General features: G+C 41.4%; 1 protein-coding gene across 2 annotated transcripts; it reads right to left on the bottom strand.

The window, feature by feature from the left end:
- Window positions 1-20,339: 20,339 nt before the first annotated feature.
- SHCBP1 (SHC binding and spindle associated 1) lies at window positions 20,340-49,305 on the bottom strand. Of its 2 annotated transcripts, none has more exons than XM_045988144.1 (13): window positions 49,181-49,305; window positions 46,079-46,246; window positions 45,781-45,896; window positions 43,896-44,104; window positions 38,769-38,861; window positions 35,348-35,581; window positions 35,089-35,257; window positions 34,671-34,791; window positions 31,293-31,424; window positions 30,305-30,423; window positions 23,730-23,816; window positions 23,209-23,350; window positions 20,340-21,553 (listed from the first exon to the last, which is right to left on the bottom strand). In XM_045988144.1, the coding sequence occupies exons 1-13, from the start codon at window positions 49,287-49,289 to the stop codon at window positions 21,228-21,230; spliced, it is 2,025 nt and encodes a 674-aa protein (XP_045844100.1). In that variant the 5' UTR covers window positions 49,290-49,305; the 3' UTR covers window positions 20,340-21,227. The 2 variants fall into 2 exon arrangements, with proteins under 2 accessions (XP_045844100.1, XP_045844101.1); XM_045988145.1 differs by having other exon boundaries at window positions 20,340-21,550.
- Between the last annotated feature and the right edge of the window lie 22,784 nt (window positions 49,306-72,089).

Here is a 72,089-nt window from a genome sequence, read left to right as displayed (position 1 = left end):
TCTAGACTCCCTCACCACCCAGGAGAAGCTTCCAGGGCACTAAGGAGCAAACACAAACCTCCCTTCAAGCTGGAGAGTCTGATATGATAGTTATACACAACACACAGGAGGCAGTTCCATTCCCTGGACAAGATGGAATAAAAACCCATGACATCTGTCACAAAGAGGCTATTCCTACTTTTTAACTTGAGGCATCCAACAATGAAGCAGAATGCTTTGCAGATAATGAGCTCCCCACCTCCCAAGGTATTCAAACATTAATGGTCAGCATAGATGTCTTTTTGACAGTATACATAAGTGGGAGGTTGGACCTCATGGCCACCTAACCATTACTTTCAACAACAAAGCCTTACCCTATACAGTGTTTGATGGAAATAGAGTCTGTGTGCCCATGCTAACTTTCTTTTAATCCTCATGAAAGCTCTGAGAAGTTTCAAATCCTTTTTACAAAGAAGGAAATGGAAGCTTAGGAGGTTTATTTAATAGGAAAGAGAGAAGACTTCTTAGAGGGTGAACTTCCAACTGGGATCAGAAGTCTGGATGTTGGGGCAGAGCATGGGGGGGCCCATTGGGAGAATAGTTAAGTTGACCCAAACTCACCTTTTCCATAGCACTTCTATTAGACCCAACCAAGTCCCCAACACTCCAACTGCAGCTCCAATCTTCCTTATGGAAGTAGGCTTTGGGAAGCTTTATCCCAGATAATAAGCTCCTTATATGATATCCAAAGACTTCAGAGCAAGATGCAAGGTATGATAAGAAAACCTGTAGAGAGTGGGTGGTGGCCAGCCCAGAAGGTGAAAATAAGCCACGACTGCTTAAAGAAGGCGAGTCCTGTCCTAAGACACCCAACAGCCCCCATTACTCCATCTCCACATGCCTTGCCTGGTCTGGGAAGACTTTTAAGTTTGCACAGCTTTGCTGAGCTCTGTTGGGAGCAGTTAAAGGAGGGATGCAACAGGTGAGATGAGGGAAGACTGCACTAGAATTGGGGACAGAATAGATGGGATTTCAGACAGAGGGGGTTGGGAGTTAGAAGGCTAGGATGGCTGGAAGGTAGGTTCTCAGGGGAGGGGAAATTTGGTTCTATCCTACTAGTAACACTGCATCCTGGCAAAACTATTCTCCTTTTTGTGTTTAGGTATCTGGTTTTCCCTTCATGTGGTTGTTTGATCCATAGGCATCTCCATCAGCAGTAGGGACTCAGAGCTAGGAGAGAGGTCAGAGCTAAAGGCACATCTTGGAGTGTTCTGCATAGAGATGCTATTAGAAGTTGCATAGACAGATGTAACCAGTGAGAAAGAAGGTACAAAGAGGAAGAGAGCCAATGACTACAAGCAGCAGATATGGATTCTGAGTCTTTGATCCTCCTACCACATATATTTCCAGGAGACTCCTTTATGTTTGTTTACTAACACAAAGCTGTCTGAAAAGACAGAAACAGAGCAGTCCTGGAGATCCAGGAGCAGAAACCTGGGTTCAGCATGGTCCTTGGAATGAGCAAACTCCACTATTTTGATTCTTTAGCCATCCTGCTCAGGAGCCAAATTCTTGGAAATTTGGGTATCTGTAGCAATCCACAGATGCATCTCTGGGAAGGTCTTCCCAAGATCACAGGGAAGAAGCCAGTGATATTCTAATTTTATAGAGGAAGATTAAGTGGTTGGGCCGAGACAACTTGGCAAGACCAGGAATAACATGGTCCTCAAGCTCCCCTAACTCGGAAACAGATGGAGAAGCATTGCTGCCTTCTGGCCTAAACCCTCAGGATATTCCCACAGACTGATGTAGGGTTGTTTTATAGTGTTAAGCCCTCTACCGTGGGATGTTATGATTTCTTCCTACATAAAATATGATGTGCCTTTATACATAGTAAAACACTCATTATTTTGCATCTTCATTTTACCTTGGTACAATTTAATTTTTTATTTCCAATGTCAATCTAGGACCACTTTGGTTCTTACAAGTCAGACACCTTTTAAAATTTGGGGGGAGGAGGGTAGGCAGCGGGAGAGAGGGAATATTAAGCAGGCTCCACAGACAGCACAGAGCCCCATGTGGGGCTCAGTCTCACAACCCTAAGATCATGACCTGAGTCAAAATCAAGAGTCGGACGCCTAACAGACTGAGCCACTCAGGTGCCCCACTATAGCTTTATCTTTAAAAGAATAATATTAATAGTAATGTTTGAACAGTGGCAAAAAATATATATATATATACATACTCAAGTTGTATGTGATAGCTTAAGCTTACATCACCTCTTCGCCAGGAAAGAACAAGAAACCAACAATGACCATCCCCCCAAAACTACATCCAGTGAGAAGAGGAGGAATAGTTTCTCTTAGCAAAATCAGGGTGCTTTCCCAGGTGACCTTAACCAAATCCAGAGACAACCACACTGATTCTGAGGCAGGGTATTTCGTGGCTTCGCATGTAAAACTACTCATTCGAGAAAGCAGAGGATGATATGGCGCTGAGACTGCCTTCTCCTTCCCACCTTTCTTCTCAAATCCATGCAGAGGTGATGGGGAGATCAGACGTAGAGAGACACTTAGGGGATGAATGTGGGCTCCTACTCAAAAGTTCAGTGCAATGTTCAAGCAACTTATTAGTGATTGCCAAGTAAACAAGCAAACAATGAACCTGAACTCAAAAATTTTCTTGGAGAACTTGAAAATACATTCCTTGGAAATTAGAGATTTCAAAAAGTCTTCAGCACCCTGGCTGGCACCCCCCCACCCACCCGGTCGTGGCCCAGGATGGTAAGGGGTAATTGTACCTTGCACCTCGGCTGCCAAATGGGGCCTGAAAGAGTGGCTTCCTAGTCAACGGAAGTGGGAGGCTTATTGAGTTAATGTTTTCAAAAGCTTTCCTAGTGCTCTGATGGGAGCAGCTGTACCACGGCCAAACAGCCTTTCATCTCCCAAAATAGTCTCTCTTCCTACCCCCTCCATCCAGCTGGTTCTTCTAACTCCACCAAGACCATCGCCTCCAAGAGAAGAGGACAGGAGGCAGCTAGCTCACAGAACGTGATGTATGAACCTCCCAAGATCTCTGATCCTTTGTTCCTTTGCCTAATGCACCTTGGCTAATTTTGCCCAAACAGCATCATCAGCGGCACATGCGGCCCTGCTCCGAAACTGTGCCATCTGAGAAGGCAGAGAAACCCTTCTTCTGGAAAATGAATGCAAATAGATTCTAATCAACAGGAAGAGCTCAATTAGAGCCAAGTTCAGCACACTTCAGAGGTATTGCTATTTTCTCCCTGGCTAACCCCACACAGCCCTTATGAAGGGGTCTCTGACCTTGGGAGGGTCTGGGCAACAAGAGCTCCTCCAGGCAACTCTGTACCCAGGCTGGCAAACTTCCACCCATCTTGGATGTCCTCTGCAAGCCAGAAAAGGGGAAAGGCTCCCTGCTTAACTAAAGATGTTTGAGTTTAGAGCCACATTTCTCTTCTTGCATACCCACAGCAACTCTATCAGGGCTACGGTAGAGCAGGGCTCAGTGAAGACATGAGTATGGCCACTGATCTGTAGGGCCCTGGGCCCTAAGAGCCCAGGTAAACATAACCACCTGCAGAATGTCAGCTGTTCTGCCAAGCTGCTGGGAACAGACTCCTGTTTAAGTGACCTCAATTAATGAAGGGTTAGAGCCTGACAGCTGGGGAGGTGAGGCAGGACAGGAAATACAGCCTGAATGCCAGGCAACACATTTGGGGTTCAGATCTTGACACCCACTACTTGTTTAATCAACTGTGTGATCTTAGGGAGATTTTTAAATATTTTTAAGATTTTATTTATTTGAGAGAGAGAGAATGAGAGACAAATCATGAGAAGGGAGAGGTTCAGAGGGAGAAGCAGACTCCCCGCCGAGCAAGGATCCTGATGTGAGACTCTCCATCCTGGGACTCCAGGATCATGACTTGAGGCAAAGGCAGTCACTTAACCAACTGAGCCACCCAGGCGCCCCTTGAGGAGATTTTTTAACAATCCTGCAGGTAGGTACTACTGTTATCCCAGTTTGTAAAGGAAACATCCTCACATTATCTAGAAGCATTAGCAAGAAAAGAGAGGAAAATGGATCAGTACAGTACCAGGTACCTAGTAAGTTCTCATTAAGTGTTGACTGGCAGTACCATGCTTTCTGCGATTCTTAGTAACACCGGTAGGCTAGGAAATGTCTGAAAAAGAGCTAGTGACCAGAAATTTTAGGAAATTTTAGGAAAAGCTGCACACATCCTCCTCTGGGAGTCTGACAAGACACTTTTTTGAGGGACTTCTCCCAGTCTTTAAAATGTTAAAGGCATGTGTAACTCTGAGAAATATTGAGTTAAATAAATTAACTTACATATTTGTTGTTACAAAGAATGCAATCTATTGCACACAGAAATATTATGAAGATCAAATTGAAAAATGCTGAACTCATACATTCTCAGCTCATTCATCTCTCCCTTCAGAAATATCCTACCATACACACTCCCCCAGGTACTGGAGACCTTGGACAGCAAAGGTGCGCAGGACCAGGGCGGGCGGCAGGCTGAGGGGTGTGTCCAACTCACTGTTCAGATATTGAGTTCCTCTCTAGCTCATTTCCCTCCTTCCAGATGGGATCGTTCCAGGCTGGAGGCCACTGTTCATTTATCCTGTATTTTACTTTTGGACTTAGTAAGTTTTTAGTTTTGTTTTTAAATATCTAACCACATATCTACCTCTCTCTCTCTTTCTTTAATAAAAGACAAAGAACATGGAAATTGGACTGAGACAATCAGGTTGTTCATTCCATCAGTTTCATCTCTGCAACCTTTTAAAAACAATAAATTGGGTCAGTTCATTCACTCTCCCAATATCTGTCGACCCAGTGGAGAGCCTGTTTGTTTGTTTTTTTATTACAAAATCTAAATTAGGAAAGCGATTCCCTCCAGGAAGGAATTTTTCAATATATGGGAGCTGGGCAGTGTTACCCCCATGCAAGGAAGGTCCTAACTAGCAAAGTGAGCTCCAGGACCCCCTGGAATGTCACTTGCACTGTTTCTTGTGCAAAAAGAAGCCTTAGCACCTGTCAGCTAGACTCAGCCATTTCCAATTCATCATTCCATTCCTGTCTTTCTTTTTTTTTTTTTTAAGATTTTATTCATTTATTTGACAGACAGAGATCACAAGCAGGCAGAGAGGCAGGCATAGAGAGAGGAAGGGAAGCAGGCTCCCTGCCGAGCAGAGAGCCCGATGTGGGGCTCAATCCCAGGACCCTGGGATCATGACCTGAGCTGAAGGCATTGGCTTTAACCACTGAGCCACCCAGGTGCCCCCATTCCTGTCTTTTCTGAATCTCCATGCTGAGCCCAAAGTCTTGCTTCATCTTACCAGGGATTATGGGGGTTTCCAGGGGTTTCAAAAAAGATCTTTAGAGGGGCACCTGAGGGTCCTTCGGCTCGGGTCATGATCCCAAGTTCCTGGGATCGAGCCCCACATCGGGCTCTCTGCTCAGCGGGGAGCCTGCTTCCTCCTCTCTCTCTCTGCCTGCCTCTCTGCCTACTTGTGATCTCTGTCTGTCAAATAAATAAATAAAATCTTAAAAAAAAATTCCTTAGAAACTTGGGTTCACATCCTAAAGACGAAAAGTGGCAAAGCAGCATTTCCAACCCCTAATGCCTTTTAAACTTTCACCCCTAGCAGAAAACTCAAATTTATGCCCATAAGTGGTTTTCTTTTTTTATTAATTTTTTTAATTTCTTTTCAGTGTACCAGAATTTATTCCTTATGCACCACATCCAGTGCTCCATGCAATACATGCCCTCCATAATACCCACCACCAGGCCCACCCAGCCTAACACCCCTGCCCCTTCAAAACCCTCAGATTGTTTCTCAGAGTCCACAGTCTCTCATGGGTGGCTTTCTTAAGGATAAGCTGGTGACATGAGTTGAGACAGACTGTGGTGTGTAAAGAAGAAGTCTCAGTTGGCTTGTCCACTATGTCCCCATTTGGTTGTATAAAGCCATTGCATTTTTTCCTTCCCAGACCCCAAGCCACCTTTAAAAAAAAAAATTTATTTATTTATTTGACAGAGAGAAAACACAAGTAGGCAGAGAGGCAGGCAGAGAGAGACAGCAGGCTCCCTGCTGAGCAGACAGCCCAATGCAGGGCTCCATCCCAGGACCCTGAGATCACGACCTGAGCCGAAGGCAGAGGCTTAACCCACTGAGCCACCAAAGCGCCCCCAAGCCACCTTCTTATAGTCAGATCTGACTCAAGTTCAAGCCAATAAAAGGGGCTAAGGGTTCAAGCTCTAGAGTCAGCCACTCTGGGCTTAACTTCCAGTTGTGTGAACCAAGGGAGGTAGCCTAAGATCACGGAGGCTCACTGGCGCAGGTTCTCAGACAAAGAAGCTAACAACCATCCCACCAGCCAACATGACAGTTCTTAGGTCAGTTCCTAAAACATAGTTATTTAGCCAACATTTATTGAGGACTGAGTATCATCATCATTAGTAACTAACTAAAGGGCACTTAGCTGCCCAAAATAAGATGAGGTGAAAGAAAAGGCTTAGAATCAATCGAGAAACTAACATCAAATTGCATGTTGCTTTTGGGTTGGAGAGTCCCCACACAGATATTACCTCCCTTTATTTTGGTGAATTATTCCCATATTCCCGTTCCACAGGGAGGAAAAACTGCAGGGGGGATGTGAAAAGATTTGACCAAGAACATGGTCAGGCAGCAGAAAATCCAGGATTGGAGATCCAGATCCTCTAACCCAAATCCTCTGTTCCTCCCACTAAACTAAATTGTTTCCCATTAAAAACCGTGATCTCCATTCTTCATAATCTTCCCTGAGGGCCAACTTTTTCACCAAGATGTTCTGAAGGTAAGTTGGCTAATGAAGAATCACTTTGAGAAAGGCCAAAGGAATCTTGTACAAGTGACCTTCATCTTGACCCCACATCCTGGCCCCCAAAACGATGCCGTTTGTCAGAGAGAGTGAAGTAAGATTTGCCCCCAAATCTTCCTGGTTCCTTTCCCATCCACCCTGCCCAGTGGGATGGGAGCTCTGGAGCAGGTTCAGGGGCCCATTTCTTAAGAAAACTGGTGATTTTTGCAAATGGGTTAATGAAAAAAGTCAAACCTCAAAAACAGAACAAAATCAGATGTAGTAACTTAAGATATAATAGGCCTGCGTGACTTTTGAGATTAAAAGTGAAACATATCTTAGAAAGAGATTTACTTGATATTTGAGATATTTGAGGCTCTCCAGTGCAGTCGCTATAGACTACACCCTTGTTACAGCTACACTTTCCAGCTTGGGCCTTTTTAGCTCACCCGGAGACCATAGTGAAGCTCCAGAACTGTAGCGAACAGAGCTCTGTCAGGGAGGACCTCTGCTTTAATGGCAGAGGGAAGGGTTTCCAAAAGTCCACTAATTCTTCTCCCTGCCACCAAGAAAAACCTGTGACCAAGTAGGCTTAGAAAAGGTTGTTCACTGCCCCTGTCCCTCACGTCCACCCTTGAGAATTGACTGTGCACGCCAGCATGTTAACCAAGAGCCAGAGAGGTACACTGCAACCTTTCAAGCCCAGGTTCTCTAAACTTATTTCCCCCAAGCCCTTTTCACAGGTAACACCTACAGAAATGGTATTCCTTGAAACACCCTTTGAAAAATACTTTCATAGTGGTCAAGAGAAATTTCCTCACCTTTTCTGGGCCTGTTCTATAACCTGGCCAATACCTACACTGGCAGGATTGCTGTGAGGATCAAAATGCTTAACAAAGGGCAGGGCACATGCGTAGAGCTCAATAAATAGCAGCCTTAAAACAATTGTTTTTGAGAAATATATTCAATAAAGTACACAAATCTTAAATCAATGCCTCAATGAATTCATATATATATATATATATGCACATTACCAAAGGTCAACTACCCAGAACCTCTCCAACCTTGAGGTCTTCCTCAAGCCCACTTCTAAAGAGCCCCACAAAGGTAGTCAATCACTGTTCTATCATATAGATTAACTTTCTATAAATAGAATCATATAGATCCTATTTTTTAACTTCCTATACATGGAATCACATAGACCCTGATATTTTTTTATGCCCGGCTTCTTTTACATATTACACCCGAGAAATTCACCCACGTCATTGTTATGTAATCGTCTGGTCTATGAATATATGGCAAGTGTACGCCCATTCACCTCTTGTAGATACTTGTGTTGTTTGCTGTTTGGGGCTAGTATGAACAACGTTGCTATGAAATAATTTCTTGTGGGTCTACAGCTGGGATAAAAATGGCTGGGTCACGGGAGGGGAAATAGAGGGATGTTGAGATATAGGCACTTTCCTTTTACCAACACCTAAAATGCCCCTTCAAGACACATTCCAGTCACTGCCAAGCCTTAGCGACAGCAAGGTGACCAGCTTTCTTGGTCTTCTGAGAACAGAAGAATTTCTCGGGAAATTTCAGTGCAAAAACCAGGAAAGTCCCCAGCAAACCTGGCTGAGTTGGTCATCCTACCACCAAGTCTTCAGTGCCCTCTCCTCCTCTGTATGCCTTTAATTGATCATTCCCACACTTCATGTGACTTTTTTCTAGGTGTTTCTCCACTGACAAAAGCTCCTTGAAAGCAGGAGCTAGGTCTTACACATTCTTCATGTTCTGACAATAACCAGGAGAATGTCTTATACAGAGCACTCTCCCCGTAAGTCACGGGGTGGATAGTGACATTATTATGGAAAAGCACATCAGCAAAGCTGTATTATTCCCATTCCTCAAATGAGAACACATTCACATGGGTCATTCACGTGCTCACTGTCAGGTGATAGGAGTCAGGAAAAAGGAATTTTCACACAATTCTAGTTATTGGGTTTCGGACTCTCTGCAAATATGGCCACCAGGCAACAAAGCAACAGCTGTGAAGGAGTTAGATCAAGGATTAGCAGATCTTCCAGGCTTGAATATTAACCAGACGCATCACTTCTACAGAACACAAAACACGGTGTTAAGAAATAATGCAGCACACACCCCACCACCTTTGTCCTCTCCACAGTATTAAGGTGCTATTCCCATTGCCTACCTTCCCTCAGAGCAGTGATTAATCTTCCCAGGTGTTTTTAAAAGTTATCTACCCCTGAACAGACTCTAAACCAGTTGATTCAGAATTCTGGGGAAGATGTGGGCACTTAAGGTGGGTTTTTGGTTTTTTTTTTAAGTACACAAGATCATTCCAAACCAAGTGCTGAGAAACATCATCTAATGCTCTAGCCTGGTGTCATTTTATTAAGCTGGTATGGAAACAGAACATAAAAGGGGCTGAAACAATGTCCCTACTTGTGTGGTCTCTAAAAATGTCTAGAGCAATAATGGGAGATTCAGACTCACATGAATTCATAACCAACCCCAAGAGTGATGAATCTGAAATAATTCTACCTTTATGTTCTAAGGAAATTAGCCTTAGAGACTCTTAAGCAAAGTGCTGGATAGACATGAGATATTCAGACATTTCCACAATCTCTAAAATAGTATCTTTTGAGAGCCTCCTATATTCCTGCCATTTCTATAATGGCTTAAATTTATTTATTTATAAATTTAATTTCTTAAATCTTCAAAAGTTGCATGTGAAAAGAGAACAATCTCTTTCCTCAAGCGACTAGGTGTCCTAACACGTACTACAGAAAACTACCTGTAAACCAACACTTCTATCTTGGGGAAAATGATTTAGCTTTACTATTGTCAATATTTGCTTTAATATTCTCAGTTCTTTCCATAGGACATTATGCAGTTAATTTCATAGTGTAAGCACATGTCTAACGTTACCAGTTCCTATCAGCCTCCCCTCCAGAAAAACTTTTCTGTATAGTGTCCTACAGAGCAGAATTCCACCCTTCCCCCACCATAGAATAACACCATCAGCAAGTTAGTCATTACATTCCACAGAGCCAGGAGGAACCCTCCCCTGTCAATTGCTGAATCATCAATTACAGTCTGGACATACACGCTTTACACTGATTAAAAAAAGAATTACAACCATTGATTCTGCTTTTGAAATTAAGGGACAACATCTATGCAATATGGAATTACAGAGACTTGGCTTAACAAAATGGTTATTTAAAAGAACAGAAAATTGGATTTAGAGGAAAACTCTGTGACCAAGACAATGTGACTTTCCAAAACCAGAGAGTATGAAATCTGTTAGCCTTTCTAAACCCAGAAGACTGAAAGACGCTAGGGAATCATAAACTCTAACCTAATATCAATACTATGTTGAAAGGCTAAAATGTTAATTTCCTCCAGCACCAGAGAGGATTTGTCTCACTAGCAAATTTTAGATATAAACACCAAGTCAAAAATAATTCTCCAATGACTCTGAGCACTTTACCACAACAGATTTGAAATGCATTTTAGAAGCAATGACAGGGAATTAAATAGATTTCTAGTGCTATAAAGCTTAATATTACTTTAGAAAGTGTTAAACTGTCTGCTCATCTTCCTTGCAGCTCATTTGGTATCTTGTAAGCACTGAAGAAAAGCTAAGTGCTGGAGCACTTTATTAATGTACCAAAAGCCACATCACTATTAGTATGCCTAACACCTGCAGAAAGTTTTTTAGAGATCTAAAATAAAACAGTATGTGAGTTCCTAAAAGCCTTGCTGGAAAATATCACCAGCTATCATCTTAGAGAGCTGCCTCTAGCTCAAGGGCCAACTATAAATTAAGGATACTTGATTTTGCAGGAACATTCACAAGTAACTGCAAAGTATTATGCTTCCCATGAAAATAATGCATAGGATTTAATCAGTTTTTAATTGCTTGTTAAATTGGTCCTTCTATTCAAAATGTCATTTAAAGAGCTACACATGATTATTTCTAATATTTCAGTAAGAAAGTTGTCAGCCCACTTGGCCTGAAAGTAGTAAAAGCTAAACTCCAGAAGTATGCACACATGGTGAGTTCACACAGGCTCCTTAGTAAGGCAAGAGTTTGTTTGCCAACCATCCATGACCTCATCCATATAAATAAGTCTGAATGCAGAAAACTCTTAATTTTGGCAGAAAGCCCACCAACTTAGGGTTGGCTGAGATTCTGGAACATGTATGTACTCAGCTGAAAGACTTAATGCCCTGTGATACCACCCTACCTACATTCCCCATTTATTAAACATTCCAAAAATGTTGTTTTGGTCAAATACTAATTAGTCTAATATTTCAACAGAAATAAGCTAGAGAAACTCAGAAATTTGAACTGGTTAACAACTGGTTATTAATAGAGTCCCTCACTTCCTTTGGCAATGGTTCCAACCAGGAAGATTCAAAAAGACTTCCAGCTTTAGTCAAGATTGAGTAACAAATATCAGATTTACCCTCCTGCCTTAGATAACTAGAAAACTGGCCAAATAAATGAGACAATGGTTTCCAGACATAAAACAACATAGGACTGCACGTGATACCTGAGAAGGGAAAAAAAAAGGAAGTTCTATAATTACTCTACTTTTGTGCCTAGAGGCAGTTTCCAGGCCTCAATACAGGGAAGGGAAACAGACCCCAGTTGATTCATGAAAGTAAGGAAACAGAAATCAGAGTGTAGGAGACAACCAAAATTTTCCAGGGTGGAATACTGGAAGAGGGAGAGGCACAGAGAGCTCTGGAAACCTGCAGTAAGTCCCCTTGAGTATTGGTTGAGTACCAATCTGTATATGTGTGAGAACTACCCAAAGCTGGGGAAAGACCACCAGAAAGGAATAAGTGAAAAAAAATTGATTCCTACCAGCCAGAATGAAAGAGTGAAAAGATCTTACAATACATGGGGCACCAGATAGAATTCTAAAAGGGATGGGGGATGGAGTAACTAGAATAAAATTTGCTCTGGTCCTGTCAAAACAAACCTTAAAAACAAGCACGAAAAAGATCCAACTGATTCTAAATAATGACATTCCAGAAAAATATCCAACACTACTTAGAGGAATAAAACAAATCACAGCAATAGCATAAAATTCATAATGTCCAGCACCCAACTAGAAATAATGAGACAACAAAGAAACCGGAAAATATGATCCATAACCAAGAGAAAAATCAATCAATAGAAACAGACCCAGAAGCAGTAGAGATGATAAAGCTAATAAATAAGGATATTAAAATAGCTTATAAATATGCTCTTCATATTCAAGAAAGTAGAATATGATTGTGATGAAAAGAGAAAGGGAATATATTAAAAAGAGTCCCCCCAGGAGCACCTGGGTGGCTTAGTCAGTTAAGCATTTGCCTTTGGTTTGGATCATGATCTCAGGGCCCTGGAATCAAGCCCCATGTGGGGTTCAACACTCAATGGGGAGTCTGTTTCCCCTTCTCCCTTTGCCCTCCCCCAACTTGTCCACGTGCTCTCCCTCTCTCAAATAAATAAGATCTTAAAAAAATGTCCTCTTAAAATACCATCTTGGGATAAAAGATATAATACCCAGGGTGCTTGGGTGGCTCAGTCTGTTAAGTGACCAACTGTTGATATCAACTCAGGTCATGATTTCAAGGTAGATGAAGCCCCACATGGGGCTCAGCACTCAGCAAGGAGTCTGCTTGAGATTCTCCCTCCCCTTCTCCCACTGCCCCTCCCCTCTACTCAAATAAATAAGTAATTTTTTTAATTGCAGAAGATTAGTAAACTTGAAGACACAGCAATAAAGACCACCCAAAATGAAACACCAAAAAAGGACTAAAAAATAAATAAAGCATGGGTGACCCATGGGACAAAATAAGACAGAGTAGCATGCGTGTATTAAGAGTCAAGGAAAGAAATGAGAGACAGAAACCAAAGAACAACAACAACAAAAAAAGAAACCTCACACAACGAAATATAATGAACTCCATGCAGAATAAACATAAAGAAGTACACACGAAATACAGGATAATGAATTGCTGACAACCAGTGATAAAAACTAGAAGAGGCAGGAGAAAAAATACAGAACAGTAATCTACTTGTCAGAAACTCTGTAAGCCAAATGGCAATGGAACAACATCTTCAAATACTGAAATAAACTATCAATTTAAAATTCTCTAAGCTGCAAATTTTATCTTTCAAAACTGAAGAGAAAATAATGACATTTTCACAAATGCTAGAAGAATTCACAGTCAGCAGACCTGTACTGAAAGAAATGATAAGTATCGAAGTATAATATGATACCAAATGAAAATTTGGGTCTACACAAAACAAAAAATACCAGAAATGGTATATAACTTACCAAATATAAGAGATATTTTAAAGATCTTTTTGAAGAATAATAATTTAAAGCAAAAATAACAGCAAAATATTGAGGAACTTATAACACACATAAAATATTTGACAGCAATAACACAAAAGATGGAAGGGGGAATGGACCTTACAAATAAGGTGACAAAATATTATTTGAAGGGGGCTGTGGGAGACAGGTATGGACATTAAGGTGGGCAAATGATGTAACAGGGACTGGGTTATTAAAAAGATAAGTATAAGACTGATGAATCACTGAACTCTACCTCTGAAAATAATGACACACTATATATTAATTAATTGAATTTAAACTTTTTTTAAAAGGAAAAAAATAAAAATAAATAATTTTTTTTTAAATATTATTTGAAGGTAGTACATGTATATTTTAAGAACTAGGGCAGGGGTCAGCAAACTGAAGCCACAGGCCAAATCCAAGCTGCTACCTATTTTTGTACCATTCACAACTAAGAATGTCTTTCTCAATTCAGAGGAGTAGAGGGTGGAAAAGAGATGCAAGACCATATATGTCATACAGAGCCGAAAATATTTACTATCTGTTTCTTTAGAGACTAAGTTGCTGAGCCCAGTCCTGAAGCAGGATTTCTCAGCCTTGGCACATTTGACATTAGGCCAAAATGCTGTTCCACAATGTGAGGACAGTCTTGTGCATTGTAAGATGTTTAGTAGCATCCCTGGACTTACCTAATAAATGCCATTAGCACCACTCCCAGCTGTGACAATAAAAATGTCTCCAGACACTGGCAAATGTTCTTCTGTGACTGGGGTAGGAGCCCAAATTTGTCTGTGGTTGATAACTATTGTCCTAGAGCACAACTTAAAAAAAAAAAAATAAGTATAGCTAATAAGCCAATGGTAAAGATAAAAAGGATCCATTAAAAAAAAAATCAATCCAAAAGAAGGCAGGAAAAAAGAAAATAGATTTTTCAGAGAAGACATAAAAAACTGGGATGCCTGGGTGGCTCAGTCATTAAGCATCTGCCTTCAACTCAAGTCATGAGCCCAGGGTCCTGGGATGGAGTTCTGCATTGCACTCCTCTGCTCAGCAGGGAGTCTGCTTCTCCTTCTCCCTCTGCCCCTACCCTTGCCCATGCTTGCTCTGTCTCACACTCTCTCTCTCTCTGTCAAATAAATAATTTTAAAATATAATATATATAATATAAATATTTTTTTAAAAAGACATGAGAAACTGTAGAGAGAGAGTCTCTCATGTCAAGCAGGAGCCCATGTCAAGCAATGACACGAGCAGTTACGGTAGTGCAGCTAGGAGATATCTCTGGGACCAATGTCAGCTGACACCCCAGGAATGGTAATGAGCAGAACCATAGGACTTCTGCAGAGACCCAAAACCAGTTAAATCCCTTTAAAAAGGGGAGGGTTTTGGCAGCAAACTCAGACTCTTCAGACCTGACCTCACTATATCTGACCACTTAAAAAAGGCAACTGCCAGATGGGTCTGTGAACAGAACGGAAGCCTTCCCTGCTTGAACATCAGAAGCAGTAAGTGCCAAGAGCTGACCCAGACCAGACCAAGGCCTCATCTCAGCAGCAGGCCCGCAGACCAGCTTTGCGTTTGATTCGTTCACTTCCTGCACCCTTCTGTTTTCTTGCTTGTAGTGTGGCTTGTCTTCTGTACTGCTTGGTGTGCCATGTAAGAAGCCAAGTTTAATCACATAGTGAATTATCATAGAGATTGGAATCCTGAACCTGCTTTATAGTTGTGAGCTAACTTAGCTCTATGGTTGAATAAAACTGATGTAGTGGAAAGACACAATTCATGTGTGCGCCATCATAGTGTGCTCATGACAAAAACACTAACCCTAAAAGAAAATATGGATAAACTGGACTTGATCAAAATTTAAATTTCTGCTACTCAAGTTTTACTGTTAAGAAAATGAAAATCCAAGCCAAGATAGAAAATATTTGCAAAACATATATTTGATTAAAAACTTGTATCCAGAATTAAAAACAAACAAAACTTACTACTCAATAAGACAAATAACCTGATTGGGGTGGGGGAGGGAATAGGCAAAAGATTTGAATACACACTTCACCAAAGATAAAGAAGTAGCCTGGGCGCCTGGGTGGCTCAGTGGTTTAAGCCACTGCCTTCGGCTCAGGTCATGATCTCAGGGTCCTGGGATCGAGTCCCACATCGGGCTCTGCTCGGCAGGGAGCCTGCTTCCCTCTCACTCTCTCTGCCTGCCTCTCTGCCTACTTATGATCTCTCTCTGCCAAATAAATAAATAAGATCTTCAAAAAAAAAAAAAAGATAAAGAAGTAGTCAATAAGCCCATTAAAAAGATGCTGAACATCATTAAGCATAAGGTAAATGCAAATTGAAAACACAATGAGCTATCACAGCATACTCATTAGAATACTTAAATTTGGGGGGGGGGTGAATACTTAAAATTTTAGAGGTTATGTCAAATAAATATTGGAAAGGGTGTAAAGCAACTAGAACTCTCATGTACTGGTGGTAGGGAAGCAAATGAGATAGCCACTTTAGAAACCAATTCGGGATTTTCTAACAAAGCAAAATGTGCACTTACTATACAGGCTAGCAACCCCACTTGTAAGTGTTTACCCCAGAAAACCTATGTTCAGACAAAAACTCTTACTCAGATAGTCTTCGCAACTCATCCATAATAACCAAACACTACAAACACTCAATGTGGCTCATCAACTGGCGAATAAACAGACGATACCCACACAATGGAAAACTACTCAACAGTAAAAAGAAACAAACTAGTGACACATTAAACAATACAGATGTATTTAAAGTACATTATGCTAAGCTTGAGAAGATGGACACAAAAGATTACATATGAGTCATTCTTTTTATTATGTGACTCTATAAAAGGCAACAATGGGGACAGAAAGCAGGTCAGTAATTTCTAAGGTGTAAGCATTGGGGCAGGGGGTTGACTGCAAAGGAAAATGAGGGAAATTTTAGAAATAATAGAAACATTCAACATTGTGTTTTTGGTAGTGGTACCAAATACATACACAAATACATACATTTGTGGTATGAGATAAGTGGTACCAAATACATACACAAATACATATATTTGTCAAGACCCAGAGAATTATTCACTTAAAATTGATGATTTTTTGGTATCCAAAAAACTGATAAGAGCAGATTTAAAAAAAAAAAAAATAAGAAGAAGAACAAGAAGCTCAATAGCCAAAGTTTTGAAAAAACAAGAACGGAGTGGAAGTAAGACTACATTTTCCCCAAGTCACCTTACTAGGAAACACCTTGCTATATGGAGGTAACCAGGAAACAGTTTTTCCAGCCACATTTGATTGAGTACATTTGGATCTAGGTAAAAGAATATACATTTAGCTGGAAAGTATTAGTCAGTAGTACTGAAGCCAGAGAGTCAGAAGTAGGCAAACAGGGGAACTTGGCAAGATTCCAAGTAAGTGGGAAAAGGATGAACCTTTCTTTTTTTTTTTTTTTTAAAGATTTTTTTTTTATTTATTTATTTGACAGAGAGAGAGATCACAAGTAGGCAGAGAGGCAGGCAGAGAGAGAGGAGGAAGCAGGCTCCCTGCGGAGCAGAGAACCCGATGCGGGGCTCAATCCCAGGACCCTGAGATCATGACCCGAGCCGAAGGCAGCGGCTTAATCCACTGAGCCACCCAGGCGCCCCAAGGATGAACCTTTCAACAGATAGTATGGAGAGAACTCACTAACCATTTAGCAAAAAAGAGTTCTGTATCATACCATACACAAAACCATATTATAGATACAGAAATGTAAATTTAAACAAGATTATAAAAGTACTAAAGTATGAAATATTTTTATAGTCTGGTGATAGATAAGCTTTATGTAAACAAGTCACAAGACCCAGGTACTCCTGGGTGGCTCAGTCGTTAAGCGTCTAACCTCAGCTCAGGTCATGATCCCAGTGTCCTGGGATCCAGCCTTACATCGGGCTCCCTGCTCAGTGGGAAGCCTGTTTCTCCCTCTCCCAATCTCCTCGCTTGTGTTCCCTCTCTTGCTGTCTCTCTCTGTCAAATAAATAAATTAAAATCTTTAAAAAACAAAAAAGTCACAAGACCCCAAAGAGCAGATGTGACAATTAAAATTTTTAAATTTCAGTAAAACAAAATATCATAAACAAAGCTCAGATAGCTCGAGATTATTTTATGTATATACATGTATACTACATATATTTATAAGCACATATACTTTTATATAAGTATGCTTATATGTAATATGTATAAATGCATTTATAAATCCTTTTATATGTATAAATGCATGTATATATATACATGCTTGCAATATAAAGGATTAAAAACACCCTGTCTAAAACTCCTTTTAATCAATAACAAAGTTAAGCCACCCAATAGGACAATAGACAAAAGATAACAACAGGCAACTTTCTGAAAAACAGATATATGAAAATATAGTTAACGATAAAACATTAAATCAAATAGTCACCAAATAAACACAAGTCTAAATGATTTTTTCAGTCATGAGATAAGCAATATTTTTAAGATTTTTTTTAAAAGATTTTATTTATTTGACGGAGAGAGAGGGCAAGAGAGCCAAGAAGCAGTAGCTGCAGTGGGAGAGGGAGGGGCAGGCTCCCCGCTGAGCAGGGATTTTTTTTTTTTTTTTTTTTTTTTTTTTTTTTTAAGTCTTACAAACAAGCAGATGTTTAACCTACTAAGCCACCCAGGTATTTTTAAAGTCTTGTATGTATTAAAGTGAACATTCTCCTCTTTTCCCAGTTCTCACTATTAATAGAAAAATATATATCCTTTAAAAACAATAAAAAAGGCATAGTATATAATGCTCTGAAAAACTTGTTTTTCTCTTAACATATTAAAGAAATCTATGTATGTACAGATCCATCTTGATCTTTCTGTTGACTATGTTAACCTCCATTGTCAGAATTCTTTCATTTATAAGTGATAGAAACCCAATTCAGACAAGCTGATGAGGGTTGGTTGCTGGAAGTAGGAGGTCTGATTTTGGGCATGGTTCAGTGGTTACTTCCTTTAATTCTGCCTTTCCTGGTGTTGGCTTCATCCTCAGGTTGGCTTTTTTCATGTGGTTGAAAAATGGCACTCTGTAGCCCGTTTTTATGGTCCCAGAAGGGAGAGAGACCTTCTAGGGTATGGTTGGTTCTGCCAGTATTGCTTGTCCTTTGACCAGACACTAGAAACATGATGGATGGTGCCATCTGTTCTCACTGAGTCACGTTCTAAGAGGGGTGGAGCTTTGTGACTGACTCATTCTCTAGGCGGTGAAAGAGCAGTTTCTAGAGGAAAAGGGTTCTGTTTCTAGAAGCATATGGAAGGGCTGCTTTGGAGGCAAAAACAGATGTTTCACCAGAGATGGATGAGGCGTAATTTAATATAGTCCCCTGTGTGGATGGGCTTTCAGGTTTTCAGTTTTTCTTTATTACAAAAAGACACACCTAGGCAAAGGATGTCATCGAGGAATACTTCAAATGCAAGAAATGAAAAGATAAACTTAGTTCTTGTTTCACAAAAAAAAATCCCAAACCAAAAACAACAAATAGACACACCTAAAAGGATGCAATGCAGCACTTGTGACATCTCTAAGATTTTCTGTGGTTAAATTATTGGATGAAGGAAGGCCTGGGTGGTTCAGTCAGTGAAGCATCTGCCTTCAGCTTGGGTCACGATCTCAGCGTCCTGGGATTAAGTCCCACATAAGGCTCCTTGCTCAGCGGGAAGCCTGCTTCTCCCTCTACTTGTGCTCTCTCTCTCTGACAAATGAATAGAAACTTAAAAAAAAAAAAAATTATTGGATGAAGACTTTTTGGGTCGTGGGTTGTGGATTTAATTTTTTTTTTAAGATTTTATTTATTTATTTGACAGAGAGAGATCACAAGTAGGCAGAGAAGCAGGCAGAGAGAGAATGAGAGGGAAGCAGGCTCCCCGTGGAGCAGAGAGCCCCATGTGGGACTCGATCCCAGGACCCTGAGATCATGACCTGAGCCGAAGGCAGCGGCTTAAACCACTGAGCCACCCAGGCGCCCTGGATTTAAATTTTGATAGGTATTGCCAGGCTGTTCTCTAAGAAAACGAGCACTGCCTTATACTCCTGTCCACAGTATATGGGAGTGACAGTTTGCCATATTCTGATAATATTGTCAATTAAAAAAATAGCTTGGGACACTGGGCTGACTCAGTAGAGTATTTAACTCTTGATCTTGGGGTTGTAAGTTCAAGCCCCATTTTGGGTGTAGAGATTACTTAAAAACAAAAATCTTGGGGCACCTGGGTGGCCTTGGGACGTTGGGACCAAGGTACAGAACTTTGCTACCTGCCATAAATCCAAGTTTACACTAAGAGCAGACAAGGAGAGGATATATGGTAATTTAATCAACATTGAAGACAGTCCTTCCATGTCAGTATTTTCACTTCAAATGTCAAATCCACATACCTTCAGAGCTCTCTCTCTACCTCCTATACTAAGTCATCTAAGGTGTTCAACTCTTCACAATTGAAGGAAGTTACTCTACATAACTTAAATAAGAATGCATTAGGCCTACTCACTAATAACTTATCACGTGAATAAAAATGTAAGTTTAGATTTAACTAAAATAGAAATGAAATCTAAAAACTATCATGCTATAAAAAGGAATAAAGAAGGTATTAACTTTACTTATCTTGCTATTTGTCATTCTCCTGACACTCCAGCAAGTTACAATATATGAAATCTAAACTCCAAGATAAAGTGGAAATTTGATTGGAAAACCAATCTAATTTTTTTTTAAGTTGAATAAGTGGTTTTTAAATCAGTATTTGACTCAAGCTGAAGCAGAAATAATTAGCATTACCTCTGCAACAGGATTTAAAAAGAGTAAAAGAAAAATGCCTTTCAATGATCAAACAAAATACCCAACATAAATTCTTTCACATTTAGTAGCACCTGAAAAACAATGTATATAAATATAAGAAAGAACCACACTGAAGAAAATTTTAATACTCCTGAAGCACTAAAAAGATAAAAAAATTTTGTGTGCATTCCAAAGGAGCACATATGCTATATAGCACTATGGACCAAAAGGCATCTGGAAAAATATAACAACATTTAATTTATTATTTCATCATTTTAATTTTAATAAGTAATCATATTAATGTCCCATATACTTTTTAAAAATATAAATATTTTTCAAAAGCTGTGTTTTACAATACAACATTCAAGAACACAGAATTCAAGAACACAGAGCTGATATAGATTGTAAAAGTAATCACTGTGTGTAAGACATTTGAAATTTGATCAGAACACTGTTATGGCAAAAGAAAAACACCTTCTTTTTAATCATTCATATTCAGCAACAGTGAAAATGCTCTACATACGCATTGGCTCTGATAACACATCTCATATGTTTCAAACCTGCCATGCTATCTATTACTGTTTTGATAATTACACAGTTCAACATAAAAATGCATCCCACTCAGATTCTCAATAATAAGTCTGATTATGCAGATAACATCCCAATCATAAAAGCTTTTATTTTAAGACAAGTATTATGCAAATACAGCATGGAAATCAGACTTGCTATAATTGGGAGAAAAAGACAAGTGTAAGAACACTGCAATTTGACACTTACTGCATTTCTGGGCACTCATCTTGCATCCCCTGACTTTCTTCCTCATCTTTGAAGTGCTAGGTTAAAAAGTGTATTTACACTAGAAAGTTACTGATAGGCTTAATAATATGACAGAATGATATGTTTGAAAGCAAGACTTTCTAGATAATAAATCTTTAAGTATTTTCTATATTATATGTTTTCATGACCCTCCTTATATAGAGGGAATCTTCCATGTGCAACACCTGCAGATAGAAATAGATGTACATTTCACTCAAACCCAGTCAAATTTATCAAATATAAAATATAGACATGAAGCAAACTATGATAGCAGCAGTGATTTTTCGGGACAGCATGTACAAAATCCAATATTTTGCTATCTATTTACATTATGGTGGTCAGAAAAGAAATGTGCCAAAACTCCCTTTCCCATTCCACTTGAACTGGTTCCCCACAATTGAAACAAACATCTCCTGTGACATTAAGTTGTCATCAGCTTGCGTGATCCCCAGTTCACTCAACCTTTTCTTCTTCATCTGGCCCTTCTGTGTGGAGGCAGCAACTAGTTCATTTACAATTTCACAGTTGCCTTCGACTTGCTCAGGAAGGCTGGACCTTGCATAAAGCTCCATTTTGCCAGTTGCACACTGAATCAGCTCTTCTAGATCCACCCTTTCCGCTGTGCCTGCCTCCTCACTTGTCGGAATTTTAAGTTCTCTATCTTCTGGAGAAACAAACAGATTATAACAAATAAAGTTAAATGTACAAAATAACCCAATGAAAAAAATATATATATTTCTACATTCTATTAGAGCTTTCAAGTTTTTTCGGCCAAGGATTCCTGCTGTCATCCAACTGGATTCTACAAGCTCTTTGCCATAAGTAGCTCAATGAACAGCTGTCTTACCTTTTGTACCAAGGCTTTCTGACCCTCATACAGGAATACCAATTTTGAAATCTTTTCTCTTTATATCCTAGACCCTCATTCACTCAACAGACCTTGTCTGGGTATCTACCACCCACAACGCATGGTGTTAGGAGCCAAATGCAAAGATTAATAAGACAGTGCCACTCTTCCTAAAGGAACTCCCACTCTAGCAGCTAATGCCAGCATCAACAGTGTTTATTGAGGAGCAGAATTCTAGATGGTCCTGATGCCCAAACGCCAGTGTTACTCTCATGATTGTTAAATGGCAAAATGGTTTTTCAAATGTAATTAAGGTTACTAATCAGTAATTCAGGTGTCCCTCACCTAATCATATGGACTCTAAAAGGAGGGTATTCTCTGGCTAGATGAAGAAGAGGAAAGCATGAAAAAATTCAAAACCTGAGAGAGATTTGAAGCATGAGCAAATTTGTCTTGAGGGAAGGTCTCTTAAAGAAGTTTGCTGAGACAGAGAGGTTATGGGGCAAGCACCTGAGAGCGGCCTCTTTAGAAGCTGAGAGCAATCCCTGGCCAATAGAAAAAAATGGAGACCTCACTCCTACAACCTTGAGGAAATGGATTCTGCCAACGTTATGAATGAGCTCAGAAGCAAATCTTCCCCCCAGAGCTCTCAGATAAAAGCCCATTCACCTCAATTTCACCCTTGTGAGACCCGAAGTACATAATGCACCCAAGCCCACTTAGACTTCTGACCCGCAGAACTGTGGGAAGAAAAAGAACTCACAGAGAACTGAGTGGGTCCTAAAGGCTGACGAGGACTACTTTCCTCCCCCCATGCCAGTGCTTAATCCCTCTGACTGAGATTTCATAGTAATCTGGGTCATGGCTTGAAAGTCATGAATTTCCTACTGAATTAGCTCAGCTTTGTTGCCAAGAAAAACAGTTGACAGGGAGGCGTTATTTCTGCCTATAAAAAAATAGAGATAAACTCCATGATCCCCTCCAGGAAATGCAGGCTTCAAGCTGGCACACGCACTTCTCTGCCTCCATCCTTAACACATGCCGGCGGGAGGTACTGCTGCTGTCATGTGCCCAGCTTTATTCTAGAAATGTACAGAAAACCAAGCATGATAAGAAGGGAACTGGGCAACCAAAGAAACCACACACCAAGGTTTTGTTTTGTTTTGTTTTGTTTTGTTTTTCCATTTTATTTATTTTTTCAGCGTAACAGTATTCATTCTTTTTGCACAACACCCATTGCTCCATGCAAAATTTTGAATGAATAGGTGAACTAGTTGACCTTGAAAGTTTCTTCACCCTGAGAGTCTATAATGTAACAGCTCCCCTAAGCTTCTCTATCTCCATGTCCAAGCATATGCAAGTTCTCTTTGTTAAGGAGGAGAAGAAGACTAAGACCTAAATCAAAGTTTAGTGCTGAAATAAAATAAACTAGATCTGGTTTTTATTTTAAAAAATCACTAAGTATAGCATACCTTCAGTTTCATCTTGGACATTTTCCTGCAGGTCAGAGAAGATTGTAGGTTTCACCAAGACAACACCATAACCTTCATTATTATGTATGACATTATTCACCATGGATATTTTGGGAATGTCATAATGCTCATCTAAGAAGTCCTGTGATATTGAAAATAAATGTTTTAAGGAACTGTATTATTCAACACACCTTGATTTTAAAAATCTCACTTTTTTCAGGCTATTCTAAAAATAAAGGTGAACGCTACACTTATTAATAAGTGGTAGCACAGTCTGTGAGGTCTGAGTGACACAGCATTCCTGTCATTTCTGCAGATCTACAGACATCAAAGTATTCTCACAAAAGACCCTCAATCACCAAGTATCAGCATCAAGACAATTATTAAGATATATATACTGTTTGCTTTTCAAAAACAGAAAACAATAGAACTCAACATGGGAATTTAATGAAACATAATTATTTCTTAAGTGAAACCATTCCAACTCTTTAGAAAGAGGGTGTTCTAGCAGATACACTCACCTTAATGAGTATCCCTTCCTTGCAGTGATGGATTTCATTGTCACTCAAGGTGCACTTACTCCCAGGATATATTTCTATACCAGCACCCTACAAGTTACATTTTAAGGCATCATAATCAGTTTTTTAAAGGCAGGACTACAAGAGAAGGTTTATTACAATCACTTCTTAAAACTTAACGTGGTGTAAATATAAAGTGTTTTACAGAAAGCTTATTAGATATTTCTAATCAACATTTCCATTTGTTCCATTTCTAGCAAGTTGTCTATCATTTATCACTTTCAAAAACCATACACAGAAACACACACAAAACACTGGCTAAGATTATCAACACCTGATTACTGTCCCACTCCCTTTCATTCTGGACAAGTCAGTTTTCTGATTCTGCCAAAGAAAAAGAACAAATTATTTAACAATTTTGCATTTATTTAATGTGAACATCCTCTCTGAGATAGTCAATTAGTTGGAGAACAGTATGAGTCTAGTAAAATATTGTAATGTAAGGATAGAAAAGACCCTATATTTTTAAAAACACATTAGTTTTAAAATATCCCAATGTAACTTAAAAATCACTTCTTTGAGCTAAACAATTAACGGACTCCACTTCTACACACATTAAAATTAGCAGCCAATTCAAGAGTCTCATTTATACGAAGTAACCAGAAAGATCCATGCATGGCCCAGCTCTTTCACTGTCCCTTGGGACCACATGGTACCAATTAAGAAGTAATAGTAACAGGAAGAATTTATTTCCTGAAGTTATACTAAGCACTTTGGGAAGTAAAAATCATTTATTCAAACCTCTATAGTTATTTAAGAAATAATTTTTTGGAATAATTTCATACACAATATCAGACATGAAGAAGAGTTGCTATTAACCATTTATAACACATCTATTGCATGTATATTGAGTTGTTTTTCTAAGAGTAATATATGCCATGAGAAAACATTTATTATTAATTCTCTCTTTGGAGATACAAGAACATATATGCCCACATGGCCCACTTCACACCAATCTAATTCTCTATTAGGTAAAAGATCTGCTAATTGGGCTTTCTTCCCCAAACTTGAGGATGAAGAAGTTGGCAATCCATTAACACCAGACACAGACCAGAAAAGCCTCCTGAAAAGCTTGCTCTCTCCAGCCAAAGGACCAAGCAGCCTAGACAGACAGAAAATTTTCAGACAGTTATAGCTCTATGCCAGCCAAACAGCAAAGATAAAAACAGTGGCCCATCCCCATGCATGCTGGCAAACACCAAGAGGAGAAAATAGACTTCCACCTTCTCAAGGCTGGTGCCTGGTGGCACCCCAACTCTCCCAATGGTGTGGTGTCAGAGAAGGACAAGCAAGAAGCCAGGATTTGCATCCCACCAGCCAGTAACAAGGCCCTACCAGCATCAGTGGAGACTACACACTCCCATCCAACAGTAATAAAGTGCCACTCCCCCTCCCCACTAGAGTGGTATCAGAGCAGGCCATGTAGAAAGTCTGGACTTCCACCATTGCCCAGAGATAACAAGGCTACTGCTGTGGAGCACAGTGTCAGTAGACACCATGTGAGAAAACAGAATTTCCACCCCCTCCCAGCAATATCAGCTCCCGCATTCAAACTAGGTATCAGTGGAGGCTAAATGGAGAACCTGGACTTATACGTTCCTCCACCTGGCAGTAACAAGGCACTAACCTCCACTCCACCCGTTCCTATAGTGTCCAAAGCTAAAACAGAAGATCCAGGCTCTCATAATACAGTACAAGATGTCCAGGTTTCAACTGAAAATCACTTGCCATACCAAGAGTTAGGAAGATGTCATACTGACTAAGATGGCCAATAGATGCCAAAACAAGATGTCCAAGAGGTATTAGAATCAGCTGACAATGACTTTAAAGCAGCCATGCTAAAAAAATGCTTAATGAGCAATTATGAACACACTTAAAACAAATGAAAAATGATAAGCACATACGAAATAGAAAGCCTCAGCGAAGAAACAGAAGATAAAGGACCAAATGGAAATTTCAGAACTCAAAAATAACTGAAATTAAAAGCTCCGTGGATGGGTTCACTTGCAGAAAGGAAAAGACAGAGCAAAGAATCAGTGAACTGGGAAGACAGAACAACAGAAATTACCCAATCTGAACAACAGAGAGAAAACGCACTGAAAAGGAAAAGTGAATAGAGCCTTAGGGACCTGTGGGACCATAACAAACTACCAATATCAAGAATGAATTGAGATAGCAGCACTGACCCTGCAGAAATCAAAAGATTAAAGGAATACTACAAACAACTTGAAATATGTTAATCTGACACTTAACAGAAGAGCTGTCCCCTGCCTCCCCAGGCTGGTGTGGGGCCTAATGGGTTGGGTGGAAGGTGGTGCATATAACACCTGTTACACGAGCAGCCACTGCCGCCACTGCCACCAAACCGGAAAGCCCTTCACCCACTGACCTGATGCCCACTCATAGGGGCTCTGTAACCTATGAACGTATCTGTTAATTTGCCTCATACAAAATAGGTCATTTTAACAGTCCTATAACTACTAAGGAAACTAAATTCATAATTTTAAAACTGCAATAAAGAAATCTTCAGGTTCAGATGGTTTCACTGGAAAAATCTACCAAACATTTAAAGAATTAATGCAAGCTAGTGCCAAATTTGTTTTATGAAGCTAATATCCTGATACCAAAACTTGACGAAGACAGTGGAAATAAAGAAAACTTCAATATCCCTCATGAATATAGATGTAAAAACTCCTCACAAAATATTAGCAAATATAATACAGCAATATATAAAAAAAATTACACTATGACTAAGTTGAGTTTATCCTAGGGATGAAAACTGGCTCAAAATTTGAAAAATCAATGTAATCCACCATTTTCTTTCATCCAAAAAGATTACATTTCATGTAATCATATGAAATGATGCAGAAAAAACATCTGACAAATGTCAATATACATTCATTATATAAATTCTTACAAAACAGAAACAGAGAACTTCTTCAACTTGATAAAGAGTATCTACGGAGCATCTGGGTGGCTCAGTCAAGCGTCTGCCTTTGGCTTGGGTCAGTATCTCAGGATTCTGTGATCAAGCTCCATATCGGGCTCCCAGCTCAGCAAGGAGTCGGCTTCTCCCTTTCCTTTTGCCTCTCCCATTGCTTGTGTTCTCTCTGTCTGTCCCTCTCTCTCTCTAATGAATAAAATCTTAAAAAAAAAAAAAAGAATTCTACAAAAAGTCTACTGTTACCCTTGTACTTATTGGTGTAATACTGAATACATTCTCCCTAATATCAAGAACAAGGTATGGATATCCACCCTGACCACTCTTATTCAACATAGTGCTAGAAGTTCTAGTCAGTGCCATAAAGCAAAAAAAGGAAACAAAACGATACATATCAGAAAGGAAGAAATAAAACTGTCTCTATTTGCAGATGTCTACGTAGAAAATCCCAAGGAATCTACAAAAACAAACCTAGAACTAAGAAAAGTCAGGAAGGTCACAGGATATCAGACAAGTCAGTTATATTTCTATAAAGAAATGAACACATGGAATTGAAATTTAAAACATGAGATGACTCACAATCACCTAAAAAAATGAACTATTTACATATAAATCTAACAAAACACATACAAGACTTGTATACTGAAAATTATGGAAATGCTGGTGAAAGAAACCAAAGATGTAAATAAATGGGAGAGACACAGAGTGTCCACAAGATTGGAAATTTTAACATAAAAAAAGATGTCCATCCTACCCAAACTGATATAGAGGTTTACTAGAATTCATATCACAATCTCAGCAAAATTTTTTTTTTTAGATAGAAACAATATTTTTCTAAAACTTTCAGGGCGCCTGAGTGGCTCAGTGGGTTAAAGCCTCTGCATTTGGCTCAGGTCATGATTCCAGGGTCCTGGGATCAAGCCCTGCATTGGGCTCTCCGCCTAGCGGGGAGCCTGCTTCCCCCCTCTCTCTGCCTGCCTCTCTGCCTACTTGTGACCTCTGTCTGTCAAATAAATAAATAAAATCTTTTTTTTTTAATTTTTTTCTAAAACTTTCATTGAAATCCAAAGAAACTAGAATACCTGAAACAATTTTGGAAAAGACAAAGTGGGAGGAATCACTCAATCAGATTTTAAGACTTTACAATAGCAGGTATTGGTGGAGGGACAACTACACAGATCAGCAGAACAGAACAGAGAACACAAAAAATGGGCCCACACAAATTTCCCAGATGATTTTTGACAAAGGTGCAAACCAATTTATTGGAGGAAGGACAACCTTTTTGAGAAATGATATGATTACAATTGGACATCTATGGGCAAATAAATAGCCCTTAACCTAAAACTCACATTTATACCAAAATTTACTCAAAAATGGATCATGACCTTAAGTGTAAAATGTAAACTATAAAATTTTTAGGAAAAAAAATAAGAGAAAATCTTTGAGATCTAAGGCTGGGCAAAGAGTTCTTACACTTAACACCAAAAGCACTACCCATAAAGGGAAAAATAGATATCTTATACTTCATCAAAATTTAAAACTTTGCTCTATAAAAGTCCATGTGAAGAAAATGAAAAGAAAAGTTATAGACTAGCATAAAAATCTGCAGCGGTACCTACCTGGGTGGCTTAGTTGGATGAGCATTCAACCCTTGATTTTGGCTTAGGTCATGACCTGAGGGTCATGGCATCAAGCCCCAACTAGGGTTCTGAGCTGGACATGGTGCCATGGCTGGACTTGAGATTCTCTCTCTCCCTCTCCCTCTGTCCCTCCCACCCTGCCTATTCACAGATGTGTGCGCATGTTCTCTCTCTCTCTCTCTCTCAAAAAAAAAAAAAAAAAAAAAAAAAAAATCTACAATCCAAATACCCACCAAAGTACTAGTATCTAATATAAAAAGAACTCTCGGGGCACCTGGGTGGCTCAGTGGGTTAAAGCCTCTGCCTTTGGCTAAAGTCGTGATCCCAGGGTCCAGGGATCGAGCCCTGCGTTGGCCTCTCTGCTTATCGGGGAGCCTGCTTCCCCCTCCCCTCTCTGCCTGCCTCTTTGCCTACTTGTGATTTCTGTCTGTCAAATAAATAAATAAAATCTTTTAAAAAAAAAGAACTCTTAAAACTCCACAGTAAAAAAGAACAAATAATCCAGTTAGAAAGTGGGCAGAAGTCACAAACAGACATTTCACTGAAGAAAAGGATGGCAAGTAAGCATATGAAAAAATGTTTCACATCACTAACCACTAGGCAAATGCAAATTAAAACCATAGACCTATAAGGGCGACTGCGTGGCTCAGTTGGTTAAGCGGCTGCCTTCAGCTCAGGTCACAATTCCAAGGTGCTGGAATCGAGCCCCCACATCAGGCTCCCTGCTCAGCAGAGAGCCTGCTTCTCCTTCTCCCTCTGCCTGCTGCTCTGCCTACTTGTGCTCATTCATTCTCTCTGTCAAATAAATTAAATCTTTAAAACATAAATAAAATAAAAAAAACCATACACCTATCAGAATGGCTAAAATTAAAACAGTAAAAATACTAAATGCTGGTGAGAATATGGAGAAACTGTATCACCAAAAACATCACTGATGGGAATGTAGAATGATATAACTACTCGGGAAAAGTCTGGCCATGTCTTTAAAAAAAAAAAAAGTAAATATGCAGCTACCATATGTCCTACAACTGCACTCCTGAGCATTTACTCCAGAGAAATAAAGTGTTCACATAGTAACTTGTATGCAAATGTTTACTGAAGCTTTATTTACAATAGCCAAAACCTGGAAACAACCCAGACCTGGAAACAACCCAGATACCCTTCAACAGGTGAACAGTTAAATAAACTGCAAGAACCATATGCTGGAATACTACTCAGCAATAAAAAAAGAACAAACACTTGGTACCTACAACTTGGATCAAGTTCCAGAGAATTGTACTGAGTGAAAAAAGCCAATCCCAGAAGGTCATGATGATTTACAGTTACATAACATTCTTGAAATGGTGAAATAATAGAAATGGAGAAGAGAATGATTAAAGAAGTCTAAAGGAGAAGCAAGTGGATGCCAGTCCCAAAAGGTAATATGCAGGATCCTTAGAGTAATGGGAATACTCCACTTGACTGAATGGACGTTATCCTGTTGTGTTACTGTACTACAGTTTTGCAAGATGTTACAACTAGTAACAGAATATACCTGATCATAGTCAAAAGGCCAAAAAGCGATAGTAGTAACAGAATTTCTCTGTAATGCAGGATTTCTCTGTATTACTTCTTATAACATTTTATCTCAGCAATTCTCTCAAAATAAAAAGTCTAATTAAAAAGCAAAAGCAATTAAACTTCAATTGCTATAAAATCATTTATAAAGTTAACAAATGTGAAGGGTCTAAAATTCTCAGAGTTAGCACAGAGTAACTGAGATTTCTTATTTTTCTTCCTTATACAACTGAATCTGGCTGACTTAATACCTAAAATTGTCTGAACCTCTTTGAAGAAATAGAACAGGAGTATGCATTTACATCTTGGTCCCACATTTTGTTTACATATTTAGAACTTAAACCTAAACTGTTTCCCCAAAGGATAAGAGATTATCCTACCTTGGCACCATATAAATCCGAGTTCTTCATTAAAAATTCTGCTGATGTTCGCACTGTGACTCCTGTAGTTTCACACTGCAGCACACAATTTTCCAATGTGGTCTTACCACGGTGAATGACTAGGATGAAAACATGCAATCAAATGCTTTAAGTAATGTGTGTTTTCCAATATTAGAAACGGTCTAGAGGTGACATTAGGTGGTCTAAATATTTCTCTAGCTACCATTTAAACTTTGATACTAGAATTACAAACTCATATTTTATAAAATAATGACTAAAATTTAAAAACAACATTCTTAAAAATGATTGAATTGATCTCAGAAATGCAAAATCAAGTTAAAAAGCACTTTTCATCTCCCCTTCCAGTTTCCCTCAACTCCCTCTCCTCTCCATCTCCCCATGTCCTGCATGTTATTTGTTTTGAAGGGGCGGGGGGGGGGGAGGTTGAGGAACCAGGTGGTGGGTAATAGGGAGGGCACGTACTGCATGGAGCACTGGGTGTGATGCCAAAACAATGAACACTGTTATGCTGTAAATAAACAAATAAAAAAAAAAAAAAAGCACTTTTCATTACCAAAAAAAGTATCAGAAAGTAACTTTCATGATTATCTTGGAAGGGAAAAGAAAAGGAAACCCAATTTAAGATTCAAAAAACCAGTACCAGCACAATGTGAATAGACCTGCACTGAGTCTAGGGCTAAATCGAATACGAAGAACACAGACCACAATATTGGAATGTTTAAAAGGAAAAAAAAAAAAAAAAAAAAAGATCACAAGGAAATCAATATTAAACTAAGAAATTTTTAAGAATAAGCTGAACTATTTTTTACTTTAGGGTAACTTCCTAAGTCATCATGTTATGTACATAAATAATTAATCAGCCTTTCACATACTCAAAAGTGGTTTGTTAAACTGCATCTTCTAGGAAAAGTAAAGTTTTCTTTTAAAACCCAGAACAAAATAATATAGGAAATATTCAGATACTTACTCAAGATTCCTTCTACAGCATCATGCTGAATAAATTTTATGCCTGAGATTTTAATATCTACACCTGTACAATCCACAAAAGTATCTCCTTTGCCCCTCTTTTCTATCACAATATCATCTGGTAGACCATACCCTAAGGAAGAGAACAAGAGCATTTAAGATGAGTGAGGAGAAATGTCTACACTAAAATTGCTATAATAGATTTCTCTATTTCAAATGGCTCCAAATAATATGAGACCAGTCAACCAAGTTGCATTTAAATAAAATCTAATTATCTCCCTACATATCTTGTTTAATTTAAACTAGGGTATATAATTTTTAATAATAACAATTCCTCAATTTGCCCCCATATCAGGAAGACTACCCTATCAATCATCTCAGACCAGCTCAGCACTAAATTTGCCTACAAAACTGCTATATAAAAATAAATAATCCTAGGGGCGCCTGGATAGCTCAGTGGGTTGAACCTCTGCCTTTGCTCAGGTCATGATCTCAGGGTCCTGGAATCGAGGCCCGCATCGGGCTCTCTGCTCAGCAGGGAGCCTGCTTTCTCCTATATGTTAAAAAAAAAAAAAAATCCTAAATACAGCTGGTTCAAAAAGCTTTAAAGCACTTAATCCTTATAATTTTTTTCTCAACTCTGAAATTCTATTATTCTAATATAAATCAGCTTGAAAAAAACCTAAGCATTTCTCAAGATCTTCTAATTTTAGTATTCTTTTTTTCCTTTATTTTTTCTTTTTTTTAATTGTGTATGGTGACTAACATAACACAATAATTTTAGTATTCTCTTAAAAATACTGACTTACAATCTAATAAACTTAAAACCATTTTAATTATTGAAAAAATAGGTCTACCTGGTGAACCAATAAAAAACACTGCATCTCTACAAATCCCAAACTAATAATACAGGCCAACCTCTGAATGGGCTTACAAAAAACTGAGTATCAGAAAACTAGAGAAGTTGCCTGACTTTTATCATAAAACAAAAGCACATAAACAAAGCTGTAAAAAATAACTCTCATTGTCTAAGATGAGCCTTTGCTTGAGTAAATGAAAGCAGTCACCACATCAAAAGACACAGACAAGATTTCAGGGACACTGGAGAAGAATCTAAGAGTACTCCATACTTGGGAATTGCTGCCAATGGTAGACTGGATGATTGGATTTTGAGTATTTATTTTTCCTGTTTTGTTTTTTTTTTTTTTGTCTGTAGTTGGAACATTTTCTATAATAACCGTTTTTTTAATCATCAAAAAAATAAAAATAATAAAAGAATTGTCATATTGAGAAAAAACAGATTATTGCATAAACATACTACATATTCTTAGTAGGGTTTTTAAGATTTTATTTATTTATTTAATTGACAGAGAGAGAGAAAGACAGGGAGAATGGTAACACAAGTGGAGGAGTGGGAGAGGAAGAGCATTTAAGATGAGTGAGGAGAAACCTGATGCTTTGCTGGGTCCCAGGACCCTGGGATCATGACCCCAGCCGAAGGCAGATGCTTAATGACTGAGCCACCCAGGTGCCCTATTCTTCGTAGTTTAAAACATAAAACCATCACTTAAGTGAAGATATGTTCTAAACAAGAAAAAAAAAACCCTACTGTAAGTACTAGTAACACCCTAAACACAGTAGGTACTCAATTATATATCTCCTGTGATAAGAGTTAGCTATAGATCAGAAAAGATATCAGATAACCTTTAATCTTACTCATGAACAAGTACTCCATAAATGCACACTAGAGATACCATAGGATTTCCCAAATTCTCAGAAATGCCCTCTGTCAGTAAATCTACTAATCTTTACACTCAACTACCAGAATTCTATGTGGTTATTTATTACACTTTGACAATTTCATTATTAATAACCTCACCAATCTAGGAAGAACTCTTATCCACCATAAAATCTATAATATCAATGTTATTTTTACTATGCCAAAAAATAAAGTGTTTTTATTGCAGTGATTTATCCTGCAGATGTGTTATTTATACACACACATCTATTATATATCAAATATTGGAGAGGAGAAAGAACAAAAATTACATACATAAAACAAAAAAGGGGGTGAGGTGATGTACTAGTGAACAGCAGGAAATTAAACTCCTAGCCTTGTTTCCATTAAGAAGTTTTGACAAGATAAAGATAAAGAACTAGCTTAAGCGGTTTGTGAACAGCTGCACAAGTCCCAAAATGATAAATGATTTTTTGCATTACAAGCTTTATTGCTAACTTGAAGCTCTTGGTAAATAGTTGAACAGGTGCATCTAAATTTGACATGTTATGGAAATACACAGGACCAAGATGAACAATTGTAAAGTAACCTAAATTTAGGAATCACTCTAAATGTACAATACGATGATGCCTGCTAAAAAGTTATTTTTAATAGAATCTTTCAACATAAATGTTCTCAAAAGTACACTTTGGTCAAGATACGAAAGTGTAGAACTTGACATTCAGCAAGCTTTTAATTTTTTTTTCCCTCTGGCGAGAGAGCACAAGAGCATAAGTTGGAGAAGGGCAGAGGGAGAGGGAGAGAAGCAGACTCCCCACAGAATGTGAAGCCCATAGCTGGGTTTGATCCCAAGACCCTGAGATCATGACCTGAGCCAAAACCAAGATTCAAACGCTCAACTGACTGAACCACCTTTAAAAGCCCCTCAGCAAGCTTTTAAAGAATTAATAAGGGCACCTGGGTGGCTCAGTTGGGCATCTGCCTTCAGTTCAGGTCATTGTCCCGGAGTCCCAGGATGGAGTCCCAGGATGGAGTTCCTGCTGGGCAGGGAGTCTTCTTCCCCCTCTGCCCCTCCTCCTGATGGTGCTCACTCTCTCTCACAGTCTCTCTCAATAAATAAATCTTTTAAAAATAAAACTAAAAGTAATTTAAAATAAAAATAAAGAATAAGATCAAAGATTTTTGGTCCACTTTCAAGTTGGACCTATACCTATGTAAAAATATGTTAAATTTAAAAACAAAAAACCATGCATCAACATATCCATAACATATAAAAAATAAGAGTAAGCTGTTAATAAAATACTAAACTTTAAAAAAATATTGCTAGGAAAAATTTTTATTCTAGAAATGAGATTTCCTCTCCATAAACCACCTACAATCTGGAAAATATGCTTCTTCCTAATAGTCTTTTTTTCTCTATATGCTTATTTTCCCAACACATACAAATAATCATACCTCAAGTTGCTCAAACATTGAGTCAATCCCCCATATACTTTCAAAACTCTTAATATTTTAGGGCAACTCATTTGAAATCAAATGGATTAAATCATACTCTTGGAGCTTCGGCAAGCTCCGAGTGACTTACTGTTTTCTTAAGCATATCATGCAAGAGAGTTTGGTTGCATGATATTCCAGACTCACCTTCCAGCTCAATGGAATCAGCAATGGAGAATGTACCATGTACCATGTAATGGCCAGGACAAACAATCACAGTATCACCTTCATAGCAGGCATTTATAGCAGACAACGGATCACTATGGAACTAGAAAACAAAAACAGATTGCAAATATACACCCCCAAAATGGCAACCTACATATCACTCTAGGTACCCTCATGCTTCATTTTATAAAGGGAGCCAAAACTGCATACTTAAGTATCTCCTCATGATCAACACATGCTTGGTAAGTTTCTAATGCTGATGAAAGGCAGGGCTCTCGCTACTTCCCACTTCACAAAAGAATAGTTCTGGTAAGCTCTTGTAAATGCTTTGCAGGATTCAGGAAAACCTTGGAGTGAATTTGAAGAAAAAAAGCCACCTCAGGCAAAAAACTCCTTTTACCTGAATTTCTGTTTCCTCCTTACAAGGCTCCTGACAAAGCCTGTCCCTGAGCAGAGACCGCAGCAGACCAGTCATCATGGTGGAGGAGACCACATGCATGACCTTCTGACCATTTGGACGAATGCCCTTTGCTTGGATATTCGAATTCTTCTGATAACCGAACACATATCTTAGAGAAACCAACAGACCTGTCAGTTCTTAGTAAGATAGCTGGTTAGAAAAGATGCCAACTAACTAGGAATAACAAAGACACACATACCTCAACAAAGGATTCTCAATGAGTTTTAGCTTTTGTTTCAGCTGTTCAATCTCTGAATATAATTTTAACCCTTCAACCATGGAGATGTTTTCCTGCTCGGAATCAGAGTTACAATTTGACAAACTGCTTCTCAGATTTAAAAATGTCCTGTAACTCTCCTCACATTGGGACAACAGATTGCGGTAATCAACAACAAGTCCTGAAGGAACTCGGTCTTCAAGGATATCATAATGCCTGAAAGTTTAAAAGCAAATTGAAATCCACTGCCTTTCTGACACATTTTCCTATCATTAAAACAGCCCATTTAGTCCTCAAAGACCAGGAAGAAAAGCATTTTATCATACATAACTCAGGTACATGTAAAGTCTTTCTGAATAGCACTCTATTATAAGTGGAAGCTATTTAAAGTTTTAAGAACCACTTCGTTAAAGTCACTAATGTTTCTTGCTTTGGGGAGTTGCTGGGTTTTGTCCTTAGATTTGTGCTTTAGAAACGCTGAAAGTTCATGTTTTACAATTTGTATCATTATTTAATAAAAAATTATGTTCTCATATATTAGATTCAAAATCTTAATAAGCAGATGTCAGGCGACAATCTGAGAGTGTGGGGCAGGGTAGGGAGGGAAGTATCCTAATAGTTTCATAATAATTTTGAAGATTACCATATTTATAGGATCAAAAATTAAAAATGATTCAAGCATTGGCTTTAGTCCTTCCTCACATTTAAAGCACTACAACAAAAAATTATGCTGAATATTCCCTTATAAAGATTATTACAGTATGTTTCAAAAATGTAAACCTTTGAGAGTCACAGAAAAAAAATATATAAAGCTGCCATTACTAAACTAGAGTGATTAAAACAAAATAACCTTGTATTGGACAACCTTATTGGCACTTAAAATTTATTATTAGTTTATATACATTCTCAAACATATAGGTAGAACAAAAAGTATTTCTAGATGCAATAAAATAATTTATGAATGTAGTGCAATCACGTTAACAGATGTGAAATTAATGGATTTGAAAATAAACTGCAATATTCTTGTCATTACCTATAGTTTTAAATAATTGCTTCATTTCTCAGTTAAAAGTTTATTGACTAGCTATGCCTGAGGCCAGAGTTTTTCAACCTTGACTGCATATTAGAATCACTGGAGAGCTTTTAAAAATACAAATGCTTAGGTCCCCATTCAGACCAATTAAATTGATCTCTAGAAGTAGAGAGGTTTTTTTTAAAGTTCCTTGGGGATTCTAATGTGCAGTCAAGGCTGAAAACTATTGCCTTAGATGATGTTTTTTCAACTTAGTCATGCTCTAAATAAGATGGGGGGAAAAAACAGAACTACATCCTAAACAAATTTACATGAAATTACAGTTAACATTCAAACAGTATTTAAAATGAATAAAAAAAATTTTTTTTCCACTTTTCAACTAAATGAATTAGGTGAAGCTTGAAAAGCATGGATTTTGTCTGCTTTGGTTAATCCATACTCATTTAAAGATATTCTAGAAATCCACTCTGCAAATAAAAAACTGGGAACCAAACCACTGACTGCTTGATCAGGTCTATTAAGTTATGAAGATTAAGACTCAAATTTTAAAATAAGTTTCTTAGCATTTCCAATATCATGCCAATCAGCTTATTTCTTTTCATTAAAGTGATACTTTGTGGTCTAAAAGCAATGAACCAACACCTGTGTCTCAGACATAGCTTTGAAGCACAGCGTTTTGAATTAAAAAGGAAAAACATATAACTCACAGTGCAAAATCAAGACAATATGGTTTGATTCCCTTTAAATTAAATCCTGCCTGTTGGTAATAGCACGCCTATCTTTGCCCGGGGACCTTTTATAAAGAGTCTGCCTACATTTGATAACATTCCAGTTTCCCCACCAAGTACCGTAGTTTCTTCTCCATAACTGAAAACAATTCCTCCCTTATGCTTTCCCATCTGCCAGTGATGTACAAGGTATGTATGTAAATCATTTCTTGTTGTTTGAACATGTAAAGCTGTCAAATCAGAATATAGTCCTTTCCAAGATCAGTTTGCTAGATACACAATATTCACCTACCATTACATTTCACTTCAATCAAAACCAATCATTGCTTTCTAAGGCCAAGTATACCAAAACTAGAAAATATGCAAGCTTATTGAAATCCTGGCGTTTTATTTTTTTTTATTTTTTTTTTTTTAATATTTTATTTATTTGACAGAGAGAAATCACAACTAGGCAGAGAGGCAGGCAGAGAGAGAGGATGAAGCAGGCTCCCTGCGGAGTAGAGAGCTGGACGTGGGGCTCAATCCCAGGACCCTGGGATCATGACCTGAGCCGAAGGCAGAGGCTTTAACCCACTGAGCCACCCAGGCACCCCTTAATCCTGGCGTTTTATTGAATACACTATGGGAAAACAGGAAAGGCACAATGGAAAAATTGGAAAGGCTAAATAGAAATCATACATAATTCTAAATCAGGTAGAACCATTAACCAGACTTTTCATATATATATTTTTTACTTCTTATTTACTATATAAACCAAGAAAAACTTACTAAATCTAATTGGGTTCCACAAAAATGTAATGGGTTACTGCCTTATCTTATGTAACCAAATCATCTTTCACATAGGGAAAAAAAAAATTACCTTCTACAAAATTTTTTTGAGTGCCAGTTCTAATTTTATTCTTATAGCAGCACTGCCTTTAAATTACCACTTATGAATACAAGAAAAATTACCTAGTCTTAGAGTACCATCTAGTGGAAATGTGAATGCCACATTTAACAAAATCAGTGCAAAACAACTACTTGGGTTGCACCACTAAGCTAGGGTTTTTTGTAATGTAACCATTTTTCCCTATTAAAATATAACAAATTAGAAAAAGAATGTTTCACTATTTAGGAAATTTTTATGCACCACCAATATTAACTGTTTCATATTTTCATCCATTTGTCAAATAGGATTCAAGGACAAGAACTTGACAAAACACCCTGAAATAATTGTTAGTTTAACCTAGTGTGTTTTACTGTAGAAACTTAGAATAAAGCCAAATATTTTTTAAAGTTCTCTTTTAAAAAATTAAAACAAAAGAAGTCTTCTATAATTCAACAAATTTCACTATTTTTCAAACAACTGTCTTTGAATTTAACACAGGGAGTTTTTTTTTAAACACATCAGTTCAACTGAGTTTTATTTTATAAACGTTAGCTCTTTAACTTCAGTGTCCCTGAACTCTGCTATTACTCACTTTATAAACTAAAAGTAGGTTTCTCTGCACTTGCACAAGTTTCATTTAATAACTTCTTAATGGGTTATACTATTTGTATGGTGGCCCGTTCTGTGTGTGGGCCCCTGAAGTATATATACACCAGATGGGTAAAATTAAACCAGGGCAGCTATTTTTCCAACACGTACAAGTCACTAACTTACAATCTCAATCGAGGTTCAACACATCGGACAAAATAATCATACTCATCCTCCTCTTCTTCATCCCAGCTCCTCCAAATGTTTTGATAGAAAAACCTGAAATATAAATCCAGATCATTCAAATTTAATCACTAGCTCAGTGTTAGGGTTCTGGAGGGGTGCAAGCTAAAGACTAAATCAAAACAACTGTATCAGCTACAATAGAGAAAGCTGCACAAATGCAAGACTTCAGTCATGAGTCATAGAACTTCTATGGATTGGCCGAAGAAATTTTTCTACAATACTGGTTCCATTATGATCTTTAATTAGAACTATTTATCGGAGTGCCTGGGTGGCTCAGTTTGTGGAATGTCTGCCTTCAGCTCAGATCATGATCCTGGAGTCCTGGGCTAGAGTCCAAGGTTGACTCAGTGGGGCATCTGCTTCTCCCTCTCCCTCTATCCCTCCCCCCACCAGCTCGTGCTCTAAATAAGTAAAATCAAAAAAAGAGAAAAGTTTTATTGACCATCTATAATTGGGTGGATGGTAGTGCCATTTATTAAGACAGAAAAGACTTGGAGAGAAACAGGTTTAGGTTAAAAACAGAGTTGTTTTTCCCATGTTTGAATTGAGATTCCTATCTGACCTCCAAGTGGATGATGTCAAGAGTAAAGATGAATATAACAAACCCAGAGCCCAAGGGAAAGGTCAGGGCTAAAGATATAAATCTGGGAGTTGTCAGCTTACTGATGGCATTAAAGCAACAGATGAGATCATCTAGGGAAATAATACAAGGCAGCAGTTCTCAAACCCAGCTACATGTTAGAGCCGTCTTAGAAGCTTTTAAAAATTGGTTCCCAAACCTATTCCAGACCAATAAATCAGAATCTTTGGGGAGGGTGGGAGGTAGATACAGAATCTAATTTTTTTTAAAACCTATCCAAGTAATTAACAAATTTTTATTATGGAAAATTTCAAACATATACAAGAGCAAATAGTATCATGAATACCATGTATGCATCAGCCAGCTTCAACAATGATCAACGCATAGGCAACCTTATTTCATCTCTACCTTACCCACTCACTTCTTTGCTCCCCACCCCCACCATACTGACACTTGATTACTTTAAAGCAAATGTCAAACATATAATATCATTCACAAATTTTAGTATGTAGCTCTAAAATAAATCTTTAAATCAAGAAAAAGTTAAAATTCTTTAATATCCAAATATCCAGTTAGTGTTGAATTTTCCCTGTTTGTCTCTTCTGCTATTGTTACTGTTGTTGTTTTATCATTGGCTTGTTCAAATAAGAATCCAAACAAGGGTCAGCCACTGCACTTAACTAAATCACTTTTATTCTATAAATTATCCTTCCCTCCTTTTCTCCTTGCAATTTATTTAAGGTTTTCCACACTCTGAATTTTATTGATTGCATCTTCATGGAGTCATCTAACATGTTCTTCTATTTCTTTCACTCTGGTAAACAGTAAGATCTAAAGACTTGATCAGCTTTAGGAAAGATTTTTTTTGGGGGGGGGGGGCAAGGATACTTAAAAGGAGACACAATGTACTTCCATTAGGAACTATATGACACCTGGTCATGTCTTCTGATGATGAGGTTAAGAAACCATTGGATTCAGTTTTGTCAGCCTGATCCATCCACTACAAAGTTCCCTACGAGTTTTCAACCAATAGTTGTAGCAGCCAATCATGATCATTGCCTAGAAACTTTATTTATTACAGGTTGTAAAATATTGATATTCTGATCCTAGCATTCTATCCTCATGTATTAGTTGGAATACTCTTATAAAAAACAATTCCCAGGTGATTCTAATGTGCTTCCAAGGCTGATTAAATAGAGGGATGGGTAGCTAACCTAGGATGGATCCTTGGGTAACTCCAACATTTTAAAGTTTTGAGCAAGAGCCAAGATGACTAAGAACATGGGAGGAGAGTGTGTTAAGAAAATGGGAATGACCAAATAACTAGAATGTGACCAAGAGGGAAAGCAAGATGAGATCAGAGAAGAGATGATGGGGAAGGAAAACAAGGAGGACTTTGATGACCTCAAGCACAGTTTCAGTGGTGCTATGAGGCAGAAGCATTACTGAAATGCCACAAAGTGCAGACTGAGACTACACAGAACTCTGCCAGGAAGTTCTGCTGTGAAAAGAAGCAGTGAAAATGAAGCCATCTCTTAATCTTTATAGATTAGACTGCCAGTCTCTTCATCCTCTAGAGTCATCTTTTGTTGTTATTTGGCTTTTTTAAGATTTTTTTTTTTTTTTTTTCTTGAGAGGGAGAGAGAGAATGAACAAGAGCAGGGTAAGAGAGGAGCAGACTGCCAGCCAATCAGAGGGCCCAATACAGGGGTCCATATCAGGACCCTGGCCTTGGACCGAAGGCAGAGGCTTAAAAGACTGAACCACCCAGGCGCCCCCTCTAGAGTCATCTTAAAGAAAAAAAAAAAAAAAAAGAAAAAGGAACCTGAGCATACCTTTATTCAATAAAAAAGAAACCGCTGGTTCCTACCCTCAGAATGAGTGTGGAGGTATTCCATGGGTTCACAATCTGGCTCTAGAGCACCTCTCTTAACCTCAGACCTCTTTTATGCAAACTCCCATTTCGAAAGCTCTTTCAAGCCTCCATGCAACATGCTGGCTGGCTGTCCACCTTCTCTACCTGGTGATCTTATACTTACATTTTAAGACCCTCTCAAGTAGTAAGCTCACCAGTACTGTACAGAACATTCAAACACCAATCACATCTGCACCTCCTCTGGTGTTTATTCCCTCAAGACAGAAACCTTGACTTCTGCCATATCCACTCATTATCTCCGTATCCCCCAGCTCTACTCTACCACCAAGTCCCAGCCATCCTACCTTCTCAGGAAGCCTCCATGTATCCTCTCCATACCCCACCCTAGTCCACTCTCTTGTCCCTAACCTGGGCTTCTTAGTCCATCTCCCTGCATTTGTTTTCCAAAATACAAAGCTGATCCTATTCACCTTTGAATAAAAACCTTTTGGTGTTTCCCCAGTGCTCTTAAAGACAAAAATGACTAACCAGCTGGCAAAGGCCCTGCATCTTCTGACTCTTGACAACCTCTAAGCTGGTTTCCTAAGCCTCCTCCATTACTGTCTGTTCCAGCCACACTGGCCTTTCAGCACCTTAAATTCACAGCTCCTGAACCTGTTCCCTCCCTACCCCTGCCACAGCCCCTTTCACCTAGCCAATACTTCAGATCCAAGTTCAAATGCCATTTCCTCAAGAGACAACCATGTAATTGCCACCTACCCTAGCCTGAGGACACTCTACCTCTTCACTGCACTCACTGCAGTTTCCAATCACATATACACTTTTGTGTGATTAGGATTCATCTCCCACCTCTAGATTGACAGCCCCTGGTGATGGTGATTATGTCAGCTTCATGCTCCAGTCACATCTACCCCTCAACTTAGGACCCAGCACTTGAATATTCATTGAGTAAACAAATGAAAACCTGCATAATTTGAACTTTTCTGGGCATTAACCAGAATCTGAGCCCTCAAAATGAAGAATAAATGTGCCAGGCTCACCTTCAAATAATACCATTACTAATTCTAAATACTAGTCCTACCAACTTCAATACCCCTAGAGATTAGCTCCCTGATAATTGATGATAACTCATCAATTATCCCTTTACCTTCAAATGCTTCAGTTGACAGATTTTTTTCAAGTGAGAGAAACATAAGAGAATTAATTATATTGGTTCTGGACAGAGGCCAGTACTTTAGATTTATATTGCTAGGCCTAATGCTGAACATATAGCGTTAAAATTTCTTGGGTACAAATAGAAATTTTCCTTAACATCTTGGAAGCAGGGCCTGAGATAACCTGCTTCTTTGTAGAGCATTCAAATTAAGCTCAGCAAAACCAGGTTAACTCACTAATGGTACAAAAACTGAAAACTATAAGATACTATGCCACACTATGAACATGATCATATTATCCAGTCTCCCAGTTCCTAGAGAAATAGAAGTCCATTTTTAAATAGACAAAAGTCAGCCTTCCTTAGTGAATATACTTATAACACAGAAGATCCAAAAGAAGTACCTGTATCAGGAACTACATTACAAAAGATCTATCTGATGATTGTTATCAAAGGGGAGGTGATTGGGGGGATGGGTGAAATAGTTGATGAGAGCTAAGGAATGCTCCCTTGATGAACACAGAGTGATGTATGGAAGTGCTGAATCACTATATTGTACACCTGGAACTACTATAACGCTGTATATTACCTATACTGTAATTAAAATTTAAAAAAAAAAAAAAAAAAGGTATACCGCTTAATCCAGATAGGAGCTTTCCTCCTCACTGAAAGGACAAGAAGAGCACATGTTCAAGTGGAAATCAAGTATGCCAAAAAAGGTTAAAAGGCATGAACATATCCTCTAAGGATCCTGGAAGTCACCTAAGAAGAAACCTTCTTTGGCCAGATACATTCTTGAAAAATAGGAGGGCCTGGGTTGCTCAGTGGGTTAAAGCCCCTGCCTTCAGCTCCAGTCATGATCCCAGAGTCCTGGGATAGGTATCAAGCCCCTCATCGGGCTCTCTGCTCAGCAGGGAGCCTGCTTCCTCCTCTCTCTCTCCCTGCCTCTCTGCCTACTTGTGATCTCTGCCTGTCAAATAAATAAATTTAAAAAAAAAGAAAAAGAAAAAAATATATATATATATGTCTTATCAGTGCACAAGACATGGTGCACCACCTCCTTCACTTTCTCTTCTTTCCTCATATTTAAGTACATCAACCATAAGCCTTAGCATCCAGAACTTTTAAGGGTTTCTAAACATAGGCAAATCAAACAAAGAATCTCCTATCTTTTGTTAACATTTGGGGATACTGAATGAAAGCCATACAGGAATTCTTTGTATTTTTTTTTCAACTTTTCTGTAAGTCTGAAATTATCTCAAATGAAAATTTAAAATGCTTTTTAAATCTTTTTAATTTAAAAAAGATTCCCCTATCTTTGAATATTTTAAAATACTGCAATGACCAAATTTACAGTATGAGTTTTAAATCTCGGTATATAACACAGACTAGAATTACCGCATTTCATCATAGTTTCTGGCGACAAGGTTATTTTTATCAACTCTCCTCTCTTCCTACCTGACATGCTCAATTGCAAGGGCTGTCTGGTCAAATATTCCAGAATCATCAAACACCACCCACAGCTCCTGCAGGGGCAACCGATGTTCCTTCAGATCGAGGAGCTCATTCATACATTCCAAGGTAAAAGAGCTCACTTGAGATTCACAGAGGTATGGGTCTGCAAGCCTCACCACTGCCTTCAAGGCTGCAAAGTCCACATCTGTGACCTGAAATTTAAAATAATGTGACTTACATAGAAATCAAAATTAAGATACATACAAAACACTACTAATAGCCTGATTTTTTTATGCAGGTAATGGGAACAGGGAGCCTTCCTCCATAATATAGAAAATAAACAAGAAAGGCCTGGCTCTTACCCAAATGGAGCTTACACTGTAATTGAGACAAACAAACAAGACGGTGATGAGCATGTGACAAAGTATAACAAACAGGGGTGGTAGGTCTGGTTTTGCTGGGATGGTCAGAGTCACTTCTTAGCTACGATGTACAGGATGAAAGGGAAGCAGCCATCTGAAGGGCAGGAAGGTAAAAAGGCCCTGTGGCAGAGAAAAGCTTGGCTGCTGGAGCAGCAGACAGGCAGTATTTTTTGCAGTATTTAAAGGAAAGAAATGGGCAGGGGAGGGGCAGCAGGAGATGAGGCGAGAGAAAAGGGCAAAGAAATCAAGACAGAAACGGCATTGGAAGGAGCTTGGATTTTTTATTCTCTAGACAATGAAAAGCCATGAAGCCAACACCATGGCTTTGGTAAATGCAATGCATTAGAGATTTTAAGCAGAAGAATGACACATTTCTCTTTTTTTTTTTTTTTTTTTGACACGTTTCTCTTTTAAAAACAATGACTTTGGGGTCACCTGGATGGCTCAGGGGGTTAAGCCTCTGCCAAGCCTCTGCCTTCGGCTCAGGTCATGATCTCAAGGTCCTGGGATCAAGTCCCACATGGGGCTCTCTGCTCAGTGGAGAGCCTGCTTCCCCCTCTCTCTCTGCCTGCCTCTCTGCCTACTTGTGATCTCTCTGTGTCAAATAAATAAAATCTTAAAAAAAAAAAAAATGACTTTGACAACTTTGGGAGAGTGGATCCGGGTGGAGGTTGAGGGTTGGACATGTATGGAGGACACAACCAATGACAACACTATTATAATCAAATTAATAGGCCTTTCTGCCACCAAACATAGTAACATAATACAAAACTTAAGTCACCAGAAACAGTTGCAACCCACTGCCTCATCCATAATCACTGCAGTAAATGATGTCATTTTCTCAAAGAGCTGCAGCAACAACTTGTATTCTCACTCCCTGGTTTAACATTTTAGGTTAACAGGGTTTTCTGTGGTCCAGTTAACAAAATACTGAGAAAAATTCACAGCTGTAATTAGAGTGCAAATTTAGTGTAAAAGGCGCAGTCAGTTGAAAAATAAGATCGTTTTTACTTTTGACAATGGGACATATTATCAAGAGATTAACCACATATCTACAAATTTGTTAGGCAAAAAATAGGCCAGTTTTAAAATGCCTGTTTGGTTTGAGCTACTTAATGGGCTACAACTAAGAAGGTAAAAAATTAATTGAAACTCCGTTGACTTCATAATGAGGTCTCTCTGTTTTTTAAATGGTCTCAAATACCTCCTCCACTTCGTAGGTTTATAATCCATTCCCCTTGTCAAAGGACACTGGGACTTTAACCACCTCAATTCCTGAGTAGCTCCTCCTTGGCTGCCTTTAAAATTTGCGGAACACTTCATACACCATGACAATTAGATGTGAAAAACATGCTATTTCAATCAGTTCATAAACTTTAATTAAAAATAAGCACTTTGGCTCTAACAGTCTGAAGGAAAGTGCTTTTAGCTAGAGACAAATGTCTTAACAACAGAATCAAATTTACCTCAACCAGCACCTCAAACACATTAGTGTGCCAGACTGCCCGCCATCCAGATGGTTCAAGGACCTTCTCCAAGAACTCAGCTGTGAATTCTCTTACTTCAGAGGCCTTGCAGTCAGCTACAAACAAATTAAACACAATAAGAATTGAGACTGCATAAAGCAGAGAAAAGTTAGTAAATCCATTTTCTCAGAACTAACTGGCAATCTGGAGACTAAAATCTACTTGTAAACTGAAAAGATTAAAAGCAGCAAAACAAAAACAAACAAACAACAACAATAACAACAAAAAACCTACTCACCTAAAATGTAATCTTGATAAGCTCTGAATCGCTCATAGAACAAAAGTTGACTTGTCTGGAATATTTCTGGAAAATGAGTCTTTCCTTCAGGCACAAAACTTGGTAAACTAGAACCTGGCTTATCATGATTGCTGCAATCACTGCATGAATCTTCATCTTGGAACAGAGCTAAAAGAAGAAAAATAAGCAGGCTTAACTATCCCAGACACTTCCAGTGCTTACAGACGGCTTCTAATTTCATATCCTTGCTCAGAAATTCTAAACAAAATACAAATAAGGATGTGGGTGTGATGCTTTATTTACCTTCATCACTGTCAGAAGAAATCAGTTTTCCAAACTTGAAAATATCTTAAAATCCAAGTTCTACTTTGAAATAATAAGAACTTAAAATCTTTCATAGGTTAAGTCTTTGTTGTTCTGTGAAGTTTTTCAGGAAGGCAGAGAAAAAGGGTTTTTTGATTCACTGGCAATCACTAAAAATCTCCTTCAAAGGATAAAGTTATGATTCTTACTATAGCTACCAACTTAAAATGGTCAAATAGCTTACAGTTATTTTTTTCCCCAAAACAATTCCATAAAGCTGCATTAAAGTTAGGAGCTAGTTTCCTATATTCCTTCACAAATGAGCAGAAGCCGCCCTTTATTTTCTGCAATATCAGTCTGTCAATGGTCCCTCAATAAACAGGGATGAGAGATGCTTAATAACACATAAGGTTTACTTCGCTAAAAGTACTTTACTAAAGGTTTCTCCTCACCAATTTCAGTGACTGTGTCTAAAGGAAGGATTAGAAAATGCTAATCACATTAGGTTTGGGCTGCATGTAATTATGTTTCATAAGGCATGATTTGATCAGTGGCATATCTAATTCTGTATAATATGATGTTTTTAATAGACAAAACTACTAAATAAACAATGCTGAGGGTATCATTTAAGCTGACAAAATAGTTTCCACAGGTTGTTTCAGGGAGACTATCTGAGACTGTTATTAACAGCAATCTTTCTCTCCACCACACCCCACCCCACTGCCCCTTGCTCCTCATATTTTCTCCTTCCTTCGACTTCTTTGCCTCTATTCAGGCCACCAGAACTACTTGATCCCACAAATGACCCACAGTGTACTCAAGTCTACTGCTCACATGCCAAAGCACATGAGCCTCAGAAAACATCAATACCTCACTAGCTGTGTGGCAATGTCTCTGTGCCTCAGCTTCCTCTCCTATAAAGATGAAGATAGCATGCTTGTTTCAATTCATTAATTCAATAAATTATCTGTCAATCACCTACCCATCAAATACTATATATAAATGTTTATTAGAGAAATAATGCCTTCTCTTCCCACCCATTAGGATAGCTTTTATCAAAAACAGTAAGAAGGGGCGCCTGGGTGGCTCAGTGGATTAAAACCTCTGCCTTCGGCTCGGGTCATGATCTCAGGGTCCTGGGATCGAGCCCCACATCGGGCTCTCTGCTTGGGGGGGAGCCTGCCTCCCCCTCTCCCTCTGCCTGCCTCTCTGCCTACTTGTGATCTCTGTCTGTCAAATACATAAATAAAATCTTTAAAAAAAAAATAAGAAAAACTATTAAGGAAACAAGTGTTGGTGAGGATGTGGATAAATAGGAACTCTTATACACTGCTGTAGGCAACGAAAAGGTACAGGGCTATGGAGAACAGTATGGTGGTCCCTCAAAAATTTAAAAATAGAATTACCAGAAGACCCAGCAATTCCACTTCTGAGTATATATCCAAAAGAACTGAAAGTGGGATCTCCAAAACATATTTCTATGCCCATGTTCATAACAGCATTATTCGCAATGGCTAAAAGGTGGAAGCAACCCAAGCGTCCATCAGTGGTTGAATGGATAAGCAAAAGGTGATATCTATACACAAAGCAATATTTTTCAACCTTAAAAAGGAAGGAAATGCTGACACCTGCTACACCATGGATGAACCCTGAGGACATGATGCTAAATGAAATAAGCCAGTCACAGGAAGACAAACACTGTATGAATTCATCAACTTGAGGTACTCAGAGTAGTCAAAGTCGTAGAGACAGAAAGTACAATGCTGGTAGCCAGGGGCTGAGAGAGGGGAGGCTGGAGAGTTATTGTCTAACGGGTACAGAGTTTCAATTTACAAGAAGACGAGTTATGCAGATGGATGGTGGTGATAGCTGCACAACAGTGTGACTATATTAAACATCACTGAACTAGACAGTTAAAAAGGATTAAGATGGTGTAAGATGGTAACCTTTATGTGTATTTTAACACAATATAAAAAAGCAAAGACTACCTTACTTTGGCACAATTCTTCACAGCCACTTTGAAAGTACTGCTTTTCACACATTATTTCAATTCCTCTTCACCAAGTCTGTAGGACCACTGGCTCTGTTTTCCAGACAGGAAAACTGAGGCCAAGTGATTTTTGCCGGTTCACAAGAGGGATCAGCAGTGGAATTAAATCACATGTATGTTTTCTCCCTTTGCCAGGACTCTTTCCACTATATAATCCAACTGAAAATGTTAAAGGAAAAGCCTGAACAGCTTAAAATATCAGGGGGAAAAAATCATAAAGTTACCTCCATAAAGAGGTACACAGCACTGAAAATTACACTCGGGCTCTATTTTTAGACTCTGCCCCACCCTGGCTCCCTTAACTTTGGGCGTGTCAGCTACCGTCAGTGCTCAGGGCAGCTACCGAGGCCAAGAGTTTACTATCTTCTCTTTTGGGAAAGGATTCATGAGCTCCTCTAAGATTGAGAAGAAAAAGAGGAGACGTCTCTCCAGAGATGAACGCGCAAAAAAACCCGGAAGCCCACCCAGACATCCCTGTTGGGAATTCCTAAGAGGGCCCAACCCCTTTCAGTGTCAAGGAAGCTGAAGCCCGATGGGGCGAGAAGGGGAGATGCCCAGGGTACCTCCCGACCTTGACATTCTGAGAAGGGGTCGGTGCCTCTCACAGTCACCGCCGCCACCCTGGCCAGCCGCTCCGGAAGGCCTATGAGACCCAGGCGCCCTCAGAGGGTCCCGATTGCCCTAAGCCACCGCGGACACGGTCGGCTGCTAGGAGGCGGCTCCTCGGCCCTGACAAGACGGGTGCTCACCTTTCTCCAGGGGCGCTGGCTCCTCCTCGACCGCCCAGCCCGTGCGCTCCGGCTGCGTTGTCATTGCCTGCGACCCCAGCCCGCCACCCGCCAGCAATCCGTCAGCCATTTCAAATTTCCGCGGGCAGCCGCCTAGCTCGCGAACAAGACGACGCAGACGCTTCTGATTGGGTGGTGGGCCGAGGCCCTCAGGCCAATTAAAGGAAAGCGTATGTTGCCCGATTTCCGAACGAGCTCCGCCCCCTCCCGCCGCCTCTCACCCGGTAACAGCGCCTTTGCGCCACCTACTGGCCGGACGAACCGCTGCTGTTCTCGTTCAAGCTCTCGGTCTTTTGTTTGCTGTGACTAACGAGGGCAAAATTGAACTGGAACACAATCTGGGATGACTTCCGAAACACTACCAAGCCATCCTGGAAATGGGTATTAGCATTAGAGGTACTGAACTGGGGATCCAAAAACATAGCATTTAGACTTGTTTCCGCCATTACTAGTGGTATCACCTTGATCAAGTCCTTCACCTGTCAGAAACTTATCTTCCGTTGTAATAGTATATTGACCTAGGGGGCTGTGAATTTTTCATCACTAAAAGTAAGACTCGGTCTTTCTCAACATCCCGCCACCTCTCTCTCCTTTGCTGTGTATGCACACACTATTTTCTAAGAATGTCAAATCAAATTTAGTAAGTAAAAGTATGGTTTATGCATAATTATTAATCAAAGGCAACTGTAATCTCCAATGATAACTGCTAACATGTATTGAGTATTGGGTGCAAGACACCCTCCTGCATGCTTTACTTATACTACCTTTTTTTTTCCAGTTTTACTGAGAAATAATTGACCTACATCGTCCTCTAAGTTTAAGGCATTTAGTGTGACAACTTGATTTACATATATTGTGAAATGATTACGCAGTAGGTCCAGCTCACATCCATCTTCAAAGACAGATACAATAAAAATAAAAGAAAGAAGAAAGGAAAATTTTTTTTCTCCTTGTGATGAGAGGATTTAGTCTCTTATCTTCTCTATAGATAAAACAGCACTGTTAGCTATAGTCATCATGTTGTATATTACATACCTGCATTATTTTATTCAGTCTTCCAAAACAATCCTATGAGAGAGGAAATATTATTATCCTCATTTTACATTTGAGGAAACTGAGTTACCAAGAAGTAAACTAACTTGCCCAATTTAACCCAGCACAGCCAAGATTATAAACCAGCCAAACTCCAGAAACCACCCCTTTATGCTTCAGCAGGACCATGACCCGTCAGAGCTGAGGTGGGCCGGTAATGGCAAGAGGTTACCAGAACACAGTGTGGGCTGAGTCCCACAGAAGGACAAGAGCCTGGTTGTGACAGGCTGCACAGTGTTGTCATAGGGAAAATGTATCCACTTACTGGCTAGGAGGAAGACCTTGGGCTAATGTCCCTCAGATCCCTTGTGACTAAAATGAAATGGAGCCAGGGGAGGCATCTGTGGAAACCTGCACTTAATTCCACTAGCTTTTCCAGGAAATACGATTTCTTTGACTCTTGTGTACAGTGTCTGACCTTAAACTTATTCATTCACTGAGCAAATATTTACTGAATTCCACAAGGTGAAAACACACAAAACAATAAAATCAAGACAAGCAACAGGCCTAGAAGATGAAGTTAGCTTTCTCATTATTGTCCCTTTAATCTTCCCACCCACAAACACCACAGGTAGTAGGATTTCTCCTCACCTTTCTCCCTCAGCCCTGAAGACAACATAGCTCTCTTCTTGTTCAATTACCAAATATTTCATCAGCTGTCAATATATTACCCAAGCCAGTGCTTCTGGAAAAATCTTGGAAAGGGACAGGAGGCCACAAGAGTTGGAGACAAAATACCTATGCTGCCGCAAACTCCATTAAGAACAAATTGTTCATTAAACCGGATGCATTTCCAAAACTTCATCAATGTTTATTCATTACTTGCTTAATTATATCAAATGTTTTTAGACTTTTCCCCTAAATGGAGACCTGTAAGTTGCACCCATTTCATGGGAGTTTGCCTTCCCTGCCCCCTCTCCCTTATACTAAGGAGTGGAGTTTTTTTTCTTTCTTCCTTTCCACTTGGGGCCTATCTCAATCTTCCACCTATCCTAAGTTGGGATGGCACCCATTATTCCCGCTCTTTTTTTTATATATTTTTAAATTTTTTTTTATTTATATGAGAGACTGAGAGCGAGAGAGATCACAGAGGGAGAGGGAGAAGCAGACCCACTGCTGTGCAGGGAGCCCATGATTCACTTCTGCTGTGCTGTAAAGCCAAACCCAAGTGCAGTTTAACTTCCAGCATACATGATACTCCTCTCAACGCCACCTTCCCGGCCACAGTCCCATAGGGCCACCACCATCTCCCACTCAGGCTGTCAAGATGGCATCTGGGAAGTCACCCTGTCTGAGAAGACTTCACCCACCCTCTCACTTGCTTCCAAAAGTAATTGCTCTCCTTTTGCTGCTCCTACCACAGGGTCTCAAGCAGAGAGGCCCAGAATGGCCAGGACAGTGACATAAGAAAAGAAGTGGATTCTTGTGTAAGTCCTATGGGAAGTAGTGAGGGACCCAGTGTTGCCATGTTGGTTTTCCAGGAGAAGTCAGAAACCCGATTTTTATAAGAAATCTCCCATATTAAGAGGTTGGCGCCTGGGTGGTGCCTGGGTGGCTCAGTGGGTTAAAGCCTCTGCCTTCAGCTCAGGTCATGATCCTAGGGTCCTGGGATCGAAGCCCACATCAGGCTCTCTGCTTAGCAGAGAGCCTGCTTCCTCCTCTCTCTCTGACTGCCTCTCTGCCTACTTGTGATCTCTGTCTGTCAAGTAAATTAAAAAAAAAAAAAAAAAAAGAGGTTGGCGACTAATTTTAAAAACTTAAACACTGGGCCAGCCAAATAAACATACCTGTTGAACATCAGTTTGCAACCTCAGAGATTTAATCGACTTGTGACATTGCATCAGAGACAATGCTATAGGTTCTCTGAAGACAAGGACTTCGTCTCATTCATCTTGGTATTACTGGCACTGACCACTAAACTCCACTTAGTAAAGGGACAAACTAAATTAAGACTGTTCTTTTTATATATAACGTGTTAAGAGAGATAAATAGACAACAGGCCCAAAATGGAGTCACTTGGGCTAAATCCACATCACCAAACCTATATTTAATACCTAATTGAACAGGAATATAATCTTAAGCCATTAAATCTGGAACTTCCTGGTTAGCGCTAGTGAGGTAAGCCACTTGATAGACCCTTTCTGCCCCCAAAGAAAGATGAGGTCACACTTTTTCCTTGCCCCGTCCCCTTCTGCTTATTAAATCCCATTTTGTTCAGCTTTTTGGAGCTCCTTTCTACCTGCTAGACAGGATGCTGTGGATTCATGCATCATTGAATCATGTCCATAAGAATAGACAGTGCACATTCTGACCATCACAGAGGGTAGGGAGAGCCTCCAGAGCCGAGGAGGGGGTCCCACTGGGGGACGCTTGTCCCTCCACTGCTGTTATAGGGAGCTCCATGTGGGCCCAGGCCAGGCAGGCATTCCACAACGTCCACTCTGCTGCAGGAACAGACAGGACGCTAGGTCTTTGCTGCTCTGATTGGAAAGTCTGGGGACCCCATTAGCAAGAACAAAAACAAAGCAGGCAAGCCAGGCCCGAATTTTGGATTGTACTTTCCACTAGAGGGCAGCTTAAACTTTCAAAAGCAAATAACTCTTTAGCACTTGGTAAAAGGTTGAGTTCTTTCAGCAACTTGAGCCTCCAGGCCCTGTGTGAGGCTCTGGGATCAGAAGGGAACAAATAAACATAGCTCTTCCTTCGTGGACCTCTTGTCCAGTGGGAGAGAGACATAGTAAACAAGAGAACACAAGGTGAATGCGAAGTCGGAACCTGGTGTAATTACCGTTAAGGAAAGAGAATCCCAGAGCAGAAACCTCTTTGCATGGGGAGCCATGGGAATGATGAGGGAACAGAAGGCTGGCTGAGGACAAAGCAAAAGCTGACACACTCCAACCCACCCCCACTCCTGCGAGGGACTTATTATGACATTCTTTAGGAATGTCCCAACTATCTTAATCTCCCAACTATCTTAATGTTAATGTCTTGCTAAAGGGCAAGATGACCTTGGCAATGGCAAGGCCTCTGGGATCCCATATCTTTTGGGTCCTCTTTAGCATATGAAAGTTCTCTTGAAACCTCCCTTTTTCTTACTCCCCCCCACCCCCACCAGGTACATAACCTGCCATCCCTCACAACCCCGGGTAGCAGCTCTTTCTGCCCACGGGTCCTGTCCCCGTGCTTTAATAAACCACCATTTTGCCCCAAAGATGTCTCAAGAATTCTTTCTTGGTCATCGTTTCTAGACCTCACCCCACTAAACCTCACTTATATTCTAAAACATCATCAGGAAGACCTCACTGAGGTGAGGATATTGGTCTGAAACCTTCAGGATTAGGCAGAAACAGCCGTGGTAGGAGATGGCAGGGGATTCAGAAAGATGAGGGGAATCCGGGAGGGGGAGTCAGGTGATGCAAAAAGAGGGCAGTCATAAAAACAGACACATAGACCAGTGGAACAGAGTGGAGAGCCCAGATATGGACCCTCAACTCTATGGTCAAATAATCTTCGACAAAACAGGAAAAAATATTCAATGGAAAAAAGACAGTCTCTTCAATAAATGGTGCTGGGAAAACTGGACAGAGATATGTAGAATGAAACTCGACCATTCTCTTACACCGTACACAAAGATAAACTCGAAATGGATAAAAGACCTCAACGTGAGACAGGAATCTATCAGAATCCTAGAGGAGAACATAGGCAGTAACCTCTTCGATATCAGCCACAGCAACTTCTTTCAAGATATGTCTCCAAAGGCCAAGGAAACAAAAGCAAAAATGAACTTTTGGGACTTCATCAAGATCAAAAGCTTCTGCACAGCAAAGGAAACAGTCAACAAAACAAAGAGGCAACCCACGGAATGGGAGAAGATATTTGCAAATGACAGTACAGACAAAAGGTTGATATCCAGGATCTATAAAGAACTTCTCAAACTCAACACACACAAAACAGATAATCATAGCAAAAAATGGGCAGAAGATATGAACAGACACTTCTCCAATGAAGACATACAAATGGCTATCAGACACATGAAAAAATGTTCATTATCACTAGCCATCAGGGAGATTCAAATTAAAACAACATTGAGATACCACCTAACACCAGTTAGAATGGCCAAAATTAGCAAGACAGGAAACAACGTGTGTTGGAGAGGATGTGGAGAAAGGGGAACCCTCTTACACTGTTGGTGGGAATGCAAGTTAGTGCAGCCACTTTGGAGAACAGTGTGGAGATTCCTGAAGAAATTAAAAATAGAGCTTCCCTATGACCCTGCAATTGCACTGCTGGGTATTTACCCCAAAGATACAGATGTAGTGAAAAGAAGGGCCATTTGTACCCCAATGTTTATTGCAGCAATGGCTACGGTCGCCAAACTGTGGAAAGAACAAAGATGCCCTTCAACGGATGAATGGATAAGGAAGATGTGGTCCATATACACAATGGAGTATTATGCCTCCATCAGAAAGGACGAATACCCAACTTTTGTAGCAACATGGACGGGACTGGAAGAAATTATGCTGAGCGAAATAAGTCAAGCAGAGAGAGTCAAGTATCATATGGTCTCACTTATTTGTGGAGCATAACAAATAACATGGAGGACATGGGGAGATGGAGAGGAGAGGGAGTTAATGGAAACTGGAAGGGGAGATGAACCATGAGAGACTATGGACTCTGAAAAACAACCAGAGGGTTATGAAGGGGCGGTGGGGGGGGGGGGGGGGAGGTTGAGGAACCAGGTGGTGGGTAATAGGGAGGGCACGTACTGCATGGAGCACTGGGTGTGATGCCAAAACAATGAACACTGTTATGCTGTAAATAAACAAATTAAAAAAAAAAAAAGGGCAGTCCCAGCTCTAGAGGCAGGAGAGAGTTCCGTGTGTTGCAGAAATAGAACATAATCCTTCAGCACACAGTGTGAGGGAGGAAGTGGCTGGCAAGAAGACTGCTGGGGTAACAAAGCCTTAAAGGGTGTCTTTCATAAAAAGTTTAAGATTTATGTAACACGATGCCATTGATGAGCTTTAAGGAAAAAGAGGTGATCTGACTGATACGTGGTAAGAGTTCTGGCTGCTGTATGGAGAATGCATTGCAGAGGGATTTGGGCATCTGGGTACATCCACTCTCTGCCCACAGAGATTGTGTAAAATTAACAGGAACACCCCACATTTGCACAGTGCTCTCCAGTTTACAAAAGTGATTTCACTTGATCCTCAGCCCCCTGCCCAATTTCTTTCCCCCTCTCCAACTTTGCTATGATGTGTTTACCTAGAGGGTATTTGTTTGGTGAAGTCTCATGAGTCATCCAGAGGGATCCATAAATGAGGGAGTCTGAACTCTAACCAAGGTTTTTGAACTTCCAGTTCAGGGCTCTTCTAATCTTGACTTTAACCATATGGTCCAAATACACATTACTTTATATACTTGTGTAAATAGATATAAATATACTTATATATCTGTATTTTTTTTTAGATTTTATTTATTTATTTGACAGATAGAGATCACAAGTAGGGAGAGAGGCAGGCAGAGAGAGAGAGAGAGGAGGAAGCAGGCTCCCTGCCAAGCAGAGAGCCCGATGCGGGGCTCGATCCCAGGACCCTGGGATCATGACCTGAGCGAAAGGCAGAGGCTTTAACCCACTGAGCCACCCAGGCGCCCCTACATCTGTATTTTTATTTTATTTGTTATTTCTTTATATTTGTCTAACATATCAAGGAAAAATGATGCCTATATCTTGAGCTTCAAAACCCTGCAGAGAACAGGTCAGGCATTTAGCTCTCCGTATGTCTGGACATATGCAGTCTAGGGAAGTAGTACAGGACAGAGTTGGAAAATACCTAAGAAAATTCAGAAGCAGTAAAAGAGTTAGTGCCGCTCCTCTAAGCCACCCACTCCAGCCAAATCTTGGACATCACCCTCCTGCACAGCCCAACGTCTATGCTTACATTAACCAAATACAAGGACACAGGTTAACACTTCTGCTTCCAGCTGTGATGAGTAACTGGGACTAAACTTGCGTTCTCACCATAAACAACCAGAAAAGTGGACAAAATATATGAAACAACATTTTTCAAACAACAGATGTTGCAGGATCTTGGTCTCTGAGAGAAGAGAAGTGAATGACATGAATCCTGTAGCTGTCCCACCTTGTGGCAAAGGCAGGTACCAGGCTGTGGTATATGAAAGGGGGATTTAAGCAGAGACTGGCATCTCACTAAGCTGAGGACACAGAGATAGGAGTTTGGACAGACAGGCTGGGATTTTAAGGAATGAGGACCAGGAAGAAGAGCTAATTACCAAAAAAGCTCCAGAAGTCAGCAGAAGGTTCCCCTCTGGTCTATTCCTGAATACTGAGTCACAGATGCACAAGGGGGGACTTCAGGAGGCAGAGCCAAGAAGCTTTAAGCTAAATAAGTACCACAACTCACACAGACCTCAGAGACATTTGTCTTCAGACCACAGAAAGGAGACTCCTCAAAGGACTAGTATCCACAATATATAAAAAACTCTCAAACTCCACAGTTAAAAAAAAAAAAAAAAGAAAAAAAAAAAACTAACTAGAAAATTGGCAAGAGACATGACCAGACATTTCACCAAAGGGGATTTAAGGATGGCAAAGGATGAGAAAAACGTTCAATATCATTAACCACTAAGGAAATGACAATTAAAAGCACATGCCATGCCACTTCTATGTGACCTACAACTCCACTCCTGGGCTTTATCTCTGAGAAATGAAAACTGTGTTTCTACAATAACCTGTACATGAACTTTTGTAACAGCTTTATTCATAATAACCAAAAACTAGAAACAAGCCAGATGTCCTTCAAAAGATGAATGGTTAAACAAACTGGTACCGCCATACTATGAGTATCAACCAGAGTTCTTCAAAGAAACAGGACCAACAGATGAACAGAGAGGTAGAGGGAGAGACAGAAATGTAGTTGGGGCAGGGAGAGATTTATACTAAGGAGTTAGCTTATGCAAATGTGGGGGGTGTAAGTCCAAAAATGTGTAGGGGAGGAGGCAGGCTGGAAACTCAGGTAAGTGTTGATGCTAGTCTTGATGCAGAATTTCCTCTTCTTGGGGCGCCTGGGTGGCTCAGTGGGTTAAGCCTCTGCCTTCGGCTCAGGTCATGATCCCAGGGTCCTGGGATCAAGCCCTGCATTGGGGTCTCTGCTCAGCGGGGAGCCTGCTTCCTCCTCTCTCTGCCTGCCTCTCTGGCTGCTTGTGATCTCTCTCTCTGTCAAATAAATAAATAAAATCTTAAAAAAAAAAAAAGAATTTCCTCTTCTCTGGGAAACCTCAGTGTTTGCTCTAAAGGATTTCAATGGATTGGATGAGGCCTACCCATACTATCAAAGGTAACCTCTTTTACATAAACTGAATTGATTGTAGATGTTAACCACATCTTCAAAATGTCTTCACAGCAACACCTAGATTAGTGTTTGATTGAATAACTGGGCACCATAGCTGAGCCAGACTGATGCATAAAGCTAATCATCACAAAGGGAACCCTCTTACACTGTTGGTGGGAATGCAAGTTGGTGCAGCTGATGGGGGAGCAGGAGGCTGGCTGAGGACAAAGCAAAAGCTGGCACCTTGCACCCCCTCTCCATCCGCTCCCCTCGGTAATATGTGTAGCATTCCTCAGGCACCCCTGACCGCCATAAACGAGAAACAAATAGTTAACTTGCAGAGATCACAATCCTCCAAGACAGGAATCTCCCAACTATCTTTTTTTTTTTTTTTCACTTTTTTTTTAATTTCTTTTCAGCATAACAGTGTTCATTGTTTTTGCACCACATGGCTTGCCAAAAGACCACACTGATCAAGCTGGAAGACCTCGGGGATACTCCCAGCACCTTGTAGGCCCTCTTTAGCACATGAAAACTCCACTGAAACCTCCCTTTCCCTCACCTTCCCCCAACCGCAGGGTACAGAACCTGCCATCCCTCACAACCCGGGGCAGCAGCTCTTTCTGCCCACAGGTCCTGTACCCGTGCTTTAATAAACCACCATTTTGCACCCAAGATGTCTCAAGAATTCTTTCTTGGTCATCGGCTCCAGACCTCACCCCACCGAACCTCACCCAGGTTCTAGAACTTCATCACAGCCACTTTGGAAAACAGTGTGGAGATTCCTTAAGAAATTCAAAATAGAGCTTCCCTAAGATCCTGCAATTTCACTGCTGGGTATTTACCCCAAAGATACAGATGTAGTGAAAAGAAGGGCCATCTGTACCCCAGTGCTCATAACAGCAGTGGCCACAGTCACCAAACTGTGGAAAGAACCAAGATGCCCTTCAACAGACGAATGGCTAAAGAAGATATGGTCCATATATACTATGGAGTATTATGCCTCCATCAGAAAGGATGAAGACCCAACTTTTGTATCAACATGGACGGGACTGGAAGAGAGTATGCTGAGTGAAATAAGTCAAGCAGAGAGAGTCAATTATCATATGGTTTCACTTATTTGCGGAGCATAAGGAATAACACAGAGGACATGGGGAGATGGAGAGGAGAAGTGAGTTGGGGGAAATGGGAGGGGGAGATGAGCCATGAGAGACTGTGGACTCTGAGGAACTAACGGAGGGTTTTGGAGGGAAGGGAGGCGGGAGGTTGGGTGAGCCTGGTGGTGGGTATTACGGAGGGCACGTATTGCATGGAGCACTGGGTGTGGTGCATAAACAATGAATTCTGGAACACTGAAAAGAAATTAAAAATAAATAGGTGCGCCTGGGTGGCTCAGTGGATTAAGCCTCTGCCTTTCGCTCAGGTCATGATCCCGGTGTCCTGGGATCGAGTCCCGCATCGGGCTCTCTGCTCAGCAGTGAGCCTGCTTCCCTCTCTCTCTCTCTCTCTGCCTGCCTCTCTGTCTACTTGTGATTTCTCTCTGTCAAATAAATAAATAAAATCTTAAAAAAATTAAAATAAAATAAATAAATAAATAAAGGCTACCTTAGAGGGAAAAAAATGTCTCTTTATTACTTTAGATGCTTGCAACTGAGGGACACTGATAGTAAAATAAAGAAAGTAATTAAAATATAATAATTAACCCATGCCTCCAATTAAAGGGACTCACACACTCCAAATTTCTGTGTCCCATTCACCAGAGCTGAGGGTTACCTTCTCTCAGATACTGGTCTTGTTTCTTCCATTTAGTATTTATGATCCATTCTCCATATCTTTGCAAATCTTACCCATCTTTAAGGCACAGGGCAAGCCCACATCCTCCAGGGAGCCTTGTTTCCCTTCCTTATTTGCTCTCCTCTGAACTTTTTCTAGTCATTAATGGGTTTTTTAATTTTATTTATTTATTTGACAGACAGAGTTCACAAGTAGGCAGGGAGGCAGGCAGAGAGAGAGGGGAAAGCAGGCTCCCTGCTGAGCAGAGAGCCCGATGTGGGGCTTGATCCCAGGACTCTGGGATCATGACCCGAGCCAAAGGCAGAGGTTTTAACCCACTGAGCCACCCAGGCAACCCACAAATGTTTTTATAACACTTTGATAACTGCATTTCATTATAACTTGTTTCCTTTGTAATCCTACGTCTTTTATTCATGTACCTAAAAATATTATTCTGTAAAGAAATCCAAAGGCTTCACCCTGTGGGATCATGGCAAAGAAGAGGTTAAGAATTTCTGTTGATGGATTCATACTTCTGACTCCTGAGGGAGGTCTGGGGCCTGGGGCAGCTGGAGGAGCAGCCATCAGGTGGCTCAGAAAATACCATCCCCTCTCACATGCCCACTGGAGAGCACTTCCAAGAAGGCCCAGTGGTAATCAGACCAGCAGAGAACCCTCTTTATGGCAGATGGAGGCTCTAGCATTTGTCAGGCGATGTTATGGATAATAGGAGTTGTCAGATGAAAAGAAAACTTTGGGCTTAGCCCCGGGGCACATCCATGGGGGAACAAATAGCCCTCTCTGTACTTAACAATGACACTAGGGCCACAGGGCCCACGCTACTGCTTGTCAGACTACAAGACAGGCCAAGAGAGGCTGCCACAGGCTGAATTTCTGTGTCCCCCAAAATTCAAATGTTGAAACCTAACCCCCAATATGATGGTATTAGGAGGTGGGGCCTTTGGAAGGTAATTTGGTCACAAAGGTGGAGTCCCCATGAATGAAATCAGGGCCCTTTTAAAAGAGAACCCAGAGAGATCCCTTCCACCTTCCATCTTGTGAGGCCACAGCAAGACAGCCACCTATGAACCAGGAAGCAGGCCTTCCCCAGGCATGCCTTGATCTTAGGCTTGATCTACCAGTCTCTTGCTCTTGAACTTCCAGCCTCCAGAACTGTGAGAACTACAGTTCTGTCGTCTCTAAGCTACCAGTCTCTGGCATCCTATTATAGTAGCCTGAGCAGTCTAAGACGGAGGCAGAACTTTCTTCAGTCCTCCCCGGCATTCAGATTGTGCCTGGATTCAAATCCTGAATCTGCCACTGACTAGTTATATGTGGCTTTGGTCAAGGTGCTTGATCCTGTAAAGAATAATAGGAATATATTTCTCATGGAATTGTCAGGAGATAACATGAATTTGCACACAGGTCCTTTATTAAGAGAGCCTGGCATGTAGTGAGTAGTGTGTGAGTGTTGGCTTTATTGTTCTGTGGCTATGTATTACTTCCTTCTCAGCCACCCACTCTTTCAGTGACACGGGCAACATTAGTACCTACCCCAGAAGGGCTTGGCACATAGTAAGCGTTCAATAGTTACCACTATTATCATTTTCACCGTGATTTCTAGATCCAAAGTACTCACTTTAGAAAAGGAAGATTCCATGGGGCGCCTGGGTGGCTCAGTGGGTTAAAGCCTCTGCTTTTGGCTCAAGTCATGATCCCAGGGTCCTAGGACTGAGCCCCACATCGGGCTCTCTGCTCAGCAGAGAGCCTGCTTCCCCCTCTCTCTCTGCCTGCCTCTCTGCCCACTTGTGATCTCTCTCTGTCAAATAAATATATAAAATCTTAAAAAAAAAAAAAGGAAAAAAGAAAAGGAAGATTCCAGACACAGGGCCTTTGGCTCAGCATTGTGGGCTGGTATCCTAAAAGAGCCATTGCAAAGAATGATAAACCTGGATTCAGGGGCCACAGTTTGACCTGTGACATAGTCAAGCTCACATGACAATGAGGATGGAGATAAGTCTAACCAAACTGACTGGTACATGAGCAGCCATCATATTCAGAATACCAAATACTCTACTTTCCTTCCTGTCCCTGCCTCACACATCCTTCCAGCACTAACCCCATGCTGTCCAGAAAACCCAGTCTGGCTACTCCAGCCCTCAGGATGGAACCCCTGTTGTGAGGTTCTCAGCCTGGCCGTCCACACCTCAGCACTGGGTCTTCTGCTCCCCGTGAACCAGTCTCCAAGCACCTCAAGGGAGAAACAATAGCTCCCCTGACCCTTTGTCTCATTGATACCTTCTGGAAGAGGGCATCTATAATGCACTGCTTACATAATTCATTTATGATAGATTGATTAGTTGATCAGTTGCTGGACTGGCAGCCAAGAATAGCAAGAACGTAATTAGTGATACTCAGCCTCAGGGATGTTGGAAACATACAGTATCTATTCCATGTCTCACTTATTGACTTATCTTTATGAATGAGATCTATGTTGTATCAACATGGGTAGACCCTAGAAACGCTGTTGAATAAAATTAACAAATTGCAGATGATATGCTAAACTTACCAGAGTGGTCATTAATGCTGTCCACCAAATATTTCCCATTCTCCCAGGCATAAGATTCTCACCCCTTGGAATTAGGTGAGGCCATGTGACTTGCTTTGGCCAAGACATGACTTGCTTCTGGGTGGAAGCCTTAAGAGACAGTGCAAAATTCATCACTTTTTCCTTCTTCCTCTCTTTGGGTTTCATCAGCCTGAGTCCCTCAGTGATGCCAGTAAATAGATCCCCATTAGAGATACTTATCAAGCATGTGTCAGAGTAAGAGATAAATGTGTGTTCAGCCACCGAAATGTTTTAATTATCTGTTATCGGAGCAGAGCCTCGCACATGGACGTGTGCTCCCACACACAAACACATACACAGCAGTTGATACAGCTTTTTAGTAAACGAATGAATTTTTTTAAGTATTATTCAATAGGTCAAAGTTATAAAACCGGTGACAGAAGTGAGTCATGGGATTAGGGGTGCTAGTCAAAAGAGATTTTAGCTTCTATAGAAAATGATCTACTTTTAAAAGTAAAATAGATCTTATTTGATTTTATAATTTTTTTAAAGATTTTACTTATTTAGGGGCGCCTGGGTGGCTCAGTGGGTTAAAGCCTCTGCTTTCGGCTCAGGTCATGATCCCAGAGTCCTGGGATCAAGTCCCACATCGGGCTCTCTGCTCCACAGGGAGCCTGCTTCCTCCTCTCTCTCTGCCTGCCTCTCTGCCTAGTTGTGATTTCTCTCTGTCAAATAAATAAAATATTAAAAAAAAAAGATTTTACTTTTTTATTTGACAGAGACAGAAAATACAAGCAGGCGGAGCTGCTGCAGAGGGAGAAGTGGAAGCGGGCAGGGAGCCCGATGTGGGGCTTGAACCCAGGATCCTGAGATCATAACCTGAACCAAAGGCAGATGCTTAACTGAATGAGCCACCCAGGGCACCCCTGATTTTATAATTTAGAAAATTACAGAACGACATGGTTATGCCCTATTGTGTCTTCAACATGTCCTTTCTTTGACTGGTAGCCACATAACTGCTATCCTAGGGTCAAGACCATATCCTTGTCTGTTCAGCTTACTCAGCACTAGGTCTCTGCGCTCACTTGGGGCTACCAGTATTTCCAGCCCACTGCAACAGACAGACCCTGCTAATCACAGTAACAAGTAGACTTGTCTAGCCAGCACTGGAAACAAGAATACTGCCTTGGCTCCCTGGGCAAGGAGCCTCTCTCAGGTTCAGGATCGACTGGGGGGCAGGGAGGGGCAGCAGGCAGGCATGATATCAGCCATATAGTGGCTGCACGTTCTCTCTCTGCACAGCATCTTTTTGGGGCACCACCGCTCACCTTGTTCAGTCCATCCACTTTGAGGACAGGCATATGAACCAGGTCAAGCCAGTCAGGAACCCCATTCCTCTGGCTCTAGTGATGGCCCCAGGCACATGACCAAGGCACCAGTCAGAATTCTCTCCAGGACTTTGGCTAGAACCAGAAAGAGAAGTTTTGCCTTTCACTGGGACTCCAGCTATGAGGATAACATAGCTTAACACTGCCAGAGACATATTTGCCTGCCTGTGGAAGAGTCTGCCTGAATAAGATGATACAGAAGAAGTCATCCAAGAACTACAGAAACAGGGAAGATTCCTGGGAACAAGAATTCATTCCCTGGGTCCACTTGTGCCTAAACCAGATTCACACAAATACATGCACAAACACACACACAATGATCTTTCTGACTTCATGAATCAGTAAGTTCTGTTTTCCTATATTGTTTAAATTAACTGAATTGTATTTTCTGCAAACAGAGAGGTCTGTCCTGATTCATACCATACTCCATCTTTTTCGAAGCTCCTTTACGGTTCATGTGGTCCTCACATCATCACTATAGAGTGAATGCAGCATAGATTCGTCCGCTATTTTACCAAAAGGGAAGCTAAGGCTCAGAAAGAAGCAACTTGCCTCAGCCCTACAACACTTAGTGTCATTGCCAGGGCTGATGTCAGCATCTTGACTCCCTTGTGCAACCACACTGCCCTTGAGTCCCTATTTATATTCTCTGCCAAGAGTCTCTTGGCTGCAGGTTGGTGAAGACAGGCAGGAGAACCAAACTCTTCCTAGCTGGAAGTGGGACAGGCACAGCTTCCTCACATTAATCTCTCCAGTCCGGGGATTTTGGATTCACAGCTACAATTAGCACAATCCTTCTTCCGCAAGTAAGCCTCTGCTGTTAGTTATTAGGTCATTAACCTTCACTCCGATAACAAGCTCATGTTGAATTCAAACAGGTCTGTTACTAAGGCAATCAGAATCTCCATCACCTTCTGGGAAGGCACTGAGGGTGGGAGTGATGTGGTAGACGGTGGGAGGGAAGGTTCTGGACTTTTCTCTGGCTTTCAGTGAGTTTTGTCTGATCTCAAGAAAATAACACTGCAAGCCTCAGACAAATCATTCTGGTGAACTCCTGGGCCTCAGTTTCTCCAAATGAAAAATGAAGAGTTTAGACCAAACTCAGCTCCAAGATATCAGAGAAGTTTCCAGAGTGGGCCATGGGCACACAGCCCTGCACCCTCCCTGTTCCTCCTCAACGGGGCAGTTATATATTTTTTTTTTATTTTATTTATTTGACAGAGAGAAATCACAACTAGGCAGAGAGGCAGGCAGAGAGAGAGGAGGAGGAAGCAGGTTCCCTGCGGAGCAGAGAGCCCGATACGGGGCTCGATCCCAGCACCCTGGGATCATGACCTGAGCCGAAGGCAGGGCTTTAACCCACTGAGCCACCCAGGTGCCCTGGGGCAGTTATATTTTTATATGCCTTTTAAATTTTATTTTTACTGTAATATCATCAGAAACATAACCAATACATTCCTATTGTAAATTTTCAACCAACAAGGATAAATTTCCTTGACTACCTCTCTTAATTCCATTTCCTGTCTCCCTACTCCCAGAGGTAACCTTTTAGTTTAGAAGAGTTTTACCCTTCCAGAGAGGTGTGTCCTGATTCATACTATGCTTCATCTTTTTCGAAGCTCCTTTGCGGTTCATGTGGTCCTCACATCACCACTATACAGTGAATGCAGCATAGATTCGTCCGCTATTTTACCAAAAGGGAAGCTAAGGCTCAAAAAGAAGCAACTTGCCCCAACCCTACAACACTTAGTGTCATTGCCAGGGCTGATGTCAGCATTTTGACTCCCTATTAGTTGAAACATATTAGTTTAGAAGAGTTTTACCCTTCCAGGCCTATTACTACATATATGCATACTCTGAGAAAATGGACAGTACTCCTTGATGTGGGAGTTCTTTTAGTTTTTTAAATAAATATAATTTTTAAGAGTTTATTATTTATTTGACGGAGAGAGAGGTCACAAGTAGGCAGAGAGGCAGGTAGAGAGAGAGGGAGAAGAAGGCTCCCTGCTGAGCAGAGAGCTTGATGCGGGGCTCGATCCCAAGACTCTCGATCCCAGGACCCTGAGATCATGACCTGAGCCGAAGGCAGAGGCTTAACCCACTGAGCCACCTAGGCAGCCCACTGAGCCACCCAGGTGCCCAAATAAATATAATTTTGAAAATTTATATTTTAACTTGTTATTTGAACAATATATGTCGAATATAGCCCATTTTAATATCTAGAATTCTACATTATTCTTTTCACAAGTCACTTCATTGTCAAGGCTCTGAAATAAATCCGTAAAACATTTCCGACTTTCCTGTAGTTGGTCTGTTTTCTTCATGGTTTTCCAAACCAGAAAACCACAGAGAATCACATTAATGGGTTTAACAGATAATGAAAGCAGTCATTTGTTCAAGGTGAAGGTCATTATTGCATATATTAGTTAGAATCAAAATTGTATCTGACTTTAATGTACGTGTCTCAAAAATATCAGAAAGAAAAAATGGAGAGTGTTTTAATGATCCCCAGAGGGCAATGTCATCCTCAGCGAAGCAGACTCATTAGCTTCCCACCAGCTCTGTAAGGTCGTTCCTAGGGAGACCTAAACTCATCGGCCCTTCATCTCCCTGGTGATGATATAAGTTCCCTCCAGACTGGCAGCTGCCTTGCAGGTTTACCTCTCAATCTGGCCCTGGCTCGGTCTTTCAGATAAAAAGACAAGATGGACTACAGAGCAAGGCCACTCACTGGGCAACGCTATGAGTCAAACTGCTATTTTCCTACATACCTCCAGGCTATAGGACCTGGAATGCCCCAAAGAGGGAAGCAGGAGATGATCACCTCTTCTTTGTCTGTCAGAACCAGATTACAGAGCCACTGAGGCAACCTCTGTTGCTATTTGGTGATAAACAACAAAAACAGACTTGGTCAACTGAAGCAAAACTCAGCAACAACAGAAATAAATCATGGGAGCATAAAGAATAGCTCAAAGAACAGAAGAAATGCAAAAGGACGGGCATTTGGAAAGACAGGTTCCAAGGAAGCTCTGGGTTTGGAGTCAGCAGTCTCTCTAAAGGTAAGGTCTCATCCTCCCTCAGGGTGATCCTCTTCCCCAATTTTCTATCCTTATGCCATCTGCTCAAGATTCAGATTCCTAGTAGGTTTCAGCTATCTAAATTCAGTCCCAAGCCTATCCTCTGTCTGGGTGAAGGCAGACACCCAGAGCAGCCACATTAGCTCCCATGGGTAGAAATAGTTTGCAAAGAGAACTCAAGATTACACTGTTACCAGAAAAGGGGAAGATGTATGCTGGGGAAGGGGGGGGGGGGACCCAATGCCCACCCTGTTAAAAAATCATTTTGCAAATACTGAATTGACCCCAGTGCCCAACAGAGGTTGCATAGAAGAGGAAGAAGAGGTTAGGGGAAGAGAAGGAGAGGACAAGGTGGGAAGGAGGAGGAGGGTACAGAGGAGGAGGGAGAATGAGAAAGTTGCTCTGAGAGCCCCAGGGACCACCTCAGGCTGTAAAGCCTCCCCATGCTGTTCCTGGGCTCGGTGACCATCCTTACAGCTGGAAATGGTGCCAACGCTGATTTGCCATCCCTCTGACCCACCCCCTTTGGAAGATCTTTTTGCTACCGGACATTTTTTCCAACTTTCCGTGGGTTTTATCTGGTCTTAAGAAAATAGCACTGCAGTAGAATATTCCGATTACCCGTAACCACAGACTCAGATCTGCACAAAGTTGACAATCTTTTTTTTTTAACTTGTAAGTACAGAGGAGCCATAATTTTCTTCCAGTCTGTAAGGTTTTGCAGGCGAGGTAAACACAACACCAGGCAAGGTGGGCGCCAGGCAAGATTTATTAAAGGCCCTCTCCGGTGAAGTTTCAGGGCTCAAGAGAAGGGGAGGCAGGAAAGTCGTGCTGGGAGGAGGTGGGCTCTCTCAGGCAAGGTTCTTGGACTCAGGGGGAGTCGAGGAAGTCGCACTGGGAGGGAGTTGGCAGGGGTCTTTTACGGGGTCAGGGTAGGGCACGGGCTCGCATCCATATATGGTAAGGTATGTGGCGATCGGAAAGTAGGGGCGGGGAGAGTCCGTGATGAGCATGACTTACCTCTATATGTGGTAAGGTGTGTGGTGATCAGAGGGTATGGAGCAGGGAGAGTCCGTGAAAGGCAGTTCCCAGCTGGGAAGTTCCTGGGGGGAAAGTTTCAGTTTCCTGACGCTGACGGGGAGGCCGCAGTGAAGGTGGCGGCAAAGTCCGCCATCTTGGAGAGGGTTGGCGGGAACACCCGCCATTTCGGAGCCCCGGTTTTCCCAGCCGGCCCATCATTCCCACCTCTTTATATATATATTGGTGTCAGGGGGCGTCGACTCTCTCTCTGGCTACTTCCTGCTGATGGTAGGGCGTCGTCGTAGAGGCAATCGGAAGTGGGCAGGCGGGAGTAGGGCTGTAGGAGTTGGTTGACCGATATCCCGGTCATTTCTTGCAGGCGCTCCTGCAAGCAGCGTGTAAGCCAGGGAGCGACTGAGATTAACAGGAGGAGTAGACCGAGGGGCCCTGCCAGGGGGAGGAGCCAGGTTACCCAGGCTTGGGGGTTTAAGCCCCAAAAAGAGTCATCTTGGCGCCTTGCTCGGAATCGGTGCTTGAGTTCCTTGACTTTGGAGGTGACTATGCCCCACTGGTTGACGAAGTAGCAGCACTCCTCATTCAAAGAGAGGCACGTTCCCCCTTTTTCGGTGGTGACGGCGTCCAAGGCCCGTCGGTTCTGCAGGGTGACGGTGGCCAAGCTGGTGATCTGAGTCTGTAGAGCGGTGAGGGAGTCCGCTATTCGATCCATGTCTTCGTTGAGTGCCTGGGAGCGCTTGTAATGGAAGTTAACAGAGGTTCCCAGCCCTGCCGCCCCAGTCGCCACCCCCGGTAGTTAGTCCTGCCCCTATTAGGAAGGAGAGGAAGGCAGCCCTCCTCTTCCAAGAGGTAGGGAACATTTGAGATAAGAGTTGTTCAGAGGAGTAAATGCTGGTGGTTGGAGACAGGAGGATGAAAGTACAATCCAAGGAATCACTGGCGGTTAGGCAGTGATAGATTCCCTTCAGGCAGGATAGAAAGATTCCTGAGGGGGCACAGTAGGGGAGAGTGGAGATGTTGTGGGTGGTATGGGGTGTGGAGGAGGTGAGGTTTAGGATCGGTATGGGCGCATGGATGGGTCCGATGTGGACCGTCTTAGTGGAGGAACTGGGTATAGGCCAGGAGTCAGGAATCGGTATCCCGATGATGTTAGTGAGGGAAGAAAAAGGAAAACAGATCCAGCAGTCCTTGTCCACCAGAAACATTTTCCAGAGGTTGTAGCTAGAATTTAGGAGGGTTAGGGTAAGCGGTTCCATGGAGGGTGCCCCCAGTAAGGAGTCAAGTTTGATTCCCTTATATTCGGGTTGTGCTTGTACCCAATTTAATAGCTGTTGTACCCTCTTGAGGGAGTTGTTGCGAGTGGCCTGATCCTGGACCCCACCCCCCATCAAAGAGTCCTATCTAGGCTAGATATGTCCAGCAGACTTTTCCAGACTTGGAGTAGTTAGTGCAGGGGGAGCGGTAGGTCTGAGAGAGTTCAGAGGTCCAAAAGGTTCTTCCCGGGGCATGGTTCGACGTACAGAGGGTTGGTGTTTTTCCCCGGTAGCAGGATTTGGGCATATAGGTATAGGCCGAGATATAGCGTGAGGTACCTGAGCCCCTCATGCAGTCACATGACTCAGCCTGGATCTGGGGACTCAGGAGGAGTATGAGAAGGAGCCTAACCAAGCGGAGTTTGTTGGGGCCCACCATCTGGGAGGCCCACTTACTGTCAGTGGGGGCCCGTTTAAGGTTGTTGATGTGTACCCACGGCTGGTAGCCCAGTAACTTTGCCACAGTTGGGGTGGTGAGGATGACAGTGTGGGGTCCCGTCCACTGTGTCTGTAAGGGACCAGGGTTGCGACTCCTGAGGAGAACCTGGTCACCCAGGAGTAGTTTCCGGGGAGGAGTCTCATCATCCTCAAGGTCATTCGGGGCCGGGGTGACTGAGTCAGCATGAGCTCTCAGGAGGGCCCGAAGGAGAGTGAGGTAAGGCAGATACGAGAGGAGGGGTGGGGAAACAGCCAGGAGATTGTGATCTGTAAGGAAGGGATAACGGTAGAGGAGTTCGAATGGGCTTAGTCCTGAGGTTCCACAGGGGGCCCCCCTAAGCCTGGTGAGGGCTTGGGGCATGAGGGTGGGTTTCTTCCAAGAAGACGGGTTTCCAGGGTAAATTTGGTGAGTTGGGCTTTAAGTAGGCCGCTGGCCTTCTCTACTTTATGCGATGACTGAAGGTGGTAAGGGATGTGTAGTTTCCAGGAGATGTTGAGACTTTCAGCCACTTGCTGGGTTATGCTGGATATGAAGGCAGGCCCGTTGTCCGACTGGAGGGTTCAGGGCAGTCCGAAGCGCGGGATGATATGTTCAATAAGGACTGAGGCCACGACATCTGCCGTCTCACGGGCCATGGGAAAGGCCTCTATCCAGCCTGTAAATGTGTCAACCAGAGTTAGTATGTAGCGAAGGGATTTGTGGCAGGGCATGTGGGTGAAGTCCAGTTGCCAGTCTTCTCCCAGCCAGTGCCCACAGAGCTGGTGGGTGGGTCCGGGTCTGTGGAGGCTGCCCTGGGCATTGACCACAGAACAGGTTCTGCAGGCCTGGTACACCTCCTTAATGGTCTTTTGGAGGAGGGCATGGTGAAAGAGAGGTCAGAGAAATTGGTATAGGGCCTTTGGACCGATGTGGAGAGACTGGTGGATGTCAGTAATGAGGGTGTGGATTAGGCTGTCTGGGAGGGCAGTTTTGTCCTGGACATAATACCATCCCTTGTCACCCAACCTGCCACCTATTGTTTTGAGGGCCCGAGTCTCCTCATCAGTGTATGAGGGACTGTGGGGAGTGTTGAGAAGCAGGAGAGGGGCTGGAGAGGAGTTTAAGGCCGTCTGTCGAGCAATAGAGTCGGCCTTGTTGTTCCCCAAAGAGATGGGGGTCCTTGGAGGCCTGATGGCCATGGCAGTGTCCACCTCGGTAGGGTAATTGAGAGCCTCGAGGAGTTTAGCAATAAGAGGCCCGTTGACTATGGGGGTTCCCTTGGTCATGAGAAATCCCCTTTCTCGCCAGAGGACAGAGTGTGAGTAATAAGGAAAGCATATTTGGAGTCAGTATAAATAGTGACCCGTGGGCCCTCAGGTAAGTGAAGGGCCCTGGTGAGAGCCACGAGTTCTGCCTTTTGAGAGGTGGTCCCAATGGGAAGGGGGCCGCTTCTATGACACAGTCAGGGTGTCCACTGCATAGGCCGCATGTCACCGTCCATCTGGAGCTATGAGGGAGCTCCCATCCACGAACAGAGTGCGATCGAGGTCAGGCAGCAGCCGGTCCGAAAGTCCTGGATGGGAGGGAGAGAGTTCTTCCAGGAGTTGAGAGCAGGAGTGGGAAGGAGTGGGGGTAGACGAAGGTGTCGGCAAGAGAGTGGCGGGATTTCGACGAGGGGAGACAGAGAGTGTGACCTGGGGGTTTTCTATGAACAGCAGGTGGTAGAGCTGGAGACAGGAAGGAGTGAGTTGTGCCAAGGATTTGTGGCTGACTAAATCCATCAGTCGATGGAGGAAGAAGAGCGTGACGGGCTGCCCTAAGGTAAGTTTGAGGGCCTCCTTTGTCAGAGAAGTGGCTGCCACTAGGGCCCTGAGGCAGGGCTGCCATCCCTGGGCGGTGACATCTAGTTGCTTGGAGAGTTAATGGGGATAAGGAGACCCTGCTGCCGGAGGAGGTCACTGATGGGCTTAAGTCCTCACCGGTGGGTTGCTACTACAGGTCTGGAAATGTCCCATACCTGCTGGTCTTCGGAGGGGAGACAGTCCAGGATAGAGGATGAGTCAGAGGGGAGTAGAGGGAGGATGAGGTAAGCAGAAGTCGAGGGAGCGGGAGAGAGACGAATGGTAGCCTGAAGTTTGTGGAGGATGTCCCGGCCTAGTAGGGGAACAGGGCAGGAAGGGATAATGAGGAAGGAGTCTGAGAAGGGGAATCCATCCAGGCTGCACGTAAGGGGTGGGGTAGCCTTTGGAGTGGAGGAAGTACCATCAATTCCCATAACTGCAACTGGGGAGGGACGAGTAGGACCCGAGTAGGAAGGCAGGACAGAATAGGTAGCCCCCGTGTCCAACAGAAAGGAAATGGACTTACCCACTACCTGGAGCGTGACCCTGGGCTTGGCATGGGTGAGAGGGGTGTTCGAGTCTGGGCTCCGTCAGTCATCCTCCAATCCGAGAAGTTGGAAGGCAGGACTTACGGTCTCAGGGTCTCCCCCGCGTAGAGGCGCCGGAAATCCCCCAAGGCTGGGGCAGTCCGATTTCCAGTGGTCCATCATGCAGCATCGAGGGCACAGCCTAGTAGGCGCTTTTGGATTGGGGCATTGACAGGTCCAGTGTCCCTCAGCTCCACACTTCAAACAGGCCCCGGAGAGACGCGGTTAGGTGCTCCCTTCTGTTGACCCCAGAACCTGCCGGCCTCAGGGCTGCTACCAGGGCTTAGGTCTGCAATTGGACCTTCTGTTGGGAGTCTGGCTTGGCGCTTAAGTTCTGCTGCCTCCTCTCAGGAATTAAAGACTTTAAATGCCATTTTCACCAGATCAGAAATGGGAGTTTGAGGGCCCTCCTCCACTTTCTT

The sequence above is a fragment of the Meles meles genome, chromosome 19 (genome assembly GCF_922984935.1).
Source record: "Meles meles chromosome 19, mMelMel3.1 paternal haplotype, whole genome shotgun sequence".
NCBI classification, from domain to species: Eukaryota; Metazoa; Chordata; class Mammalia; order Carnivora; family Mustelidae; genus Meles; species Meles meles.
The sequence above is the reverse complement of the archived record's forward strand: the minus strand, read 5'-3'. Positions and strand labels throughout refer to the sequence as shown.

Coding starts and splice junctions, on each gene's coding strand:
- SHCBP1 (XM_045988144.1), bottom strand. CDS start 49,289: ATGGCTGACGGATTGCTGGCGGGTGGCGGGCTGGGGTCGCAGGCAATG. Junction 46,247..49,180: donor GCCAGCGCCCCTGGAGAAAG/GTGAGCACCCGT, acceptor TTCTTCTTTTAG/CTCTGTTCCAAGATGAAGAT. Junction 31,425..34,670: donor TGATTCCATTGAGCTGGAAG/GTGAGTCTGGAA, acceptor TCTCTTCCTTAG/GGTATGGTCTACCAGATGAT.